Genomic DNA, 72089 nt, shown 5'->3' with positions numbered 1-72089 from the left:
AATTAATATACAGAAATTGGTTGCTTTCCTATACACTAACGATGAACTAGCAGAAAGAGAAATCAGGAAAACAATTCATTCAAAAATGCATCAAAAATAATAAAATACCTAGGAATAAACCTAACAAAGGAAGTGAAAGAACTATACCCTGAAAACTACAAGACACTCTTAAGAGAAATTAAAGAGGACACTACTAAATGGAAACTCATCCCATGCTCTTGGCTAGGAAGAATTAATATTGTCAAAATGGCCATCCTGCCTAAAGCAATCTACAGATTCAATGCCATCCCTATCAAAATACCAACAGCATTCTTCAGTGAACTGAAACAAAGAGTTCTAAAATTCATATGGACCAACAAAAGACCCCGAATAGTCACAGCAATCTTGAGAAGGAAGAATAAAGCAGGGGGGAATCTCGCTTACCAACTACAAGCACTACTACAAAGCCACAGTAATCAAGACAATTTGGTACTGACAAAAGAACAGACTCACAGACCAGTGGAACAAAATAGAGAGTCCAGATATTAACCCAAACATTATATGGTCAATTAATATATGATAAAGGAGCCATGGAGATACAATGGGGAAATGACAGCCTCTTCAACAGCTGGTGTTGGCAAAACTGGAGAGTTACATGTAAGAGAATGAAACTGGATCATTGTCTAACCCCATACAGAAAAGTAAATTCAAAATGGATCAAAGACCTGAATGTAAATTACAAAACCATAAAACTCTTAGAAAAAAACATAGGCAAAAATCACTTGGACATAAACATGAACAACTTCTTCATGAACATATCTCCCCGGTGAGGGAAACAAAGGCAAAAATAAACAGGTGGGACTATATCAAGCTGAAAAGCTTCTGTACAGCAAAGGACACCATCAATAGAACAAAAAGGCATCCTACAGTATGGGAGAATATATTCATAAATGACAGATCAGATAAGGGGTTGACATCCAAAATATATAAAGAGTTCATGCACCTCAACAAACAAAAACAAATAATCCAATTAAAAAATTGGTAGGGGATGTGAACAGACAGTTCTCCAAAGAAGAAATTCAGGTGGCCAACAGACACATGAAAAGATGCTCCACATTGCTCATCATCAGAGAAATGCAAATTAAGACCACAATGAGATATCACCTCACACCAGTAAGGATGGCCACCATCCAAAAGACAAACAACAACAAATGTTGGCAAGGTTGTGGAGAAAGGGGAACCCTCCTACACTGCTGGTGGGAATGTAAATTAGTTCAACCATTGTGGAAAGCTGTATGGAGGTTCCTCAAAAATCCCACAATAGAAATACCATTTGACCCAGGAATTCCACTCCTAGAAATTTACCCTAAGAATGCAGCAGCCCAGTTGGAAAAAGACATATGCACTCCTATGTTTATCACACCACTATTTACAAAAGCCAACCTAAGTGTCCATCAGTAGATAAAGAAGATGTGGTTCATATACACAATGGAATATTATTCAGCCATAAGAAGAAAACAAATCCTACCATTTGCAACAACATGCATGGAGCTAGAGGGTATTATGCTCAGTGAAATAAGCCAGGCGGAGAAAGACAGGTACGAAATGATTTCACTCACCTGTGGAGTATAAGAACAAAGAAAAAGGAAGGAACAAAACAGCAGCAGAATCACAGAACCCAAGAATGGACTAACAGTTACCAAAGGGAGGGGACTAGGAAGGATGGGTGGGAAGGGAAGGATAAGGGGAAAAAAGGGGGCATTACTATTAGCAGACATAATGTTGCGGGGGTGCACAGGGAAGGCTGTACAACACAGAGAAGACAAGTAGTGATTCTATAGCATCTTACTACACTGATGGAAGGTGACTGTAATGGGATATGTGGTGGGGGGACGTGATGATCGGGGGAGTCTAGTAACCATAATGTTGCTCATGTAATTGTAGATTAATGATACCAAAAAAAAGAAGCAGCTCTAAAGAAAAAAATAGGCTAGATTTTACACAAATGTCTAAGTCACTAGTAGATTAAGAAGGTATAGGTAAATGGGTACACTTTACTTGAACAAGTTGGGCTTATTAGAGTATAATATAAAGCAACTTTATTCTTTTCCCATAGTTCCTTCAAGCTCAAGCTCAATTAAGTTTTTCCACACTGTTGAGTGATATCTCAGGTGGGTCACTCAGCCACAAAGACAGTCACTGTTCCATAATTAAAATGCCCAGTCCAAGTCAATAACCAGAACTCCAAATTTTGTTTAAGGTAAAGCTTTCTCCCTTTCCCCAGAGAAGGCCTATGAGTTGTGGGCAGGGCAGGGAGGGGCTGTCCACCTCAACAGCCTCTCTGTTGGGTTCTCTTTGCATCTCCAGGCAGTTCTCTTGAGTGGGGGCCTTTTCAAACTTCCCAAGTATGCTCCCTCCCATGCAACTACTTGACTTTTGCCAGGCATGCTTGCCCTATTCCTTGAAGGTATAGCTTGTGCCCAGCGCTCTGATTTCCCTTTGCTAACAAAAGAAGACAACCTCAGCCATTAGAAATCTCAAAGGAAGCCTCAGGCTCCATTTTCTCCAAAGGATCTACAAAATAGCATCTTCTGATAATTCTTTCTGAGCCCTTCTTACCTGACTGAGATGATAGGAAAACCTTTCCTCACAGTTGTGGGGAGGGGAAGGGAGAACTGTTATGACACATAGAGATTTAACAATTTCTTCAACTACTTTATCCATCAAACTTGTGGTTATTTGTCTTGAGGTGAGGGTATACAAATGAAACTCTTTTTAAACTCTTCAGCACTTCATTCTTTAGTCACTGAAGGTGTATGATCACCAGTGAACCATTCTCCTTTTGAGGGGTCTGAAACTGATACAGCTTTGCATGGATATTAAGAAAAAAAATACAAAAGAACAAATGCAAAATTAGGAATGAATTCCACTATTTACTAAGAAGGTGAAAAGAAATCAGAACTAATTATAAATTTTAAAAAGCTTTCAAGCACCTTAAACTTCACAAAATTTTTAAAATAACATTTTTATTAATTACCTAACACACCTCTTTTCCCTAGGCTTTTTGGCTGCATATTCTTCCATCTCCTCTTCACATGCCAATGATTTAGAAAAGCCATTTGCAATAGATATATTGGGAAAGTATTTCAATTTTTACTCTGCAATAGTTAAAGTTTGTTTTTCATTATTAGTTTAGAAGTTCTTCCCACCTTCCTACCTCTTTATTGGAACTTCCAGGTATATTTTTAGATCTTACAAAATTTGGGAAAACCACTATTAGGTTTCTTTTATGTATTAGCTACAAGATTTCAGGGTGTTTCTATTTTTCTGGTGCAGTGATTAATACTAAATACCTTTTAAATGGGCATTATTCATTATCTGGGGAGGGGAAGGACCTGTGTAAGTGAGAGGGCCCTAAAGCTTAATCTTTGTTAATTTGCAGTAAAGCCATTGTGACATGCTAATATTGGAAGAACTGGTTTTATAATCTCTTAGCACATGTCATCTAGGTCATCCAGTCCCTTGACTGGAATGCAAGGACTCTCAGCACCTAATGTATTGTTGGCCTTTAGGACCTCAGTTGAAACAGAGATCTTAAGTGGTATTACATAATAATAATGGGATCTGAATAAGAGGGTTATGTTGGTTTAAAAGACTAAATCAAACTCTGCACCCTATAGACAGATAAATAATATCCCATCTTTCAAATCATAGAATTTATAAGGCATTGTAAGCATCATGATCTCTGACAGCAATGCTATAAACCAAGATATTCATTATATAGGGATATTAGAAAAGGTCAGTCACTCATACCCTGGAAAGTACTTTTCCCAATAACCATAGAGCCCTGAAGAAAATAAAAATTTACAATTACTCAGAAAATAGTATTAAATGAAATCACTACATATAAAGATCTACACGATGGTTTTAAGATGTAACTAAGGCAAATAAAAAATACCAAGTATTTCTATCATTAAACAAGAAGAATACAAATAAACTACATGTTAATTAATTAATCAGTAGTGACTACTTCTCAAAAGAATTTGCTTTGTTTTCTAAATATGCATAAACTTTGATATACAGGCACTTTAAGGAAGAACGTAATCAAGCATGCATTTATATGGTAATTCTGATTCACACAAGAAGACTGAACTGAAAGGAGAAACTTTAAGGGAAATGTTCGCATTTGGAACTTATTTTATTAGCTATTTCTATTCATAACTTGGTAAGTCTGGCACATACTTGTGTATCTATAGTTGGTACAGAGATTCATAACTTCATTTTGCTTGACTTACTTTCTACTTAAGTGTATATGAGATAGGGGAGTTTACAATTGGAGAGGAAAATGAGTGGGCCCTCAGAAATATGCCACTAAACTCATGAAAATGTTTGAAATACTTCTTGATAGAAACTTTAAGTAATATTGTTATAAAAATATCAACTGGTTTCTTGTGGCTATGATATCATTTTTTTCTGGATTTTTTATTTAAATGGATTGAAACAAGATAGAGATAGTATTGGCTAGCTCTTTGTTTTTCTATTTTTACTTCACATGTATTAATTTTTAATGCTTTCTTATTGTTTTATAATTTGCACAAAGGTCCTGGATTGGTTTGCTTCCTCAGAAAAATGTATGTCAAATGTATATCATCCATAGTATGATTCATTTTAATTCTGGAGACTTCATTAGCTCATCATAAAAATGTTTTCAATATTAATGACACCGTCTTTTAAATTAAGACACTTTGTGTAAACACTGAAATAATTGGGTTCTGAAAAAGTGTTATGCAAATATTAGACTATTTAACAATGCTCCCCTAACTTCAGCCAAACCAAATTTATGGATTTTAAAAAGTTCTCATATGTAGCTGGTCAAAGTGAAAATCAGTACAACCTTTGTGTAGTTGCCAGGATTTCCCCACCAAAATATAGAACACATTTGATAAATATCCTTTCACAAAAATGACTAAAAGCAATATACAATATATGACATGAGGAGCTTATTAACCTGATACCCAATATATCTTACATGTAACCTTAATAGTTCAGGGTTTTTTCAGTTATCTTTGCCACAGCCAAAGTTTTATATAAAAATGTATAAGTTCAAGGTTCTCTTCTTATTCTCTTAACATGTAATTGGTTTGCCCCCTCATCTACAGATAATCCATAAAATTACACATTTTGTTACTTCTTGAACCAGATTTTAATAAATTTAGTGCTTTTGTTTCTATTCAAATATTTATTTCCATTTATTTCAAAGTAGTAAACATCAGGCCCAAGATCTAGACTTTTGTACAAAGAGGATCTGGACCTTTTCTTAAACACATCTAAATTTGAAGTATTCCATTAAAATAAAAAGCAGGGTATGATGAATTTTTATCAGAAATCATTTTTTTCAGATAGTCAGGAAATCTTGTGTATACATTTGATATCACAGATAATTTATTGGTTATTTTAATGGGTTGATAGACTTTTGTTAATGCAAATATAACTAACATTAAGTAAGTTTAGCATCTATTTATAAATCCTTTAAATTTCGGTCCTATAAATTTAGCATCTTTTTTTTTATAGTAAATTTGGGGACATAATCCACTTTTTAAATTTATGACTATTTTTTTACAGACACTTCAAACTGAGAAAGATGAAAGCTAAACAAAGAACAATACTGTTATGAGTCATGTATTTATAAAAAAGAAACTAGAAAGCACTACCGCGCAGGCGCACACTGCCTACTGACTGAGGTTCTTTTGAGGCTGGGGTGGTGGATGTGCTGGCTCTGCTGTTCCCAGAGAGCCTCAGAGCACAGCCTTTCCTGTGACACAGCCTGGAGGGCGAGTGAGCAAGTCCCTTCCTGAAAGCCACCAGAGCGCAGTGGAAATGAAATTTCCTCCACTGGATGGCAGAGGGAGAGGTAGCTGAATCAAGTGGATTTTTATGGCCTCCCCTTCTCCCAACACTTAACTTAAATAAAAAAAGGAATTGAAATTCAGCAGCAGCTTAACAAAGGTACAGCTTCTCTCCATACCTTTGAAAAGTGGTAACCTGAGAGAGAGAAAGCTTCTCTCAAAATATCATATTGCTCCTGTGTGTGCAGCTTTCCAGTGGATTCCTATCTACCTCAAAGACCCAAGTTATAAAAATGTCTTCCTGGGTTCTCTAGTTCCCACCACCTTTTTGACTTATCTACCACCTGCAGTCACATTGTCCTCCTCACTCTGCCAACCACTTTCCCAGTGTGTGGCCTTTGCATTTGTATTTCCTCTGCTGGAGAGTTCCTCCCTTGGATAGCTGCATGGCCCACTCCACTTTCTTCAGGTCTGTGCTCAGATGTCACCTTACCAGAGGTCTTTTCAGACCACCCTATTCAAAAATAGCAAGCTCACTATTATGCCTACTCACTTCATTTTTCTTCATCATACTTAACACCATCTGACTTATGAATATTTTGTTATTCATTCATTGGAATCTCCTTCCCACCAGAAGGTAATCTTCATAGGACAAGTACTTTTTGTTTTGTTCACTGCTAAAAATTGAAAATGGTGCTTTGTTGACAGAATTGGCACAACAAATATATGTTGATTGTGAGTGAAGTCTGGTGTGGCACAGAGTTCCATCCCTGCTCCCATCCTGCAGAAGCAACACTCTGCTGATACCATGAATCCACAGTGTCTTCTCACCACCATCTTTCACAGTGAGAGAAGTGGACTGAGAAGGCATCCTTGGACAGTTAAGGGAAAACTACAGTAAATACTTTAGTGCAAAAGCTCTCACTGTCTAATCTCAGCAAAGGCAAGAAGGGCCCCAAGGCCTGCTCAGGTTCAGTGATTCATGCTAAGGTGGATGGAGCAGGGCAAGCTCGCAGGAGTGTATGCATCCCTGGCTGGATGCGGCAGGCTCTGCTACATACAGTATATTTAAAAGTATTTCAGAACATACAGTATATTTAAAAGTATTTCAGAAAGAAACCAAGTACAGGTTTTTATTTGAACACTCCCTTTCCTTTCCTACATAGCCTATGTATACAAGAAATAAGAAAAAGAGATTCCGATCTCAAAGTTAGACTCAAGGTGTAATACCAAGGGATTGATTGGGAAGGTGGCTATCTAATAGATTTTACCATACAATATCCTTGTCATGTTAAGAAGAAACAAGATGTAGAAATGTGATCCACCTATCAATAGTCACATAGATATATAGAGGGATGAGGAACTTGGCATACAAAAGACAAAATGATGAACTCAGTCTAGAGGAAAATGCCAAAGAATGGAATTGAGTGCCTTGAATTTATTTTTTTTAACTTGTAAAATCATTAATTCAAAAATAATTGTGAAATAAAACAATAGAATGACATCATAAGGGAGATTACTAAGCTAAGTAAGCAAATTGTTAACCAGAACACTAATGAGTATTTAAAAAAGGGGGAAATATATATATATATACAATTAGAAATCTAAATTCTGGGACAGTGGGAAAATTTTAGATAAACACAGTGCCCACAGGGATTAGAACAATTAGAGAAATGATGATAGATATAGAGGATGAACTAATAAAATTCAATTTAAGCTTTCTAGATGCCCCTAAGGTAGAAATGCCAACAAGAGGAAGAGAATGTTAGACACAAATACAGTAGAGGAAATTTCCTCTGAAATGAAGGAAGAATACAGTCTGTAGATCATATTGACATAGTAAAGAACAATCTGTACTTAGACATATATTATTGAAATGACTGAACTTCAAGAAAGAAGAAAATAACTCTTTTGACACCTGGAAAACAAAGTCACTGATGAGAACAGGAATTAAGACAGCTTCTCTCTTGTCTATAGAAGCATTCAACGCCAGGAGACAGAGGGATAATATCTGCAGAGTTCTGAGGTCAGAGATTTTAACCAGAAATATTATACCCTGCCAAAAAGATACTCATTTTTAAAAGACATGAGCAAATTTTCAACATGGGGAGATGCAGGGAATACAGAATCTATGAGTCCTTCTGGGAAAAATTTGATAGCAACTTTTTTTTCGGCTTTAATTCACAAATAAAATCATAAGATCCTAGAAGTATACATAGTGATGATTTGATATATGTATACATTGTGAAGGATTCCTCCTATCTAGTTAATTAACACATCCCACCACCTCACATATTTATCTTTTTTTTTCTTGGTGAGATTATTCATTTCTTCTCTCATCAATAACAACATTTAATGAAGATTAAAGTTATTCGAAACCATGTAATCTGTTTCTCAAAATGAAAGCCCACATAGAAACCTATTTCAAAACCAGATACTAGGCATCTGTAATTGTAGCATGAATGAAATTAGAATACCTGGTTTCTGTTCCTAGCTATTGAGTTGTGTTATCTAGGAAGGTCTTTCAGCTTTTATGCAACTAGATGAGTGGATTGAGTTAGTTGATTTCTACAGATGTGTTTAGGGTTAAATTTCTATGAAATGACTAAAAAGCTCATTGTTTTATACATTGCAACAATATATTTGCAAATGTAGTAGACTAAAAACTGGTCATATTAATTTTGAATGGTTTTAATATTATTTGTACAATCAAGTTTTGAAAAACTAGCCAGGTTCAAAGGAGGCAGATATTCACTACAATATCTTAATTTTCATTTGGACAACTCTTTCTAAATTTCTAAAGCACAAATTCTAAGGACACTAAAAACCAAAACAAACTAAAATAACAACTTGGAAAGTACAAAACAGTGATTTTGGGAAACTTGAATAAAATATCTCAGACAACTTTATCTGCACCTTTTCTTAAGTATTTGTGTAATTGCTTCCTTTTTTCCTTCACTTTTGTTCTCCTTTCTTATTCACCTTCCTCTAATATCACAACCTGGACTACTCTTATAAAAAAGAAAAGACACAGTTCATGTTTCCATACCATAAATAGACTCTTGATTTTATAGGTCTCAGCAGAGAGCAATGGATGAGGCCGAAGAGGCTGAGGAGGCGGGTTGGCTCCTTTGCTTGTCTTCAGGGCTCCCCCACCAGGCAGACCTGGGGCTCAGCCTTGTAGGTTTCATCACAGAGTCTCATAATAGAATATTAGGTGAGAGGATGTCTCACAGCTTATCTCATAAAAATCTGCACATTTTACAGATGAGAAAAATGAAGAACAGACATAAAAAATGACTTGCAGTAATTGCAAGCTAGAGCTCAGGATTCTGTTTTCCAAGTCTGTCAGCGTCCACCTTTCACCACCACATGCCATGCCAACTGCTGGCATTCTGTTTGTACACAGCCAAGTCTTCCATTTGCCCCTAGTATTCAAGGATTGTTGCTTCCTTCTTAAATTGGTTTCTTCATCTGCTAATTGCTTAGATGTGTAGTCCTCAGTCCTACCCACTGAGGAGCCAAGTACATTGAGTAAAAATATGACCATGAACTGATGGTCCAGACCTACTCTTAACTGGAGCTCCCAAGGTGAATGAATGTCCTGGTTGGGTTTTGCTTCTACTCTTTTCTAGGGAGTTCAACATTACCTATATTTCAAAGCAAATCTAATGTTCCAGTCCAGGGAATGACTGATTCTTCATATTGTTACTGATTCTTCAAGATATTGTTACGATGTATAATATGTTTATATGTGCAGTGTTTATTCTTTTCAACGACCTCTCATGAGTTTCTGGAATGTGGAGACTGCTTTCTTCTGAAGAAACCATGGTCTACATTGATTTATAAAAAATTGTTACAAGGGACACTGCTATAACAAGCAATATAAAATCTTGGGCTGTTTCCTAGTTAATCTTTCTGTGTGTTCTTTATCCATGTGCCTGGAAGAGAGGGATGCAATTTTGTGAGACAGCCAAGGCAATTCAACATATGAACAAATAAGAATATTGAGGGATAAATATTGAACTGTAAACCCAACACTTCCTTAATGGGCTCGTCTGTCATATGTACTAAACACTTGTACTTTTGCATTTCAAAAATCTTTGCCTTCTTTTAAGTCCAGGTCACTCCCATTTCTTTCTCTCATTTTCTTCTCTATCCCCACTGCCAAATTCATTCAAATAAAAGGCTAATTTTAATTTAAAAAAGCATACTGATGCTGGTTTGTTATCCATTAACATTCCAAAAGTAATATTAAGCTCTAAATTCTATTTTGACTTTTTGCTCAAATTTCCTCATGGTAGTATAAGACTTTTTGTGATATTAGCAATGAATATAGAAGAAGAGTATGTTTGTATGCATGTGAAAGAGACAGAAACAGACAGAAAGAACATAGGGAGATCACATGAATATTATTTTATATTAGTTGGCAACATTAAAAAAAAACTCAAGAACATTCGCAAGATCAAGGCTGTATAATACTTAAGTGGAGTTTGAAGAAAGTAGCATATGACTCCAGAAAACAATTTTTAAAATCATGTAATTATATAATAAGGGTTCTTTTGTTTGTACTACTCTTTCTAGTTACATTTTGATGTGAATGCTAAGTGATGATTTCCTTAAATTTACTCCCACCCTGTTCTGTTTCAGTTACATAAAATCTTGTTTCCTAAGCTGTTTTAGGGAGAGAAGTAAAAGAGTCAGGCCGGCCTCAAAGTGACACGTGACATGGCCACGCCTAATCCACGATTATAAGTGGCCAGCGAGCATCACCCTAACTGTGAGGGAGGCTGGGAGCTGGAGCACCAGCAGCCCTGGCCACACTTGAGGTAGCTGAAAATGCAGAGGTCTCGGAGTCCAGAAAATCTGTATTCCCATCTACTCAGACTCAGCAGAGACACAGCACTTTTCATTTTCATTCAAAAAGCATGCTCTGCTTCCCCAGTTTCCCAGTCACATTTACAATCTTGCTGGAACACCTGCTTTTTAAGTGGACACTTTTTTGCTGAAGAACATATAAGTCCTTGGTTTATTGCTTTCATTTGAGTTAGAGCAATGGTGCTCCAGTCCAGTAAATACCATTTCCTACAAAATTAGAAGAAACCATCAGAAAGAAAAGTAGGAGAGGCTTTTAATTTATAATTTACTCTGCTATGTTTAAGTTTGTTTGAAAAAAAAACATATAGAAAAGTGTACATATCATTTCTGTGTAGTTTCACAAACTGACCATACCTCCATAATAAGCCCTCAGATCAAGAAATAAAACATTATCAGCAATTCAGAACCCCCTTCTAGTCTATATTCTCCCTAGGGTCACCTTTATCCTGCCTTCCAACATTAGAAATGAATTGTACTTTATATAAATGGAATCATGTAATATACATTCTTTTGTACCATGCCCTTTTCACTCTGTGTTATGTTGTTACATCATGCTAGTGTATCCCACTGCCTTGCAAGCTGCTCCAGGACAGAGGCAGACAGGATACTGAGCACACCCACCGAGCCCCTCTTCACACACTTATCCTGGGGGCAGTGCATACGGGCTGCTGCTAGCATTCAGCTCATCCTCTGGTTGCAAAGTGGTTTCTTCTCACTAGGGTCAGTGACAATTTTTTGTGTGGGAAATTATCTTCTGTAAAAAATTATGTATAGTTTTGGTAGAAAAAATATAGGTTCATGGTGAACTGGTACAAGGAAAATGACCTATCAGAAAATATTTCCAACTTTTATTTTGATTTTCATTCAAGCATTCCTTGAACATAGTACAGATGACCCTGAAGTGGTAGTAGATCTGGTAGAAACCTCTGCCTTCTATATAAGAGTTTAGAATTATTCTAAATTCATGTGTTTGTCTGAGATTCATTCTTATTAACTCTCTGACACATTGCTTTTTGAGAGATAAGAAAAAATTTGAGGAATTTTCTGCAACTCACTTCAGGTCACAGTTTGCTCTTCAAAGTTCCTTTGCACCACCTTCTGTCTGCACCCCTATGTGCTTCTCCTTAAGTAATACTCCCCTTGCCTCTTCTAATAGCCTTTGTGCCAAATTCTCTGAACATTTCACTGGGAAAAGGATATTTTCCCAACATGGCCTATGGGTACAATTTAATGAAGAATTTAATAAACAAAATACAATAATAGACTGATAATTTAAAGTTAGTGTTTGGTTAGCTTTTGGAGTTCTTGAACTGCAGTGATAGGCTTATAGACTCCAGAGTTCTTAGAGCAGAGGGGTAAAGAGGGAAAGTGGGTTCCCTTTTTCTAGGCCAGGGCATGGTAAACAAATGCAGGCAGAACACAAGCAGGGGCCACACTCCCTTCCAGAAGCTTCCTGGGTTGATAATAGAAGAGACAGCAGCACAGAGGGCATCCATTTCTAGAACTGCTAATGTATGAATGGTGCTGGTGTAGTATTCATGTCCTAAGAAATACTATCTGAGTTGTAGTAGCTAAGAGGTACCAGGACTCACCCTTTGGATGTAAGTAAGCATCTTTGTAGCTTCTTGATGAAACTAGGAATGGACCCTGGAGGAAGCTGGAACCCCTATTCATCTACGCAGGTAGGATTCACTGTACTTTGGCTAACCGACAATACTGAGACCAACACTCTAAGTCTGTCACTGCTCCATTTTATAGATGGGAAAAGAAGGCACAAAAAGATTCCACACTATATCTAAGGTCACGGTTAATAAGAGGCAGTCAGAATCAAACCCAGGCAGCCAGACTGGATATTCTATTTGATATGATTTGATTTGCATTTAAAAGCAGAAAAGAGAGTTGGTGGATTACTTTGCTGTTATTCAAACAATTGCTCCATGCAAAGGAAAGAAATTGTGCACGAGGTATTTTACATATTAGTGTGTCACAGTATGATGGAAGGCTATCTCTGGCATTTTACAACAGAAAAGAGTCATGCAAGAGTATCTTGCATTCAATATTGGGAAAGTTGAAACTGCCTTATGTACACAAGATTGATATAATATTTATTTCAGCAAAATATTTTAGGGCTGTTCATTTTTTGCCCTGAGGTTTGGAAAACCTGACATTTTCTTAGCCTAGCTGGTTAATCTATTTTAACATAGTGTTCTCCATTTTCTAATGAAATTAGAGTTTTAGGTTAAAGGGAAGTCTTTATTAAAGCCAATGTTGTTTTCATTGGGATGTTTAATTTAACCAAACTGGTATCCAACTTGACCATGGAACATAAGCTCTGTAGATCATGAAGTTTAGGAAGGTTAAAACTTAGGACTGACTGGTATTCTTGAGGAATCTTAAAATCTTAACTAATATGATATTATTTTCCATCAATTTTAGAAAACATATACAAAATCCTCTTATTGCCATTAATGTCTAGGATCCAGATTGTGGCTATTTATTTCTAATTGCCATTGATAATCAGCTATTTAATATACATGAATTTTTCTTCTAAACTTAATTGTTAATAAGTCATTTATGTCAGTATCCTTTTGGGGAGAGTCTAGCTCATCAAAAAGGTGGTAAAATTTCATATATTATATTTAGAGATTAAAGATTAAGTCCAAGCTGTATAACAACAAAGCAAAACTGAAGGAATAAAACAGCAGCAGACTCACAGACTCCAAGAAGTGGTTAAGGGGTTGGGGAAGGTGGGTGGGGAGGGAGGGAGAAGGGGATTAAGGGGCATTATAATTATCACACACAATATAGGTATGTCATGAGGAAGGCAGTACAGCATGGAGAAGACAAGTAATGACTCCATAGCATCTTACTACACTGATGGACAGTGACTGCAATGGGGTGGTGGTGAGAACTTGATAATATGGGTGAATGTTAAAACCACAATGTTGTTCATGCAAAACCTTTGTAAGATTATATATCAATGATAGCTTAATTTAAAAAAATAAGATTAAGTCCAAGCTAAGGTTGTAAATTTGCTCTGGCTCAACTAAAGTTGTGTGAATGAAGAGAGAAGCTGTCATTTAGTTAAAAACATTAGCAGGTAGAGACTATCTCATGTAAAGATACCAAAATCTCAGACCCCAGGGTTTCCTCTTTCAGGCACATTTTATCAGGCATGTCATCCTGGATATGATACTGGCCTTTTAAAGAAACGTGCCTCAAACAAAACTTAGCATCTTCCTCTCTCAAGCCTGTTCCTTCCCAGCCTGTATGCTTGATCAATTACTGAAGCTAGAAACTGCAGAATCATCATGGATGTGTATTTTGCACCGACCTGTTGGCTTTGCAAGTGGAATTGCTGAGTCATTTTTTTTTTACTTTTTATTTTAAAATAATTTCAAACTTACAGAAAAAGTTGTAAAACAGCACTAAGAATTTCCATATGCCTTTTACCTAGATTGGTCACCGATTTTAAATTTTAACATTTTCTCATATTTGCTTTGTCACTCATTTTTTTTCTCTCTTTTCCTCTCTCCACATGTACATGCATACATACATTCATATAATTTTTTCTGTTCTGTTTGAGAGTATGTTCCTTTCTCCCTATTTCAGTGTTATTTTCTAAGAATAAGAATGTTCTCCTACATAATTACAGTAAGATTTTCAGAATAACAAAAATTAACATCGACACAATGCTATTACCTAATCCATAAGATCTGCTCAAATTATTCCAATTAATATCTTTTACAGCATATTTTTTCCTTGTCTAGGATAGAAATTAAGATTCACACTTGCACTTAGTTTTCATATGTCTTTAATCTCCCTTTATCTGGATGGTTCTTCAGCCTTTGTTTATTATGACATTGGCATTTTGGAAGAGTGTAGTCTGTTAATTTCATGTGTGTCAGTTTGGGTCTTTCCTGTGCTTTTTCAAGATTAGTTTCAGTTTATGCACTATTGTCAGAAATATAATGTAAGATGCTGTATCCTTCTTAGTACATCATGTCAGGCACATGGTGTCAGTCTCTCTCATTATTGATGATGTTACCTTTGAAAACTTGATTAAGTCATTATTCACTTTTTCCTTCTCATTCACTTCTTCACTCTTCAGGGCCAGCTAGCCCTTTGGTTCTGTCAATTCTGAAAATCACCCAAATTCAGACTTTGTCCTTCATTTCCCTGGCCTTGACTTAGATTGTTGCCTTAGCTTCTCAACTCATCTCCTACCTCTTTCTCTTCCAACCCTTCTTCCCTAATCTTGCCAAAGTTGCATGTCTGAAATATAAATTTGGCCATGAATCTCTGATCTTCAATAATTAAGACCTTCAGTTCCACTCAATCACTTATAGCATCATTTCCAAATTACCTTATGTGGAACACTTGTTCTTCGAAAGAATCCATTCAAAAAAAAGGTTGTTTGGTAAACAAGTGTGGGGGATTCTAAATTAATTACTATATCTTGTGTAGTCATATAGATGAGCATTTTGATGATTCTTGAGTAGTTCTGTAGAAAATAAATCCAGCATTTCTCAAACTTACTTGAACAAGAAATGTTGGGTTTTTGTTTTGTTTTTTTGGTCATAGTTCACTCTAAAAAACCCAAGAAACAAGTGGTCCATGGAGTTAATATTTTTAAATCACCTTTGAGAAAATACTGCCGTATAGTCCATACTCTTGAGCAAACCTCACAGTGTAACTCATCTTGCCTCTCTTCTTTTCCAGCCCAAAGTCCATCACTCTCCCCACCAATATTCCCTCTCTTTCATCAGTCAAAACCACTACTAACTACTGCTTCACTACACCCCATACCCACATACATTGTTACTGCACAAACAATGCCTTCTGTCTAGAATGACCTTTACTTCTCCTTCTCTCTTATGGAAAAACACACACTGTCCTGTGTGTCTCTTTTACTACTCAGAGAGAACATTTCTGTGAACAGATATGTACTTCCTTACTGTCACAGTGTATTACTTCACTCTGGCATTTCTGATCACCAGATGTGTGGTGGTTTTTCTACATCACACAATTTTGTGACACCAGCTGGGTGTCCTACAATCTAACTCAATTCTGACACTATGTACCCAAAGATAGCATCAGAACCCACAGGTTAAGGGCTCCATCTCGCAAGACTGCCTCCCCTCCACTTCAGATGCCAATCATAAGTCCAGGTAGTTAACTGTGCTTCTGTCAGCCTAGCTATAAATTGGAGGTGCCCTAGACTTCCTCCTCGGGTTTAGTTAATTTGTTGGAGCAGCTCATGGAACTCAGGAAAACAGTTTATTTAGTAGATTACTGTTTTTTTATGAAAGGCTAAAACTCAGGAACATCTAGATGGAAGAGATGCAGAGGGCAAGGTCTGGGGAAGGAGTGAGGAACTTGCGTGCCCTGTCCAAGACCTCCATTCTCCCACCATCTCCATGTGTTCACCAACCAGAAAACTCCCTCAGTTCCATCTCCCTGGGTTTTTATGGAGGCTTCATTACCTAGGTGAGATTGATTAAATCATTGACCATTCATGACTGATCTCAACCTCCTGCCCCTGTCCCTTCCCCAGAGATCAGTGAGTGGGGCTGGAAGTTCCACCCATCTAATCACGTGGTCGGTTCCTCTGGCAAACTCAGATGGGGTTGAAAGGGGATTGTTACAAATAACTAAATCCCCCTTATTTCTCTCATCACTTAAGAAATTCCAAGAGTTTTAGGAGCTGTGTGCCATGAACTGGATGAAAACCAAATACATACTTCTTATTATAAATAACAATACCACAACCTCTACCCCTCTCCTCCTAATCACTTACACTCCTGTGAATGACCCAGTTCAAATGCCTTCCTCTCTGCAGTCCGCTCTGCTCTGCCCTGCTTCCTCTGTGCACCCCTCTACTGAGGGCTTCACGTGCTGTGTGATAAGCACTTGTTTGCACGTCTGCTTCTCTCCCCACATGGTGAGCTTCTGAAGCTCCTGGGCTCCTTGTATACCTTGTAAACACCGCACTATTTTGTAAACTCGGAGTGACTGATTATTGAATAAATGAGTGAAAAACAGGCTTGATGTTTTCTACATGCTGATGAAATCGTTATCTGGTGAATTTACTGACATCAGCTGTACCTGGTTGTCATATCAGATTGACACTCAAAGGACTTTTGCATCAAGCCAAAAGTATAAGTACCCAAAACAGGTCATTTATTATTTGTTCCCCTTTTCCATACCACTCACCTTTATTTGGAAATACATGTTACAAGATATATGAGCAAAATAACTTGACTAGTTACTTTGAATATTAATCAAAATCAGCAGGTGTGAGACTAATTCCCACTTATTTAATTCATTAATCGAGAATATATCATTTTATTGCCTTTTAACCAGAGAAAACTTCTTGGTATATGTGCATTGTACATTTCTGAAACATAATTTTATTCTCTGTAGTTTGGGAGAATATGTAAATTTGATAAATTTAGCTCTAAGCTTATAGCCACACATTTTCCAGTTTTTCAGTTCATTCAGAATATCTTCCCCTGGATTTTCTAAATTTAAAATATTTAAGTACTTCATGTGATTTAAGAAGAAGCAAAGATTTGGTTAGTATAGCATATCTAGTTTCTTTGAAATGAAATTTAGAACTTGATAGCTAGTCTTAATTCATTTTGCCAGATGAGTGCATATTTGTGATGATAAAAGCCATTTTCTTCAACTTAACTGTAAACAAGTGAAAAAACATGGTAGAAAACTGTTTGCATATCTATTCTGACTTTTACACACCTTTCTCATAATATTCTTTAGACTTTTTTCTTGCAGTTGAAATGTGAGCTATCAGACTTTACTTTTGTTCAGTAGAATTGAAGAAAACTTGTCTATGGCAACCATGTATTCTCAACCACACATCTTTCCACTTCAACTCACCCAGGAACTGACTGATCACCTGAATAGGAAAGCTGGTTCATCTGAAAGGGTCAAGAAATCAGAGATGTGTGCGATGTGGTTCCTATCCCTTTGGAGTCAATCATATGGAAGTAAACTTTTCCATAGTAAGAGAAACACTGCGATTTTTTTCCATATTGCACTCCAGATTTTTTGAGAATTTGTTGAGCTCAAATGTTGAACTAAACTCTGGATTTCTGTCTTTCATTTCGAATACATTCCATACAGATTATGGCACAAGTGTAGGGTATACCACTCAGCCTTCCCACGCACTATGATTCATAAGGAAACCCCTTTTACTGGCTGCCAACAAATCAAGAGCTTGGGAGAGCAGAGTCGGAGAGCACAGATTTAGAGTGAGCTTGGGCTGGGCAGGAACACAGTGTGCATTCCAGGTTGGCAAAAGTATACATTTTAAAATTGCAGGGCAAGGTGGAGCTATTGGTGCTGAAGAACAATCGTGAAGGCTAATAAATACTTAGTAAATGAAGCCAAAAAGTGCACAGTTCTTCCCCTTTTTCTCATTTCTCTAATGTGTTTTCAAAGTTGAGACACTAATTGTAAATTTTCCAAAATCCCTTGTTCATTGTTAATGTGCAATGTGTTATAATTAGCAGTTTCTGCAGCTACACTCTGATCCATTCCTAAAGTCACAGCTAATCTTGCCGTGCTGAAGTATGTGGTGCTTTGAATCAGCATCACCATACAAGGCAGCTTTGAATTCCTCATGGTAACCTTTTATTACTCTTTTTAAGTTTCCCAAGCACTGCCAAACATCTTGAACTTTGTGGAATGATTATAAGCCTTATAAACATAAACTTTTGATTCCACTAGGAAATCTATTAAAGAATGTCAAAATTATATTAACAATGCACATTTCAAAATCAAAAACCTAGAATACCATTTTTATTGCTTCAATCCTAGAACACATTTGTTGGTATCATTGAGCAACTGATAAACGATCATTGCAACAGCTGTGCTGGTTTCCAGGAAGATTATACAACCCAGAAACAATGCTTGGGCTGCAAAGCTGGCGGGAGAGTCTGGGTTGTCTGCAAATGCCTCAGATACTTAGAAAGCTGCCCCTTTAAAATCTCAATAACATTTGTGAGAAACACTTCACAATGTGAATATGTTTCCCTTGGCACCTCAGCAGAGGATTGCTTGATTTCAGTTCAAAATATGAGGGATTTGGTTGAGAAACAGAAAGGATTTTGTCTTTTAACAGGATGACACGGGGCTACTACTGGCTGCATGGCCCAGAATCAGTGAGATGTGGAGCAATTCCTTAATAAGAAAACTTTCTCTAAAAGATGGGCTAAAGCTTTTGGAAGATGCAAAGGTGCATGGAAGAAATCTCTGTGGAAAGGCAAACAAGCAAAAGAAAACTATGTGGTCCCGACATAGTTTATATGACAGGGAAGAGACATGTACTCAGTATGGCAATATGGTGAGGTAAATAAGGATTCAGACTTTGGAGCTGGATTATCAGAATCTGAATTCCAGTTCTCCCACTTCCTTGTTTGGTAACTTTGGCCAAATTACATAATCTCACTGCCCTCAATTTCCTTATCTGTAGAATAATATAATAAAAGTACCTACCTCAAAGGGTTAGGGAGGATTAAATGAGTGTATATGTAGAAAGCATTTAGAATAGTAACCAGCTCTATTGTTCAAAAGAATGTTAAGGAATTTTTAAAGGGAGAGTGTGACTCAGAATGAAGCTTGTTTAAAAAAGAAAAAGTTTCAGCCAAAATTTGCTCTCATGTGATAACCCTTGCCCCAACACACACACACATATATAAGAAAGGTCATTCTAAAACTATTAACTCTTCCTTTGGTAAAATCCATATTAAGTACTCTGAAAAAGGCTCTGTGATTGTCCCTCAATGACCTTTTGTTTGGAGACAAGTAATGGAAATCCCAATCTTCATTTTATAAGTAAAGAAACAAGAATCTCAGCCTCCAGTGGTTATACTGAGCCCTCCCTGTGGGATGCAGCCCTTTATGTCAGGGGGTTGGCCTGCACTACTTGCTCTGTTTTATGCTGCCATAAGAGTGGGCAGAGGGATATCCTTAATAAATATTTAATAGTGGGGATGATTTCACAATAGTGCCTTGTATTTACCTCATAGAATTTGCAAAACTTCACAGAGTATTTCCTGATGTTGGAAAATACTGGGTGCAACATCATTCGGTGGAAAATAAGAATGGGGTATGGAAAATCAATTCAGAATGAAAATACTGTGTGTCACTAAGGTACTACGCTGTCCTCCAGCTTCTCCTCCCTGCTCCCCCAATCCCTATTTCAAGCCCATTAGCAGAACTTCATTTGGAAGAAGGAAATAGAACAAAATATATGTGAGAAACAATAGTGTCCTGTATGCCTTTGTCAAGCAGGACTGTCAAAACTCTCACATACTCCTTAAGATTCATTCTTACATACATTAAATGCTTTGAAGGCATGATCCCTGGATTATATAAATTGCAATCTGAAGGAAGTATTTTTAAGTTTGAGAAAAAATTGTAAGAAATTGGGTAAATGACTGATCATGAATAACATCACATGCCATTATTCTTTGTTAAACTGTAAGTATGAACCAACTTTTGGGGTAACCTCTGGATTTTATCTCTACTATTCTGTTTACCACAGTGCATGATATCATGGTGCATGGTGCTAGTTTGTTTAAATACCTGTCATTTTTATGGGATATGAGATTGTGAGCTTCTTGAGGACAAGGCCTATATTGTACACAGTTTTTTACCTGCCATCCTTGGGAGCTTGTGGATGATTAATAAATCCCTTCTCATTGTCTTTAAGTAAATGACTTTTTTTCATAGAATTTGGAGATTAAATATGGCCCTGTATTCTGAATTCTTTCCTACTGAATCTTCAGCAGCACTAAAGATTTTCTCACCTTAGCAGCTGGAGTGCTGAGGATTCCCTTTGTCCCACTGCGGTGAGGCATTTTAGACATTGTTTTTGCAATGTTTCCATTTATTAATCCATTCACCTTACAGGGTGAAATAACCTATTATTAGAGAAGACATTTCAATATCACAGTCACATTAGGATCATTTCCATTATCTCCTTTCAGGGACACGTCTTCACTACTTCAGTATTCTGTTACCTGTCTGTCTCCTCTATGAGAAGATGAAGAATTGAGAGAAGTCTTACCCTATTTACCTACAGTTTCCCAGCATCCCAGTATAACACATGACTTTATCAAGGGGTGTTTGTTGAAAGAATAAATGGTCTGCTTTATTTATTCCCTGTGCTAGTTAGGAAAGGCTAACTCCCATGACAAACAACCCTAATTTCAGTGGCTTAAAACAATAAATTCTTACTTCTTCCTCATAGTATGTTCCATTGTGCAACAGCATGGAAAGGAGGACCTTCTTCGTCTCTTAGCTTCACTATCTTTTAGGAATCTTAAGTTTTGATGGCCAAGCCAAGAGGGGGGCCATATTACTTTGGTCTATGTCCTTCTGGACAAAAATCCAGTCACAAAGCTCCAGCCACAAGTGCAATGGATGATGGGAAATAGTGTTCCACTGGAAATAGTTTTGTGATCATCTACACAATTTGTTCTACTATCCTTCTATCTGCTTATTTACAATTATAGTAATCATCTTGTAGATGACCCACTAAACTACCCTTTTACTGCCATTTTGTTTCCCTCTCAGTTTCCATTTTGTTTCCTCAGATTTTATTTGGGGAAATTTTTAACTGCTTTGCTTACTTTGCATGACTCTGCCCCTTGGGCATAAACTGATTTGTCCAGTGTGAAACCACTGTGGTCAATCAGATTTTCCTTTTGAGGAATTTGGAATCAGAACCTAGAGGCAGCCCATCAGTCTCTTAGTGTGACTGGATTTGTAACATGTAAACCCAGAAATGGTTGGGTTTCCATCTTTCACTGACAAGTGGACTTTGGACCAGAGAGAATGTGTTCACACAAGTTCACACACACAAAAAAAGAAAAATGGAGCACATAGGTAGGGAGAAACTTGGATGAGCACAAGATGGGAAAGAGATCTGATGGTTGCCAGACCAGTTTCTGTTTTTTCTTTAGGCTGACAAGTTCCTGCCTATGCTCTTATAATGAATGACCCTTTTGGTTATTTGGAAAAGGCAAAATAGAATGTTAACCAAAAAGATACCCTATCTAATTCCACAAAGAATTTGGAGCTGATCAAAAGAACTCAGACAATAACACTGTCTGGAAAAATAACAGAGATGTGGCAGTGGAGGGTCAGTCAGATTTTGCTCAAAACTTCCTGAAAGTCAAAATAAAAAAGAAATAGTTATTAATGTCAGAAATGAGGCAATGCACACCTTCCTTTGGAAAGTGAAGCTCTCGGAGCACTGTTGGGGAGGAAAAACTTTTCCTCTATCCTTCTAGGTTCTTGGCTGGTAAATATAAGACAGATTAACAGGGGACAAACAAATTTAATTATGTATGGGAGCCCCATAAGAATATGAAACCCACGTAAGCAGTTGAGGCTTATATGCCAAGCAGAGCTAAGGAGAAGCGGGTAGGAGTCTGAGACTTCAATAGGTGGTGTGGGGAAAGACAGTTCACAAGAAGATGGGAAGAGCAAATATTTGATAAACAGATATTTGCCATGCCATACAGAGACAGTAGGACACACAGAGGAATCTGATCTCTAGGCCCTGCTGAGCTTCCCTGCAGCTTGCCGCACCTATCCCATATTCTTTGTAGCTATCTCTGGTTACAGCTCTCCTCCTGGACAATGCCCTCTATCTACATTCTTTTAGGTAGTTATGGGGAGGTAAATGCTCTTCCAGAGTCTTTTGGACCTTGGTTGACTTTAGCTCAAGGTAATCCACATGCCAAAGTGGCACGTTTTCATGAGGTTTGTTCTGAATCTCTTTACCACTAGGTCTAATTGTAATTTCTTAAGACAGTGGGGTATAAATTATTATTGTAAGAAAGTTCATAGTTTTCCCTCAATCCACTCAGATGGTCAATGAGGATCCCAATTCTCACATGTAAAAATAAAGGGCAATGCTTGGAATCTTTGAACCATTTGAGCTTCATTATACCTACTTAATATTTAATGTTTTTTAATGGCTTTAACCTCTTCTTGTTGTTTATGTATTCTCTTGACTCTTCATTTCATCTTAATGTGTTACAATTCTTTACTTCAATTCTGTCTAGAACATAAAGCACCATGAGACAGTAATTTTATATGTCTTTGCTCACTACTTTGTACTCAGTGCCTGCAAACATTCCAGGCATATAGCAGATGCTCAATAAATATTTGATTGAGTAAGTGAATGAATGAATGAATGAATGAATGAAGCAAGCAGTGGAGAGAGGTGGAGATGGCAGAGTGCAAGAGAAGTTAAGTCGGGCAGGACTGAGGTTTGTGGGATTTATGAGAGAAAGAGCAGCTAGAGGTATGAGGAAAATAGGAGAAGAGAGAATTCTAATATGTATTTCTGAAGGCAATGTACTTTGATCTTTGAATTGGCATTTTTAAAACTTCAGGTGAACTTTTTTTTTTTTTAACTTACAGCTACTGAACTATGTTTCTTCTACTGGTCCATTGTTTAGACATTTGACCAGATGAATTCCATCTTGACTAGTAAAACTCTTACTGGTTTTTATGGCTTATTCAGATGTCACTCAATTCACTTTGTTACTCACCATTTTGGAGGCACAAATCATGTGTTAAGTGCTGTATTGGGTTTCAGGGAAATAAACACGAATACAAGTATATTCCTCAAGTAGGGCAATGATATAATTCAGCTCATAGTATAGTCCAAGACCTTTGTGATTGCAGAAGATGGTTACAAACTCAGTGGGTTGCAAGAGTGTCATAATCAGCTTTTAGAGGTAGAGGTACCTTTGCAAAGTCATGGAGACATGAAAGAAGCTCCTCATTCCCATCAGCTGCAAGCATTTGGGCATGGCTAGATAACAATGTGTGTGTATGGAGGGTTGGGAAAAAAGGCTGGATCATTCTCAGATTTTTAAGTAGGTTATTAATTTAGATTTTTAAGTGCAGTTTTTGAATTGTACTCTGGCAGAATAGAGAATGGATCCAAACAATGTTTCTCAAAGTGTGGACCCAAGACCTCAGCATCACGTGACCCTGGGAACTTGTCAGGAAAGCAAATACTCAGGCTCCACTCAAGACAGATTCAAATAAGTGTTTCAAATGGCCAGAGAAATCAGCATGGTAGGGGCACCAAGAGATAAATTACAGGTTCTGAGAGGGAGAAAGAGAAAGAGCAACAGAGAGAGAGAGAAGGAGAGCTTGAGAGAAGAAATAACAATGACCTGTGATTTGGAAATGGGTCAGATAGATAAGATGAGACGGTGGGGGGGAGCAAGCCAGCAAAATCCAGTAACCAGTCACCCCAAGCACTTCATAGCGTCTCTTGTTTTGACTCGACATCATTTCTGGCCATGTAAATGGCATCCTGCCTAAGAAAGATGTTCCCAAATAGTGACCCTATCTCATTTCACAAGCCAACAGAAACCCCAAGCGTCAGAACTACACAGCTGCTCAGCTTTTCCATACCTTCCAGCTAAGTCTCTGAAACAGTTCACATGGTGGTTCCTGTTGTTTATCAACTCAATAGTCATTTCCCCTCTTCCTACACCAAAAAATTGATTTTGTGTAGGGTGGCCTGTGCCCAGCCTTAAGGGTATGAATTATGATTGGATAAGTCAACCATAGCTATATTTTCCTTTTCCTGTAAATATGCGACATGCTTCTAGCTGATGAAATGGAAGGTAGGTAAGTCTGCTTGGGGCTCCTAGGAAATATTTTTCTCCTTGTTAGGAGAGTAAAATACCCTCTTGCCCCTTCTCTGCTTTATACTTCAGGTGCTGTTACATGAGGGAGAGGTATTTGAATGAAAAGACAACCTGATAATGGAAGGTAACACATACAGGATGGCAGAGCAGAGATTAAAAAGAGCTTGTTCTAAGCTAAATTTGGGCTAGGCTATGTCTTGTCTTTAAGCCACTTTTAGCTATCTATGTTTTTAGTTACTTATAGCCCAAAGCATTCCTAATCAAGTACTAATCTTTCTCTAGCAAACTTTCAGGACTAATCTTGGTATGCTTCAGTCATTTATTCCAGACATCTAGATTTTTTGGCCACATATGGAAACTTGATGTCCATTCAGCTTTGTAAATCTCCTATTCTGGCCCTATCCCTGCCTACATTCCCTTACTTTACCTCTGTGCCCTCTGAAATCCAGCTTCTGTGATCTGCAGACTCCCCTATACTCTCAACCACTTCATCTCCTTGCACAAATGGTACCCAGTTATCCCTCAAGCTGTTTCTTTCACAGAGTTCTCCAGTAGAGGCCAGTTATTTTTTCTCTCCTATGGACATTCCAAAGTGTCCTGTGGGGCAGGTGTCTTCCTCATCCTCCACTGTTATTTCCATTAATTCCTTCTTGTTTCCTAAAACTCACAGCTCTTCAAAGTGTATATAGTACATGGCCTCAGGCTTTACCCATTGCTACCCTTACTTGCTATCTTCTATCAAATTCCAGGACACTCTTTCATGTCTTTTGATAACTAGCCTCTGGCTTACTCTTCTCTCCACCACTTTCCCTGTTGTTATTCTTGGTGACTTCAACATATTCATATGTCCGTTCCAAGCTTGGGCCTGTAATTTCTTGGACTCCTCAAATTCAACCATTCTGTCCTCTGACCTATTCAGTTGTACCTGTAAGGAAGGAGAATCAATGGGCTTTGACCAGAAGGTCTCTAGACTCCTAAACCCAGCCCTCCTTTGAACTATATCATGATGCTTTCAGTCAGTCAGTATTTATGGGGGCATCAACTCCAATGTCTCTGCATTCAGTAATGGCTACTCTAGTAAAGAAAACTGTGCAAGTCATTTTTGTTATTTCTGAAGGTCAAGTTACCCTGAGGAAAAGTATCATTGAAGAAAAATCAATAGCAGCTTTCATAAATGTCAGAATAAAATGCCACTCAAAACCAGTATGAAAGGTTAATGATATCTTGTTTTGAGTGTTTCAAAATACATTATCAGATTAAATAGAAGCTACGACATGTTATTCCCCATGTAGAGACACTGTAATTAGCCAAAGCTACTTAAACAGCTAGTAAATATATATAAAAAGATTCTATTATGCAAGAATGTATTTAAGGTTGTGGCTCAAAGCACACCCATGTGCCCCAGGACAGTGAGTCATTTTCATATATATATTTAGTGCAATCAACAAAGTTGTCATGGAGCATTTAAATCAGGAGAGATCAGGAAGGGGCACCATGTATCCAGTAAGAATTTGTGGTCTAGTGCTGTTTTATGGAGATATTGATGGAGTCATAAATTCTCCAAGGAATTTAGTCAATACCTAGAAGACAAGTTTAGATATGCCAGGGCATCTTGAGACAAAGGCTTAACACTGACCTTGGGTTATAGTGCCTCTTTGGTAACCATGGTGAAGTTGGATGAGCTTAAACATTGCGTGTTGGAAATTCTTTAAGAATGAGTCAATAATGAATCTCTTGCCTTTAGTGAAATTGGGCTGTTAATGCTTCAAAGTCAGATTTGGAAATCTATGCTTGAAGACTTCAGAGTCACAGAAGTTTCAGTTAGTTGATTAAAGAAGAAACAACTCTCAGCTCCTCATTTCCAAAATAAATAAAAAGATAACCTAAAGCAAACATGAAGGTTAGTCAGTCTCATGAGCAACTTGTAATTCCTAGTGGGATTGGATAACTCAAATCCACCAATTTCTTAAAATTGTAACTGTATCCAAGGTTAGTGAGCAAAATTTCCTGCTGAGAGATGAATAGGATATGAGCAGATTCTGTGAATGAGTTCATGATTAGTCATTCTAATGTAAGTCTGATTCTCCCAGTAAGGTTAATAAATGTTATTGCCTAAATATATGTTGAAAACTGAAAATGTGTCAAAATCTTTTGAATTTCTTGGGTCGCAGGAAAGAAATCTCTTCCTTCTCATTCCTCATCCAACCCCTCCTTTCTCAGGTACCCACTGCTGAATAGGGGATGAGAGATTCAGAAGTCCTCATTAAACTTTTTAGTATCTGAAATAGTGGCTTCTGCAGAAGATTAGCCATGTTAGTATGCAGGGAATTGTTTTAATATTCCTGTGTGGCCATGTCTGGGAAAGTGAAATTGTTCTACTTTTTGGAAAAAATGCTGTGGAAAATACCTTTTCTCACTTGAGATAAAAGTAAAAAGAGCAAATATAAAGTGGTATTTATAAACAGATGGATATTTGCAATGTTCTTACACTCTGTGATGCCTTTACCCATGGTTGATGTTCTGGTATATTCTCCCTGTCTAGTCTCTTCCAGGTAAGGGTCTCCCTACTGCCAACTGCACCGATGTGGTTGTTAGATGCTTACTATACTGAGTACAAAAGGATAAGCTACATCTCTGAAAAATAGAACTTAAATGAGTTTGGTTGATAGAAATTTCCATCTGTTGACCCATAGGAATTAAGTAGAACAAAGGTTATTCTTCATTATTTAATTTTCAAAAAAAACACAAAAACAAATGCATGAATCCAGAAAATAACATTTATCACCTTCTTTTCTTTTTCTCCATTGCAAGAAAAGGATTTAACTTTAGCCCCTGAACCAAGTAAACCATTATTTAAAATAGAATCGAAGACAATGCAGGATATGACAGTGGAGAGCGATGGGGTGAGCATATCCTAAATGCTAGAGGAACAATATTATGTCTTACACAATCTGGTAAACTCTCTTGTTAAGTATTTACAGGAAGACGTATTTGAAAGCCCTTTTTTTCTTACCCGATTAACAATTTAAAATGGCACTCACTCTCTTCTATTACAAGGTCAAACTAAAAATACTTCAGGGTAGAGTCAAACCTAATGATTGTGTGTTTCCCAAAGTAGTTTCTTTTAGGAAATGCCTGATATACACACAATAAGTACCTTGGGTAGTGAATGATGGATTTGGTCAACTTTCTTAGGCCTTCATATTCCCAAAATAACCCGATTCTACCTTAGCCCAGAAGAGTAGAGGCTACGTACACAGACATGTGAAGAGTAGCCATGTTAGTATGCAGGGAATTGTTTTAATATTCCTGTGTGGCCATGTCTGGGAAAGTGAAATTGTTCTACTTTTTGGAAAAAATGCTGTGGAAAATACCTTTTCTCACTTGAGATAAAAGTAAAAAGAGCAAATATAAAGTGGTATTTATAAACAGATGGATATTTGCAATGTTAGCATTTAAAATTGTATGCAGAATAAGATTACTTCTTTAGATAAAATGACATGTATTCAAGTCCCAAAAGATACTTTTTTATGGCTGGGGAAAGCATAGTACAGAGGGAAAAATGTGTTATCTGAATGTGTATGGGGGGTGGGGCTTATGGAATTTTGAAGAAGTACTACCAGCCAAACATAAGCTTAAACAAAAAAATTAAAACCAAATTATTCTGAGTATGTATCAGAGAAAACTGCTACTCCCACTGTGACAAATACTTGACTGAGAAAAAAAATCTTACGACCTGCTAATATTAAGAATGAATCTATTGCTATTCCACATTTGCTTCCTTTTTCACAATAGGCTACCATGAAAACATTCTTAGAAAACCGAAGAGTTACTATTGAGTGTAAGAGCAATACTTGTTAGATTCACCTCAAGAGAATATAGCTTTCCCAAACTTTAATTAAAATGACCTTTCATTTTTCTGAAAGAAAAAACTCCTGCATGACTTTAAAACCAACTATTTAAATGGCTTCACTTATTTTAAAATTTCACAAAACGCATTCTTTCACCATAACAAAAAATCTAGTTTCTATCCTGTCTTGTAAGAAGCAGCTCTTCTTATCCTTGGAGACAATGCCCCCTGCTGTAACAAATGCCTAACTGCAGAAGGATTTTATTGCTCTCAAAAAGGATATGATGAAGTTACAATTATTGAAGTGAAAGAAACTTTATTTTGAATAATAATGCACATATCATTCATTCCATTTAATTTTCATAGTGCATAGCTATGTATGGAAGTATACAGGGAAAAAAATTAGAAATGTGTTTAGATTTATAATTAGAAATCCTAAGGATGGAAGTATACAAGTATACAGGCAAAGACGACATTAGATACATGCCCACGAAAAGGTTTAAAAGCATCATAGAACAATATCCATTAGAAAATAATAAAAACCATGCAAAAAAATCATTCAAACCATGACAGGCAAGTGCAACCAGTACAAGTTATGGTTTCTTGGGTACAAAAAGCATACATATTCTTTGGATTGAAAACATAAATGAATGGCTTGGCTTTTACTTCTAAGCTGAAAATCATCTATAGAAGTAGAAAGTGTGGATGCCACAAGTGCAACAAAATATTCAAGGCCACCAGCTTACAAAGAGAATACTGAGAGGTAGGGCAAATAAAAAAGAGAAATGCAATAAAGCCAACTCTGCCTAAATTAGGAAATAACAAATACAAAGGCATTAAAATGATAACAGCTCTCTATAATATGCTGCATTTCTATTTTCTCTGTCAAAAGAATTCACTGTTGCTACAAAGTTCAGTGAATAAGATGAAGCAATAAATGTAGAGCCTTAGCATTAGGGCAAGTTTAATTTCCTCTGCATTGTACACAATAGAGGAAGAAGAATATAGCACTAGAAATGCTCATTCTTTCATTCAGCACATTAACTTTTAAAGTGTTTCATATATACTGTGTTTGGCACAAGGGGAAAGGGATATGATAATTCATTAAACCCAAGCTTCCAACTCAAAGATTTTACATCTGGAAAGCTGTAAATTCATTACCATTTTTAAAATCAAATGCTTAAAGCAGGTTTTATAAGTTGAGATGAAAAATATTGACAAGGAAAAACAGCAAAGAAAGATACTGAACAAATTCTCCTGGTTTCCTTTATCATTTCCTTTTTTCCATTTATTTTTCCCGATTACATTTTACAGTAGAAATGCAGACCACTTTGGATAGCTATGGCTCAATATTTCTTAGTGCTTTCCTCTTAAGACATCATCTTCTTACATTCCACGGAACAGAAAACCATCCCTTCTACTGGCATGAACTTCTGTCCAATGAGACACTTGCTGCAGCAGGAGCACAGAAAGCACTCCGGAGAGGCATGCCAGCTGAAACTGTTATAGGTCACCCGCTGCACTTCAGGATCGATGGCGTTGTGGCACCCTTGACACACCTATTAAGTTAATTACACAAATAAGAGAATGAGAGATCAAACTGATGGTGCCACTTTCATGTTAGAGCAAACTCAACACATTCCTCTATGTGGTCAATTAAACTGAGAATGACAATCTCAAAAATACACAACTGAGAGTCACCTTCTAGTTAACCTTTTTAGCTAACAACTGTTAATGAGAAATAGCAGGTGATCTGATGCTTTTAAGGTGTCTCCATGTTGTTTAAGACAAAGTCTTGATGGTGAGTTCCAAAGCAGTATTCCAGCGTATTCTATTAGACTGCACATTTAGTAATTATACAACCTTTTATGATTTTTCTTTCAACACCAAATGTTGCTGAGGATGTAGAACAAGAGGAGCTCCCAATCACTGCTAGTGGGAATGCAAAATGGTACATTAGTGGTGTCTAATACAACTAAACATACTTTTATCATATAATCCAACAACTGTGCTCCTTGGTGTTTACCTAAAAAAGCTGAAAACTTGTGTTCACACAAAAACCTGTACATGGATGCTTACAGAAGCTTTATTCATAACTGCCAAAATTTGGGGGCAGCCAAGATGTCCATGAGTAGGCAAACAGACAAATAAGCATGGTACATTTGGACAATGGAGTGGTATTCAGCTCTAAAAAGGAAGGAGTTATCAAGCCATGAAAAAACATGGAGAACTAAAATGCATATTATTAAATGAAAGAAGCCAATTGGAAAAACCTACCTACTGTATAACCAACTACATGACATTCTAGAAAGGTAAAACTATATAGAGAAAAAGATCAATGGCTGCCAGGGATGAGAGGGGGAGATGGGAGAGATGAACAGGCAGAGCAAAGAACTTTTAGGGCAGTGAAAATATTCTGTTACATTATAATGATAGGTCCATGTCATTTGTCCATTCTATACATTTATCTAAACCCAAAGAATGCACAACATGAAGAGTGAACCTTAAGATCAACTATGGACATTGGTGATTAATATGTCAATGTAGATTCATCCTTGTTAAAGAAAAAAATGTATCATTCTGGTAAGTGAAGTTAATAATCGGGGAGGCTATGCATGTGTGGAGGTAAGAGTATGTGGGAATGTTCTGTATCTTCTCAATTTCGTTGTACACCTAAAAAGCATTTTTTTTAATTGCTCTACAAAATTAGACTTAAAAGAGATTTTCCTCATTTATTATAAAGCTTTTGAGTGGCAATTTTACCAGTCTTTTACCTATGACACATGAGATTATTATTGCCACTAATTTCTAGACAGCAGTAAATGAAAATCATGTTCAGAGTAATTAAGGATTCAATTATAAATACTGACAGTGAGAATAATTAATTTGTAGTTAATGGCTTCTGTTCTGTCACAAGTCATAATTTTCATATAATCTAATATTGTACATTATTAATACTTACATTCTCTATACCATTCAGTATATACATATGTTCTGTACAAATAAATATATAGCATCCACACCCATACACATAATTTCTTCTTTACCTGAACACATATATCAGGAAAATGAGCAACTCTCAGTTTTATAGCAGAAAACAAAACTACCCAGTTTAGACCTTCAAAACATAGATAGTCTACATGCCTTCTTGTTCATAACATGTTCTGAATGAATGTGCCTATCTGATGTTTTAAATATTTTATAAGTGAAGACACCAACAAGATTGTCCAGCATTACATGAAAGTGACTGATCTTCAGCACCCTTGGCCTCCCAGTGGGAGTGTCAGGAATTACTGGGAAATGAGGGTTGGGAAGGATCATTTAGCCTGAGCGTCCTTACTTGAAAAGACCTCAAAATGTGGCTGCTACTCAGTGGGGAAATTGGCTTAGGGTATGAAGCGAGGCCTTATTACACACATCCACTTCAGACTGCAAAATACTTTCCATAGTTTTTTAGAGCTGCACGGCTCTAATTACAGAGGTTGTAACTGCTTAATTCACATGTTATATCTACCCAGTCTTCCCTGAGAATCAAGTGAGATCTGTGCCTGATCAATACACTATTCCTGAATACCACAAAAATGAGTGTTTTCATTACATATACACTTAAAACACATAGCTCTCCATGCAAGCAATTGCTTTCATAAATACTCATGTTTATAGCTTTGTAACTAATTTAGAATGTTATCCTTTGTACTTTTCTATAAATTAACTTCTCAATAAATTTTTCAATATTAATGTAGAAACATTTCATACTTAATTTTTATTCCCTTGCTTTTAGACCATGATCTGCCTTATCTCAGCCCTCTGATATTTGTGGGTCTTTTTACAATCTCTTAAAGCTCACATTTTCATTTGCGATTTAAAAAAGAAATAACTACTGTTAAATTATTGTAAAATTGTTTAGGTACAAAAGTAACTAATGAACACACTGAATTGTGTAGAAATTTAGGGTTTGTGGTCTTATACAACTGAGCTTTATTAAAATTTGATTGCCATTCATCCAAAAGCCTGACATATAATCCCAGGTAAAATCTATTGATCCCTACTTTTTCATAAATCTGAAAGCTTCCCAGGCCTCGCCAACACTCTGGAGATTAGAGAACCCATCAGGGAGGTGATGCATTTCACCACTTCCTGCCAGGCACTTGATTTTCTTATATTCTCAAACCTCCAATATTTCAATGAGTTCTTATTTCCTTCAATCCCTCCTACTTCTTTTATTTGTATTCACAATATCAAAGGGCTAATGGCCACTTGTTGCCATGAGCTCTCTAGTAGGAGGGTCCTGTGAAATCTGGAGATAAGAATTCTGGGGGTGCCCATTTGAGAACAGAATTCCAGAAACCATGCATAGACAAACTAAGTATATTTCCCATTATCCTCCTTCCAGGTTAATTTTTTTCCTCAGAAATGCCCTGTTGTGAATTGAGTTCTTGGCTTCAGGAACTAAAGATAATTTGTATTCTCCTTTTTTTTTCTTGAAAATAAAAAAAATCTAAATAGCCAAATGCCCTAAACTAGATAATCTTCAAAACTGTGTATCATTTAGCACATTCCATGAGGAGCTCTCTTTGCCACCGAGTAAACTTCCTCAGGCAATGGATAGATATGTTCATTTAATAGGAGGCAAAGGGCAATAATGTATCTTGTGAGAAAGTAAAACCTACCTACAAGAAATCGTGCCATGTTATAAAGCTAAGTAATTTAAAGACTCTCTTTTTAAAATCACATCTGTGGTTATTTCTCTCCATTGATTAATTACAATGTAATGGAGAGAATCTTTTAACAGCTAAATAAAACATCTTCATCTTTCTTAAAGCTTTATTTGGTAAATATTTATTGAGTGTGTACTGTGTTGCTCTAGTGTTGGAAATAAAACAGAAAACAAAGCAGACAAAAAAATGCCTGCTCTCATGCAGTTTACATGTTAGTCCTTGAGACTAAGGTCATATACCCTACAATAAAAGATACATGATAATAATCCTCCTCTGTTAAGAAACTGTTGTAACAATATTCGGAAAAATGGCTTTTAGTATTTTTTTATAATTATGTATCAAGCCACATGGTGATTCTCTGCTCCATCTTTTCCCCAAGTATAAGGAAGGTACATGTTGACCCCAAAGCAAATGAGAAATATTAGAACACAAGTCTGTCACTCACACGTTTCCTAAGGGCAGACATTGAGGTACACAAAATAAAAAGGCAACCTCTGTCCTCCAACCTAGCTGCTTACAGCCCCATGGAGGAGACAGATGAGTGCCAGCAGGTGCACACACAGGTAAGCCCATGGGAACACAAAAAGCCACTCAGCGTGGCCAGAGAGAAAGGGGTGGAGCTTAGGGTAGGGAATCAGGAAAGGTGCTCTTAGCAAGTTCAGCTGTGGTCTGGAGGATAAGCCTGAGTCTGCAGGAATGCGCAAGCACAGTTACGGAAAACAGGGACTAGGAGGGTATAGCCCACAAAGGAATCAGTGTGAGCAGAAGACAAAGTGTATAAGCTAGAAAATACAGGTAACTTATGGAAATGCACAATTTGGGTTGGATAACTAGTAGAAGCAGCTGTACAGGACAAAAAGGCTTAGTGATCAGATTTGCATCGTAGAAAGACTACCTTCCATCATCATGGAAGGTGGCTTTGAACAAGATGAAGAATGGAAGTAGGGAGACCAAGTTTGAAGTCACTACAATAATCCAAATGACAAAAATTAAGGTCTGGAGTAGTTATTACTGTGAGGATCTGATATATATTTATGAAGCAGAGTTGATAGGAAATTATTACATCTGGGGGCAATAATAAGGATTGCAAATTGGCACTGATATCAAAACTTGTTACCTTATTTCTATGATATTACACTCCTAAAACCATATAAATATGTCATTTTATTTCTTAGTTAGCTGTCTCCTTTACCTGACAGCTCAGGGGGATCTTTAGTATGTGTTTTTCTACATATAAAGAAATAAATATATATCTTTTTAATACCCCCTAAATTATAAGCTTTAGTATATATGGTCAACTTTATGCTTTATCTAAATTATTTATCTCTTGGCCATCATGCAAAAGCAACTCTGTGTAAGCAGGGTAATCTAAGAAAAACAATATACTCTCATATTAAATGCTTGAATGTATGGCTCATGCAAATAAATCTAAATATGCAGGTCAAATTTTGTGATACAAATTAATTCAAAGAGGGTTTAAGAAATAGGCACTGTACAATCTTCAGGTAACAAAAACAGCCCCAGTGGGTGGTCCATGAACAGAACAGTAATCATAAACATGAACAGAAACCATAAACAGTCCAACAGAGCTAAAGAATATGAACAGCCCCTGAAGACCTTAATTTAAATGGAATCTGATCTGTATGATGAGAATCAGTCAGTATCATTACAATTAAGGAACTTTGTTTTTAGTGGAGATTTGATCACCGAGTAGCACTTATGATCTACAGTGTAAAGCGCACAAAAAGAAACTCGAGGAGGCTCATAATCAGTGCGTGTATTGTTTTCTAATTATAGATTTTAACACCCTATGGTAGGAAATCATGTATTTTCTGCTTCTCATCTGTTAAGAGGCTTAAATAAAGGCATAAAGCCAAGTCCCAAGGCAGGCTGAGGCTGAGGCAGCCGCCCTGCGGAGTGCTCCTTACCACAGCGTGGTTCTTCACATAGCAGGGCCGGCACACGGGCTTGTCACTGACCATCACATATATTTCCCCAGCGAGGATGCTGTCACAGTCAAAGCAGCAGAAGTGTTTCAGATGCCAATTCTGGTTTTCTGCCTGTGTATACTCATTGCTAAATATCAGCTGGGAAGAGGATAAAAATAAGATAAATCATGTATTTTCTTTTTTGCTACAAATAGCAAAGCTGAAATCTTTAGAACTTAGTCCATAAATAATATCAACCTACTTTCTTGGGTTTCAGGTCTGAAAATAACCTGAAACTTGAACTTAGGTAATTATTTAATGTAGTCCACATCAATTTTTCATGTTTCTGGACAGTTTTTCATTAGTCAATGCAATTAACATAGATATTCAGAATGGCTGATATTAAAAGTTTTTTTCATTCAACCTCTTTGGAAGTAAATAAAGCAACTGATGCTTGGTTAACTCATGTTGCCCCTTGCCAAGGGTGGCCAGGTTAGGTCGGTACAGGAACCATCCTGGAGTACGCTTGCAGGCGGCCCCGGACAACATACCTCGTCACAGCCAGCACACCGGGGTTTCTCACTGTCACAGTAATGTCTGCCACAGTACAGCTTCCCATTCTTCCAGAAATAAATCATGTCGACCAGGAGTTCATGGCAGGTACTGCAGACAAAACACGCGGGGTGCCACAGTTTACTGTAGCCGGCCCTTTCGGCGTAGATGGCTGGGTCACCTTCCTTCATGCTCAGTTTGCAGCAATAGCAGGACTGAAAGGGCAACCACCCAAAATACTCTAGTCACCATAAGACCAGCATTTCTCATCAGTTTTACCAAGAATTCAGAGAAACAGCTTTCAAGAGAAATAATTTCTATTGAAATTAGTAATTTGTCCATGTAGACCATAGTGTACTTTTGTGAAATGGGATCGCCTGGCTTTCTCCAGGCTCTTCAAACCTAATTCTTGAACCTATGTGTGAAAGAGCATTGTTGCCTGAATTAAAGTCACAGATGGAAAATGGCTAATAGGAATGTTCACCTCAATTTTAAGTGATTCCTCAAAAATGATTGCCTTAGAGCTTATTAGTACTTTTTTCTTTTTTTTAAACAGGACTAAGCCTTATCGGTTGACGTGCTAACTGGACCTGTGAGAAATGCACCACACTAAGTTTAATTCTTTTTGTTTGTTCATCTATGTCACAATTTCCTTCTACTTTCAAGGCATAAAAAAAGACTTAAATTTCCCTCTCTAGGAGAGATTTTTAGAAATACAATTGACCATATATATCCACATAAACTTAAGTTTGAATTTTAGGCATGTTCTTACAAGCAGAACTGAATTAGCCTAAGCATATATAATTCTAATAAATGGGAAGAGATAAACAATTAACACCAAAATTATGTTTGGAAATAGATTCTAGATTAGTATGTTGTATCCCAACATGGCACCCACGCTAATTACTATATATACATAAAACCCACAATTATCCTTGGCAACAGATAATTAGAAAACTTGGCTTTAGACAGAGGTTTCAAACTAGATGATTCTCTGAAATAGGCCTGAAGTGAATTTTAATTCAACTTACTTCCCTTATCCATACTCTTCTGGAAACAGGATGGCTCTGAAAAAGGTTCAAAGAAAGGGCAAGAATCTGTACAATATACCAAATGGGCCAGCAGTGCGACCACTCTACTTACATACTGAGGCCTTTTGTTCTCAGTGGCTTTCTCCTCGATGGCCCCCTCAGCTGCCGTGGTACTTCTGTCCCCGCTAGGCATGTACACTCTATTGGGATCGTGGGCATCCACCTCATGGGGAAGTTTGACATCTCCAACTCCCAGAGCCTCACTCTTATATTTCTTCACAAACTGCTCCATCTCCTTCACCTCTTTGGGAGATAATTCATGGCACTTTGCAGGATCCTGGTCATGTGCAGGGAGCTGCTTTGCCAGCTGCTTCTTCCGGTACTGAGCCCCCTCCGAGCCTGCTACGGGTTGCTTCTCCTTGGGCAGCATCTGCATGTATTGCCTGGCCTGAGCCGTAAGGACACAGACCAGTGTTAACGGAGAGATGCCTTGACCATCAGACAGGCAGTATTTTTAACACACATCAGAAGCAAGTTATGTAAGAAAGAAGTCGGTTTTATCCATTAGTAACAATCTTCATTATAGTAATACCTTGAGATGTTAACACATTAAAAAAAAAGTGGACTACACAGTTCTACTTCAGTAAAAATGAACACATTTTTCTCCATGAAATTAAAACTTCTTTTTCCAGTTTGTTAAAAGATTTGGGCTGCTAATGTTTACTTTTGCTAAATATACAAAATATGATTGCAAAAGAATGCAGATTTTTTAGGAAGCATATTTAGATGTTTAGAAGGGCCTGTAGATCAGCAACACTTTCATCATATAAAGAATGGTATCATCATACGATTCATTTAAATGACTTAACTAACCTCCTTAAGAGACTTCTAAATGTCTCATCTAGTTGTAATAATAGGGGAAGGAGATTGACACAAAATTGCATTTTTTTCTGCTTTACATAGTAAAGGAAATAGTGTTGAACGTTTTTTGAGTTCTAAAAAATGAAAGTCTATTCTTCACACATTATCATCTTAAGAGAAATCTTCTCAAAAGTTATGTTACTAGATTTATATGAAAAGTCTTTCATCTAATTACTAAAATGTCAGACCATTCCCTCAAAAAGCTTAACATTTCTAGTAGTAACACAGAAAAATTCTATGAGGTATCTAATCTTACTTTTTCAAAAGACTAATAAGAGTTGAAGTCAAAGTCATGGGAATCCCAGAAAAATAACAGACTTCATGCTGACTAGGTCACTGAATGAACTCTCCTAAATATGGAGTTCAGGAACTTTAATAAAGGGACAGCCCTTCCCCTTATTATTTACCAAGGCCTGATTCTGGACAGGAGGAGCCCATTCATAGGTAACTGTATTGATGGAGATATTCTTCTTGGCTGCAACTGGGTTGGTCAGTATCATAACATTGCGTTTATACATGGGAATTCCATCTGATTTTAGCTTTGCAATCAGGGTGGTATACTTGGTGTCTTCAAAAAGTTTCCCCACTTTTCGATCCTCTTCATTGCTCAAGAGGACATCATGTTCTTCTTGGCCACACTTGCAGTTACGACATATTTTTCTATAATTTTAGAGATGAGTAGGCAATGATTAATTATATCTAATAATTATGCTCATACATTTATAGTTCATAAAATACTTTTACACATATTCTACATAATGATATGCAAAGTCAAGGCTTTTGGGAGGGGAAGGATTCCAAGTAGCTATCAATAAGCTTAAGCAAGAAAACATAAAAAAGTACATTTGCTTTCTAAGACTCTGAAAGTTAGGTTTTGATTAAAAAGTGAAGCTGAAAGGGGCATGTCTGAGAATAACCCCATTTGGTATTCCTCATTCTCTCAGATAAAAGCAATATCACTAAAAACTATCATAGCAAGAGATTTCATATTCTATAACATGATAACATTTCATTACTCGAGGTTTCTTTTAAAAGTAAGAGAGAGGGAGGTTGATATAACTTTTCTGATCAAGGACTATAATCCTAGATTTAGGTTTAGCTTTCCCCATTTCTTTTCCTTTCCCTTTTCCAATTTTTCCTTTCTCTCCCTTCCCTCCCCCTTCTATTTCTCCAAATATTTAGTGACTTACCATGTGTTCCCTTATGTATAAAGATGGACAAATGAAAGTCTCAGCTCTTCTTACAGTTGAAGGACCCCACCCCCATTTCCCAATATGAGTGCCTATGTGCCAAGCAATGTACTTGATACTAAGACATAAGGGTGAAAAAACCAGGCCCAATCTGACATTCTAGAATTTACCATCTGGTGGGCAAACATTAAACACACACAAATACACATACATAACTGCATTTGTAATAGTAGAACAAGTAGAAGGTACTTTGAGAGGATATAATTTTGACTTGGAACTGGTGAAGAGAGGACTCCATTAAGAACATTATTCCATAAGAAAGTGACATTTCGGTTAAGATGCATAAAACAGGTGTGAATTGTCTGCGTTGTGAGTGTGTGTGTGGTATGTGTGTATTTGAAAACAGATAAAGAAAGGCAAAGAAAAGCTTCCATATATTGTGGGCAGAAAGAGGATTTGTGGTGATCCTGAATGAGGAAAGAGATTGTGCCCTCAGGTCGCATGATCAGAGAAAGCAGGTATGACCAGTGAGGTCAATAAAAGGACAGTTGACCAAGTTGGAGAGGTCGACAGGTATGAGATCATGTAGGGAACTTGTAGGACATATTAGGAACTTGGCTTTCATTATAAGAGCAATCAGGAGGCACTAAAGGCTTTTAAGTAATGAAATAATATGATTGTATGTATCACTGTCAAAAATTGTAATGCCTGTCATGTAGAGAATGGACTGGGGTAGAAAGCTCCCTGTTTTCAATGGCATATGGCTCTGAGTAATGGGTTCTATTGCCACGTCATGGGTGAAATATACACCTTGGATGGTGGTTGTTGTGGTCCAGGTGAGACGTGTTACAGCTTGGACTGGAGCATTTGACAGTAGAGATAAAAAAGAAGGGAACAGATTTAAGATCTCCTTGAATGTAAAACTCATGAAACTTCATGGTTTATCTGGATGTAGTGATGATGGTGAGGGGAAGGCCCAGTTTGTAAAAAATGAACTCAGGTTTCTGGGGTGAGTTGGTAGAAGGAATGTAATTTACTGAGATAGTAAATGCAAAAGTACAACAGATCTGAGGAATGGGGCGGGGGTTGATGACAGGTCTCCAAAACTAAGCTATTAAGTTTAAAATGCCTGGGAGACAGGGTAAGGACATCAAGTACACTGTAGGAGATACACAGATCTAGTGTTAGAAACTGTAGCCTGGAAGAAAATACAAATTTGGGAGTCAGGGAATGACACATATGCGTTTGAACAGATCACTTTCACCTCCTGGGGCCAGAGAAGAGGGAAAAGGAGTCTGGCAGACTGAGCAAAAGAGAAAAGGTAACAAAGGAAAACAGAGAAGTAGAGAGACTTTGTGGTGTTAAAAACATAAGGTAGAACTAAAATTCAGGGCAACAATAGCATATATATCAGAGAACAATCTGAGAGTTCAAAAAAAAACTTTAATTGCTTTCCACTGTTCAAGAAGATACAGATTAACATTAGATGTTGTTAAGTATGCATGTTAAAATATCTAGATAGCTAAAGAAAAACATGGCATATGATTTCTAAACTAATAGAAAATGGAATAAAAACATAAAAGTGCAATTAGTTAAACAGCAGATAATAAGAAAGGAGAAAAAAGAAACTTAGGAAATTAGGACATGTAAAAAAACACAAAGTAAGATGGTTGGTATAATCCAAATAATAGTCACAATAGAGACTAGATTCTCTAGTTAAAAGACAAAGGCTTTCTGACTCAATAATTCAACAAAATCAAACTGTATGATATTTTTAAGGGACACTTAAAATTTAAGACACAGAAAGGATGAAAGTATAAGAATACAAAAAGATAAACCAGGCAAATACCAGAAAAAAATAAGTTAGATCCCTAAATTAAGATCATATTATTTGGATTTCAATGCTCTTTCCTTTAATCAGTATTAATGAGTCAGTCACTACACAGTGACAAAAGTTTAAAAACACCTCTATGACATAACAATTATAAACAATACAGCCTACTAACTTCAAATTATATAAGCAAAAGTAACAGAACCATGAGAAATAAATGGGCAAACCCATCATTATAGTGACACTAAAAAATTAGATATGAAGACTTGAATAACACAGCAAGCTTGCTCTAACAGATACATAAAAAATATCATATCCAGTGACTGGAGAACACACATTCTTTTTATGAGCTCTTGAAACATTTTGAAAAACTGAACACATAACCATGCCACAGAGCCCGTCTCAAGAAATGCCCAAGGACCAACCATCAACCACATTATCAGAAGAATACAATTATGTTAGAAATCAACAGAAAAAAGGTAACTAGAAAGTACTTTTTTAAAACAGACTGCTAAACAATTCAATGCTGAAAGAAACAATCAAAGTAAAATTTAAAACAAAAACATCTTAGGGAAAAAAGAAAACAAAACCATTACTTCTCAAAACTTGTAGAACACAACTAAAGGGATACTTAGGAGGAAATTTATAGCTTAAGTGCTCAAATTTGAAGAAAAATTAATAAGCTAAGTGTTAACTCAGGAAATTAGGAAAAATGCAGAATAAGCCTACTAAAGTACAAGGAAGGAAAACAAAGAAAATAACAGAAACTAATAAAGTGAATGTTTGCTTCTTGTTAGATGCAGAAAAAAGCATTCAATACATTTTAACATCTCTTCTGATTACATTTTCTTTAATAATTTTAGCTATAGAAGGGAACTAGACAAGATTTTAGATAGGGTTTTTTGGAATAAACCCACAAACACTCAGCATACATCACACCCAGTGCATTCATTTTAGGATCTGAAGCCAGGAAGCAAATTTGCCATCAGAAATATAACTTCTTTAATATTGTACTGTGTGCATACTAATCAGAGCTATAGGAAAAAATCAAAGAAGTAGACATTATAATGTTTGATCAGAAAGGAAGAAACTAAACTGTTGTTAATCATAGATGTTATGATTAATCATATAAAAATATATTAGCAACATAAATTTAATAAGTTTTCTGGATTAAAAATTAATATAAATAAGCTAAATATATTTTCTGGATTTAAAATAATATAAATTATTGGATTTCTTTATATCAGAAAATTAGGGGAAAAAAACAGCTAAAAACTCTTAAATGAATCTCTTTGCCAAATAACAATAATTAAATAACTATAGATTTTTGTGTTCTGTTTTCTTAAGGCCAGATATGCAAGCTGAAAATATTAGATCCGACATACAGTCTCACGATGGGATTGAGCGAGACAGAGAGTCAGAGATACCACGGGTGGGGGAGGCAGGCAACTTTCCTTGTGCACACACTGGGCAGGAATCTTTATTTGGTAAGAATTTGCTTACAAGTTTGCATATTCCAGTTCAGCTATAAAGGACTCTTACATCTGGTTATCTTGTACTCCCATCTAGTGGGAAAGAGCATATTATTCTACTACAGTATGTTCTTCACTCTTGTTCTTTAGTTAACAAAAACAATATAATTATTCATAAAACTATCACACTGCTTTGGGATCAAGTTTAAAATCATACCTTCCTAAGGGGAAAGAGGTGGGGGTGGGAATTTAGTCCTTAATATATGATGAATAGACCCTATGTGGCTGTGAACTATGGCATGCGTCCTAATAATTAGCAAAGTGACTGACTAAAGAAGGCAGTAATAATGTTATGAGGATATATGATAAAATACTGAGTTTCCTTTGGAAATGTTATTATCCAGCTCTATAGCAGTACTACATGTACACCACAAAACATGAGTTAGATTTTAGAATTTGAAAGACAAATAGTAAAAGGGTAATAAATGGAATCTGATGGTTTCTAAAGCATGAACTATGACAAGCTATAGCATGGTTAAATAAATTGTATTTACTAGGAAAGTATTATATATAAAAAGGTATATTAGTCAATGATATAAAAACTATCTCTATATTTTTTATTATTTATCTTGACTACTCTTAGAAGATTGACTTTCTGAGAAAATTTATTTTCTCTATCCACCCCTTCACCCGCCCAACAAACCTTTACTAAGCAAGTAAAATCTGGCTAAAAAATACACTAACACCAGCAGTGATGAGGCAAAAAGCAGCTAAAGAAGTCAGACTATACCGATTATTCATTTTCTAAGTTGGGAAAACCTATGATTGATTTAGGATTGTTTTAAAAATCACAAATACAAGCCTCATTTGCATCCTCACTCCAATGGGGTGACCTGCAGTTAACAGAGGATTTGGCAGAAATGTGAATCACAGAGGGTGCGATGGGTTGGTTCTTTTAGTTAGAGTTGTCTTTGCTGAAGCAGCCGGAATGACCACATCCCTTCCCAGTCCCTTACACTAGATAGAGCTCCATTTCTACAATAAGAAGGGACAGCTTCAAACCCGTAAAATGTGGGTGAGGTGCCAAGAGCTATCCATTGTGGAAATCTGCTATTTACCACTTCTCTAGTTTTTAAAAATTGTTTTAAATCTTTTTCTTGGGGTTTCAATCTACAGTGTTTTATATTTGAATCTCCCATATTTGAAATGGGAATTTTTTTTTTTAGAAATATCTTCTAAGAGCTTTAAAAGTCATTTAGGAGATATCCAATAAATTTATTAAGAGAAAAATTCTGTTAAGCAATTGGGGAGGAAAAGAATACTATCTTGTTATCCAAGACAAGGCATTAGAATGAGTAGGACATTTAGCATGTATTTAATTTCAGCCTAAAATAACTCAGATTCCATTCTTAAGAAGAACTTTTAAAAATTGGCTTCATGCTAACTAAAATACAACAAAAATGGTATTGGGTGAGCACAGTATCCATGTACTAGGGGCTATGACTATAAGGTTTGTATAGTATATTTTCTCAGATGATTCACAAATTGATGATATATATATACAGACTTAAAGAGTTTGTGTTTCCTTGATTTATTTGAGCTAGCCAGTTTGAGAGCAGTTTGTCTGGTCTATATAATTCAGTTCCCATACTTAGCACAACTGCCAAATCTCTAAATCTTCTAAACTGTCCTAGAAAGCAATTCTCCCCAAACTCCCCATAGGATGTTAATAAAAGCTATGTGAGGTTGGAGGGGGGTCGGGATCGAGGAGGAGATTCAGAATTAAGTTAGTTTAAAACAGTCTTTTTTATGACCCTTTAAAAAAGATGCGAAGGTAGACTGGGAAGCTCCAAGGTGTTGGGGGAAAAGGGGAATGTTTGTACTAAAAAGTTATTTGTACAAAGAAGTTTACCACTGGTAACACATACACATGCCAGATTAGTATCTATGATAAATCAGAACTGTGTATTAAAACTTTACAACTTCAGAGTTCTTGTGTTAAACCCAAAAGAGAGAATACGAAAATTTACCAAAGGCTTAGCCTCAGAAAAATACATAGATTTATAGCTTTAACCCAAAAGTAATCAACTAACTATCTCTCATCCCCACAAAAGAGAAATTATTTTAATATCCCTATTTGTAAAAATTACTATTTTTCCAAGACAAGTAGTAGCAACTGGAGTGCTTTGTCATGCTGCCAGCATTCATGGTGATTTAAAGGTGTGGTCATGACACTGCTACAAACCATATTTTAAAAGAGTTGGAAGCTGCCCTTTTATAACAGAGATATACATATATGGACTTAAGTGTGGGCCTCTGTTATAGAATTCAACACAACTATTAATCCATTTATGGTGGGGAATTTTTAGTTTTCGGCCGGCTCTTCACCAACCAGGAACTCTCTGAGTAGATATATGTTGTATTCACATTATACTTTTCTTGAAAAATGCAACTGTTTTATTGGAAGAATTTATCAAAAGTAAGACAAAGAATATTACTTGTATGAGAAATGACCTATAGTTCCAATGATATTACTATGTTTTCAATATGAAATAATTGGCTATGAACTCCTTGAAATGTTGGGTTTGTGTCTTACATTTCATATTCGTTCTCTCTAAATATTACTTGAAAGTGTGCCCAGAAGACAGTAGTTCTTATTTGGTAAGTATCAGGAATCCTCAAGCTTTTCCTCCAGTCTTGTAATTATTATTACCTTGGAGAAAGAGAGAGCTCAGGGCTGTGCCACTGTCTACAAAGACATCAGTGCCACAGAAGCCCCCCACTGTAGGGAAGAAGCCTGGTACAGCCCTACGTTCACTGGTCTTTAAAGTGTGGACATGGGTTCCATGTCCTGCCATGTAGAAAAGGTGGTGATAAGGAAGGTTTTGACAAGCTTTGGGCCCAAATTCCAGCTCTGCTGTCTATAAGCCATGCCTTTAGTAAGCTGTTCAACTTTCCTAAGTTTTTGACTTCTCATATGTAAAATGGGAATACTACCACTTATCTCAAAGGGTATTACAAGGATTAGGTACAGTTAGATACATAAAGTGCTGGGATAAGCAGGATTTTAAGGTGGTCCCTATTACCTGTGCCCCCTGGTGTTACTCCCAGGATTATGTTACTTTATATGGCAAAAGGGAGGTTACCCCAGTGGGCCTAATCTAAGCACATGAGCCCTGATGGCAGTGACCTTTCTCTGGCTTGGAGCAAAAGAAGTTGGAGACATCTGAGGTGCAGAAAGGATTCTAAGAACTGTTGTTGGTTTTAAAGATAGAAGTGGCCATGTGCTAAGGAATATGAGTGGCTTCTAGAAACTGAAAGCAGCCCCTGACTGACAGCCGGCAAGGAAAAAGGGACCTAAGGCCTACAACCGCAAGGAAATGAATCCGACCAGCGTCAGGAATGAACCTGGAAAGCAGATTCTCTTCCCAGAGTTTCCAGATTAGAGCCCAACTTGGCCAACCCCTGATTTTAGCCTTTTGAGACCTTAAGCAGAGAATCCAGCTAAGCCAGCCCAGACTTCTGACCTAAAGCATAAATGGATGTTGAGTTACTAAATAGGTATTGTTTCAACCTAAATCTGTAGTAATTTTTATGCAGCAATAGAAAATCATTACAAGTGCTTACTGGTATGCAATGCACAGGAAACGTTCATAAATTATATTTCTTATTAACTAATAGGCTCAGACAAGTGAACTGAACTCCCTTGGGTTTTAGTTCTTTCATCTGTAAAATGAGGTTTGGCTGGCTGAGTTATGATTTTCACTCTAAATTTCCCTAAGTCTAAGAATTCATTTGTAGCCTTTGACTACTGTTGCGACACACCTTGAACAGGTAAGTCATGCCTGTTGGGTCTCTTTCCACTCATTTTCCCAACCCATTCTGCACCCTCCTGCGCAGAGCCCTGTGCTGACCCGGAGGCTGGCCCCTAAGGATGGCAGCAGTGGGCTACTTGTCCCCAGCAACTGAAGGCACCACAGGAGAGCTGAGTGATCACTAGTGATGTCTGAGTATTTCCTGGCTTCCTGCAAATGTACTAAGTACTAAGGGGGAGAATGATTCCTTAGTTGGGAGAGTGTGGAAGCAGGTGAAAAGGGTGCTATGGACTGAATCATGCCCCCAACTTCATATGCTGAAGCCCCAATCCCTAGTGTGACTCTCTTTGGAGAAAGAGCTCTTAGGAGGTAAAGTTAAATGAGGTCACAAAGGTGGAGACCTACTCTGATAGGATTTGTGGGTGGCTTTATAAGATGAGGAAGAGAGAGGGCCCTTTCTCCATGTGCACACACAGAAAGAGGACATGTGAGGACACAGGGAGAAGGTGGCTGTCTGCCAGCCAGGAGGAGGTTCCTCACCAGAACCAACCATGCTGGTACCCTGATTGTGGACTTTTTGGGCTTCCAGATTTCAGAACTGTAACACAATACATTTCCATTGTTTAGGCTACTCAGTCTATGGTATTTTGCTATGGAAGCCTGCGCAGATTAATACAGGGAGCAAGGGAGACTTCTCAGAGGTTAGTACTTGAACTTCAAACTGAAGAATAGGAAGGACTTTTTGTTTCCTGGTGGTGAGATGTCCTTCCAGGCAAAGGAAAACATGCAACAAGACACAGCACGTATCCAAGCAGTTTCAGTAAAGGGTGCTTGGAGGGGAAATGGGAGAGGAGGCTGGAAAAGCAAGCAGAGCCAGATGTGGGGATTTAACGTCAAAGGCCAAAGACTTGCCTAAAGGATCAAGTCCTGTAGGAAATCACTGAAGGTTCTTAAGCTACTGGGAAGTACTTAACAATGGTCTTTTAAAAGACCATTGTTGTGGCTGCATGGAAGGGCCACACTGGTAAGATGTGGAGAATAATTTAGCTCTGATTTCCACAAAGTGCCCCACGATGCCCTGAGGGTTCTAGAAGTCAAGGGTCACCATGGAGGCTCCTTAACAGTCACTTAGGAGGAGGCCAAGTGGGCTGGCTCCTGAGACCTCAGGTCCACTTCAATCCCACAGCAGTCCTGTGGCCCTAGGCCAGACCTAGAATCTTTGTTATACTCAAGACAGACTGCCTAGGATATTTAACTTCAAAGACTATACTGAAAGTGGCTTATCAGGAGGTTCAAGGCATCTGCCCTCAAACTTTCTAGTGTGGTGAAGAAGTCAGGGAATAATCAATAATGCTGAGAGAGAAATGTATCTGAAATGTATCTGGACTCACGCCCAGAAGACAGAACTACTAAGTAATACCATCTGGATGGGCTGTATAAACCCAAATTAGATTGGAGGCAGTGGCAAAGCCCTAGTGTTCTGTGGCTCTTAGAAGATTCTCAGACTATACCCGGGTAGGTAAATGACTCTGTGTGGATAAAATAAAAAAGTGGTTTTCATGCCACAGAGATCTGCTATTGTCTGACATTTTTATCTGAAAATATCAGATTATAGTGATCTGCAACAGAAAAATAATAAAGGGCAAACAAGAATTACTATAACCTGCTTAGTTGAGAAGATGCTATCACTTAGGAATGAGCTTCCAAAAATCTCATTAGCGGTTTTTGGCAACTGAATAGTCAAACTAAGAGAATACTATCTTAAGATTGTAAAGATTGCCCAGCAGAGGGCAGTGTAGCTCCCTACAAAGCCCACTGTGAGCACAGACAAAATGGATACCCATTAGGACCTGAAACACTGTCATCTATGAAAACTTCTGTGTCTAGTGACTTTACCTTTCTAAAACATGACAGATACACTGCTTGACTGCTATGTCCCTTGGAAAGGTAGTACAAGGAAGAGATATTAAAGTCTTGTAATTTAAAACCTCCCTGGAAAATTTTGACTCCTTCCAAAGAAAGAAGTGCATCATCACTTCCCATAGGACTGAGGCTTCTGTTGCCTTCACTATTTAAAATAACTGTGTTTGTTTCCTAAAACTTACTAAATAAACTAGCTTTCAAAAGAGTCTAATATCCCAAATACTGTCTACATTCTCTTTTAACATTGTACACAGTGCCTACAGCCCATGAAATGTTTTATTCTAGAGTTTCCTATGGAAATACACCGTATGGAAGTGGCTCTCAGTGAGACTCACTCTTACAAGGCAGCTGCCATTCTAATAACTATAGTTGATCACTTCAGTTTTTCTCTTTTAACAATAACATGCTGATTCAAACTTTGAGCAGACTTATAAACTACTGTTAGGGTCTTGACAGCCGCTGATGAACGACATTCATGTTCCTCATCAGAATAGGTTTAAAATACTGATTTTAGATTTATATGGCATACAATTACTACTTTTAAAAAAACATGTAAATGAGATCTATACAAAATTCACATTTTTGATCCACTAACATTTGGCTTCCACATGTAGTTCCTTGATTCAAACCAAGACAATGGCAATGCATTATTTTTTTTTAACTGAAATATTTCCAAGTTTTTCAGCAGTAAATTACTAAATTAGCTGAAAATTTTGAAGAGACTTAGATTCAGATCCATTTGATGATAACTAGCACATGAATGCTCATTTCATGATATTTACTGTTTATCCCAAATATATAAATGACACATGCAAACTTACCAATTTTTAAGAAAAGAATAGTAAGTTAATACACAGTCCTGGAAGATTATCACAGACTTATTTCCCATTCAGAAAAGAGACTCAGAAAAGAGACATATTCAGTACTCTAGACTCAGAGGAAATCTGAAGGATAGCAAATAAATCAAATAATTCTAAATATACTTACTATGGTCCAATTAGCTCAAACTTAATGATAGGAAGACAGAATAGATTTTGTATTTATTTCTTACAAAAGAATATAATAGATCTACAACTTGGCAACCATGCTGGAGAACTTTGGATTTCCATGTCTGAGGAAGTGGGGCCAAAGAGAAAAAATTACTAATGTGGTTGTAGTTTTAAAACCATTACCTCCAGAAGTGTAGTTCAAACCCTTCACATTTTTCTTTGCATTTTAAACATGGGGCTCCAAATCCTTGCTCATGACCTAAGCCCATCTGTTGAAGAAAAAATAACATGAATCTATTATTACATCTTTTAAAAATCTAAATATGTCAGTAAATTGCACTTTTAATTCCACTTAGCATTCCTTTTTATATAACTTTCAAATCTTTTATGTGTATCACATTGTTTAGTCAATGATTGCACCCAGTTATGTATAAACCAACCCCAAGTACATATACAACATACTTTGTATTCTTATTGCTTTTTTTTATGAAAAGAAAAGCACTAGAACACTACATAGAAGACTACAAATAGTGCAAGTCACAAGAAGTCATGAATTTATCTCTTTGGCCACTGCAGGCCTTGTATACAATAGGTACAGGGAGCAGTCAAAGAGCCATAGCTTGAAAACCAAGCTGGGCTTCAAATCACGTATTTTACAGTAAACAAGGAATATATGAAGGATTTTAGTAATTATGATTAAAATAATATTAATTTTTTGATAAATATAATAGCAGCAAAGATATATTAAATACCAGAAATAGAGGTAAGTCCTTATCTCACCAAAATCTTACAGAATCTTATAAAATGCTTATAAAGTAGGCAATATTCTTTTCCATTTTAGAGATGACAACAAAAATTCAGAGAGGTTACAGAACTTAAGATCAAAGTGTTAATAAACAGTAGAGAAGAGGTTGAGTCCTGGTCTGTCTGACTCCGAGGCCTGTGTCTTAATGCTGTGGTGGGGACAAAGAGGAAGGACTATAGCCCTTATTACAGCAAAGCATTTTTTTCTTTATCATATTAAACAGTAATGCTTGGGAACTTACTGAGATACAATAAGCAGTTGAGGGAAGGTCACAAGAAAGCATTGTAAGCTCTTTCATTCAACTATTGATATTGGAGTAAAAAAAGATCAACCGGCTTTTTATCAGTTTATCAGCAAATCACCAGTGACCAGATTATTCTGTACTTAAACATCACATCAGTGACTGCTGACAAATTCATTACTGCCCAGTGCCTGGAGTAAGAGTTCAAGCCAGACAAGTAATAGTTTTTCTTCACTGGCACCTTTTGTAACTTTACCAAGTTGTGTTTGTCACTATGCAATCAAAACCACACTGCAACCTGTTCCTTGAAAGATCAGCCTGACCATGTCCTGAAGTTAAATGAAGCCCTTCCTTGTTTTCTGAAGAAAATTACCATATCCTCTTACCGTAACTAAGGCCATATTCAAAACCCTCTGGTCTACCAGACTGCTTAGGATAATTCACATTATTACTAAATCATACCAACCCAAGTACACTGTCAAGGCAATAAAAAAAATCTGCCCAGCATTAACTGAAGTTGCATCACCTTTGTTGTGTCTCCATTACAAATTTTCAAAAGAATTAGAATTCCCTGAATTGCATACTTTAACACTAGATGACACTTGTTTTAAAGGAATCAAACTGTTCTCTTGTCACTGATGATCACAGTTCACAGTATGGAAATAAAATGGGTTAAACAAAAGATAGAAAGGGACTGTTTATTTGAGTTTTCTGGTCTTTTGTAAGGAGTGTAATTAAAGAGTTTTCTCCATTACGATATCCAGAGTGAAATGAACAGGGAATCTAAAAAGGTGTATCCTTTTTCAAGCCATTTCTAGATTTCCATTACAGGAGAATTAACAATCCTGAATCCGCCTGGTATACAGATTTGCTTCATACTGTGTTCCATGCATCTCTTGCTAAACTCTGATCTCAAATGAAAATTAAGATTACATTTTTAAGATGTAATCATATAGCTTAGCTTAAATCAAATGCTTCTAAACTCTCTTGTATACAATTCACAGTAAGAAAATATTTTATCTCATGACAGAGAACAGGCACACACACATACAAATTTACGTGTGTATTAAGTGCACGTAAAACCCTGAAACAAAGATTTACTGGCTTAGATAATATCTGCAACTAAGAATGCATCCGCCTCTAAATTAATGGCCACTAAACAAATTCTTACCTGCCTTCTAATTTGAATCTCCTGGTCTGAGCAACACTGGCCCTAATAAAACACTGCAAACATATTGGAACAATACTATCTCATTCTCTTATTTCTGAGTGAAATTCGGAAACTCAGCTTGTATAGCTAGAGCGTCAATGCATCGGCAGAGATTTTATCTGAAGGCCGCAGCGTAGCTCACTGCTGATTCACAGTGTCAGCCTCGGGAAGCGACGAGTTGTTTACTTCTCACCTGCTATTTACCTTCTTAAAACGGTTAAGTTTATTTACTATAACTATTAGAACTGGTGGTGTTCCAGAACATCTACTCTTGTAAAGTGCACCACAAGTCTTCATACTAGGCAGGCCTGGCGTAAGGGATCAGGAACTAAGGTCCAGAGGAGAGATGATCTGCTCTGGTCACCCAGCTGGCCAGCAGCAAGCTAAGCTAGAACCAGGTACCTGGCTCAGCTCCACGGTGCTGCTGGGGCAGACCTCCTCTGCAAAGTGTCCGACGGGAGCCCTTTGTCTCCCAGGCATTATCTGGCTCATTTATGCTTCAAAAAAAGGACTAAGTCCCAAAGCCTCCTGCAGCACCCCTAAACGTAGATGACTTCTACAGTTTACAAAGAGAAAATCCGAACCTGTCAGGAAGGGTGGGTAAGCACTTCTGACAGAGTGATGGGTGACTAGAGCTGAGAGGAGGGGCAGCATCTCACTCAGCACAGTGGAGAAGGAAGTACATTCACAGCAGGGGCACCATATGCGTGGGCCTGTGGTGGAAGGGGGACGGGTAGAGCTGAGGACATCCTAGAGCATTTGAAAGGCCAGAGCGCCAGCGTTGTGGCAGGCCCAGTGGGTTTTCCCCTTTTCTTTTCCTATCCCCACGGAAGAAACAAGTGTTTGGCACGACGTCTTAGGCCACCAGGCGTAACAGAGGGAAAGGCATTCCCAGACAGAGGGTGACACTGCTGAGGAGAAGTGCTAGAGAAAAGCCAGGGAGGCAATGGGGGGGAAGGGATGTGGGAGCAAGACCCCCTCTCAGGCTCTGCGAGCCAAACTCCAGAGGGGTCCTCAGGGAGACCAGGAGACCCAACTCCCAGAAAGCAGTCATTCGAGAAAATGCCTGCAGCCTGCCCTGGAAAGCTCAGAAAGCTTTGCTCCAGTGCTCTCCACCCCCACTGGCCAGCCTTAGAAGACCAGCTTACTCTCCGTGCAGGCTCCTTGCTGCATGGAGTGTGACCACTGAAGAAAATGTCCCTCCCCACCCTTCCAAACACACACACTCTCATCTTCTCAAATGCTCAGACATAAAGAGTGAGGGGACTCTGAGAATATCACAGTGAGAGAACAAGGAAATGAAAGGGAGTAGAATGAGGTCAGGGCAATATGATACACTCTCTCCTGCTATAACCCACCAAAAGCTGCTCTAATTAAAAATAAACATACAAATGAACAAACTAACAAAAACCCAGAAACAGACTCATAAATAAAGGGAACAATCTGTAAGTTGCCAGAAGGGCTGGGGGTGGAGGGAGAGGTGAAATAAATGAAGGGGATCAAGAGATACAAACTCCCAGTTACAAAATAAATAAGTCATAGGCATACAGCATGGGGAATATAATCAGTAATATTGTAGTAACTTGGTATGGTGGTAGAGGGTAATCACACTTATCATGGTGAGCATTTTGTAATGTATATGAATGTCGAATCACTATGTTGTACACCTGAAAATATTGTTATGTCAACTATACCTCAATATAGATAGATATGCAAATGAGACACCTAGTTTTCAAAACCATTGTTAGCAGCTAAAACTAATTAGAGAGCATGGTTGACTGGCAATGAACTTATTTTCCTAGGGGAATTTCATTAAGAGTAATTATTTTTTATAGCTATAAGGGTGTACCTATAAAACTTAAACTTCCTTGGCAGCCAAGCATTGATGATCTCTAACTTATGCCACTTACTGGGTGGGAACTTCTTCCATATTTTTACCCTTTTATCAAGTTCTGTTAGGATAAAAAAGCACAATGCCACTCAAACTACTAAGAGATGTGGTTGACACACTAGTGTTTTCCCTAGTTTCAGACTGAATCACAATCTAAGAGTAATGTGTTCTCTAATCCTGTTAAATGCAGTTAATATGATAAAATTGCACAGGAGTAGACAAAGCTCTGTTGGTACAAAGCAAATCTCTTCTGCTTCTGCTCGCACCCAATTCAGGCACCTTGGTATCCACTGTCCTTCCCTCCACAAGTCAAATGTATTATATGAAGGAAAACAAACTAATTCTATTCTGTAGTAAAATGAGTTTCAGAGTCAGAGCTGCCCGAGGCAGTCTCTCAAAGGCTATTCCCAGACTTTGGGGGGCAGAGGTCACAGGAGCTGGGATTCTCAACTCTTCCTAGTCTCAGTTCAAGGGTCTGGAGCCCCATCTGCCCCAAAGGCTCAGCCAGTCTCTCCCCCTCCGCCACTTTGTGTCCAGGATTCCCCGAAGTCCAGGACTCAGAACTCCTCTCACTCTATCACCTTCCCTTTCTTTACCCTCAGCACACACGGCACCATCTGGTTAGGATCCTGCTTCCCTCAAGAGCCATGGTGTTGCTCTTAGACACACAGATTTTATGGGTTAGTCTCTGCCCAGGTGTCTGGATTCAAGAATTCTTGGCAAAGGGTAAGAACAGAGAAGGTGTTATTTATTTACTTAAGGATACCCAGGGTGTGTGCAGGGCTATGTGGGAGGGTATGGGGAGGGGAAAGGGAGTCACAAAAGTGTTAGCTAGCTCCTCAGCGAGGGCAGTCTAGCTGTTTAGAAAGTGAAGTAGATCCTTGAACTAATATCAACACCAAGATAAGTGTGCTCACATGTAATATATGTCATAAGAATTACCTATGCCAGGTATTAAGGAAATGATAGAGAATTACGTGACTAAACAGAGAACCATAAAAAATGTTGAAAGAGCACCGGAGGGGAGTCAGGAAAACTGGTCCCAAGTGTCACTGCCAAGTCCAATGATTCCAGAACTCATTTTTCTTCTCTGGGCCTCATCTAGATAATGAAGGAACTGAACTACATCAACTCTAAGATAACCTTCAGTTCTAAAATTTTGACTGCAAATTATGTTTCAGATTAACTTAAGTTTGTTATTTGGCATGGTCATCTGCTCAACATTTAAATACTAAATAGAAAATAATTATTTAGGAAAGCTAATATATAATTGGCTCTTAGATTTAGAATCATTTGGGGTCCAGTTTGCAAGAGCAATTTATACAGTATACATAAGAAACAAGTTTTCAGAGAGAGACACAGTTCTGCTTCATGTAATTACTTCAACAGCAACTGTGATACAGTATTCCCTACAGAGTCAAGCACTTGGTGCTGAAAAACACGTTTTTATAATAAGTGCACAGGTCCCAAAGCTGTCTACTTACTTCATGTAATTTTAGTAACACATTCTGGCCAGCGTCAATACAAGGATATGACAGATTAATTTCTCTTCTTCAGTGTCCAAGAAAGCAGATCCTTTGGATTGACTATATTTGGGAAACCTAGAGTCAGGCTTTAGGAAATCCTATCAAGGCCCTTTGAAAAAAAATAGAAATAACTCTATAATATTTATTCTGATTTCACTAGTCATAGACAAATAAGACTTTTTAAATATCCTTAACTGTAGGTTAAGTTCCAGATATTGAACTTATAGTCCTATGATCTGTGCCTCCAAACACTGCTCATCCCCTGCTTATTTTAGAGTAAGAAATGGGAATGGGATCAATTTCTCCATATTCATAATTTCAGGCAACCAGATAGGTTGGCAACATTTCAGGTGACCCTTGTGCCCCAGAGAAGGGTATTGAATGTCAGATACTTTAAAGAAAAAGGAAAGAAGGGTAGGAAACATCTGGTATTTCAAACATGGTCTGAGTTGATTTGGAGATAATTTGGATCTGGAAGATATTATGTAGTATTCAGGGTGAGATCATCTGATTCATGCTGTTTTCATAACCAAATTCCCCTCTGGAGTAAAGACTCATATGTGGTTACTAAACAAGCAAGTGTTACTAAGAATTCTTTAATCATCTTGGAATGAAGCTGACCAAGGTGGATTACATGAAATATATATTCTTTCTCTCTGTAGATGTCTGGTTACTACCTATTTTTATACTCTGTCTCTCTCTATATATACACACATACACACACTATGTTCATATTATACTCTTTAAGAAGCATTTTAGATCTCGGTCACATAAATGAATGTTCTGGACAAAGTAACTACATTTCTAAATACATGACTCTTCTCAACACATGGCTCTTTTAGAAACCTGGTATAATATGTGAAGTCCCTCTCACCTGAGTCAATATATTTTGATTAATCTGTGACATAAGATTTTAAATTGTTTTAAATTTTCAGTTCATTTCCTATTTCCCAGTCTCTACTAAGATTTGCAATACCCACCTGCCTCCCCCATGAAAAAAAGGTTAGGTTGCATAGGAAACCAGAATTAAATATAAACACAGAGGTATCCATCCACTTTTATATAGTTTGCCAAGTTTCTTAGGTGAGAATACAAAGAAATAATTTATTGTGATTAAGAGCTATTAATCATTCCTAACATAATTGCTGTATCTTTTTCTTTCCTCATAAGAAAAAAATTCCCATCTCTCACATATTTATATTTGAAATACATGAGGAAGAGTGAAGAAAAAACCATCATCACCCATCTGGTCACCCAAACTGGGGCCCAGAGGCCTCCTTATCCTTGTCTAGCCATGCTTACTATGCTCCAACTAGAGCTGATCTCTTTAAAAACTAATTTGTTCCCTCATCTCCACTCCATTGTTTGTGTTCAAATTTCTATCATGTCAACCTCGGACCACTCTCCAGACAGCTCCCTTTGTATGACGTCATATTGCTGCTTCCAAAATTATTTTAATAAAACATAAAAATGATTATAACATTCTCCTTGTTAGATGCTTTTAATGGGTTCAATGTATTTATTTCACATGTCTTCTTCGCATAGTAGAGAAGGCCCTTTTCAACCTGACAGGGCCTTGGCTCCTGCCCCTCCCTCCCTCACACACCTCTCTTCCCCTCCAGCCACACTGCTTTCCAGGTGAGCTTTTCCCTTTGCTGGATGGCATTCCCATTCTCCACCATCTGGAGAAATCCTACTCTCTGTAGATCCAATTCAGGGATACTATAATACCTTTTTTGAAGTATTCTCTGCAAAGTTCTTCTGAATTCCCATCAGCCTTGGTTCAGACTCTATTATTTAGTCCTTTTTTTTTACTATACTTTGACCATTAATACATCAGTTTTCCCCATTAGACTATGAGTCCATATTTGAATTTCCGATGCCTGCCACAAAGACTGATATTTATAGAAATGCCAAAAAGTTTTATTTGTTTAATACTTGTTTCAATTATCTAATGATATTTAACATAAAACCTTCCCCTCAAGGAACCACCATTGCTCTTCTCACACTCACACACACACACACACACACACACACACACACACAGCTCTGGCAAGGGTGGTGGTGATAATAATATGAGTAGCAAATATTTACTGACCACTTATTTTGCTGGGCACAGTTCTAAGATTTTTACATAGATTCTGTTAGTATTTACATGGATAGTACCAGGAAGAAATTATAGCAAAGAATTTTAAATTTGTCCAAGGCCAGTTGAATTTCAGAATGTGCATTCCTAACCACTAGTGCCTAAACAAAGTCATGAACACAGAAGACACTGGGTTAGAAAATATTTAGTAACCACTAGTGCCTAAACAAAGTCAGGAACACAGAAGACACTGGGTTAGAAAATATTTAGTAAGTTACTCTTTAAAAAACAAAGAAATAGAACTTTTAACTTGAAACTGCAGGAATATAGCTTGAGAATAGAATAATCAATTAAGGGTCTGAAGTTATCAATACCCTTCTCATCTAGAAACACATGAGAATGAAACCCTTCATTGCAGACTCTAGGATTCATTTTCACATCCCTTCAGCTTTTCAGTGCATGAGGTACAAAGCCAGAGGCTTACATGACTCCCTACCGTAAAATCCACTGGGAGCCAAGTGGACTGCCACCATATTGTTCACACATAGTAGTGAGTTACCATATAGATGACTGTGTTAGGAAAGAAAATGAAATATGTGGTCTTTCAGCCTAAGTAGTTTATAATAAATTCTATTCTGGAGGTACTGGGTCAATCTTCCTGGAATATTAGTGAATTAAATAGGTAACTCTCACCCAGTTAGCCCCTGCGTTTCTTACGGCAGTACCAGTATTAGGTAAATACAGGGACTGTCACCAAGGCAATTTATCTACTTTGGTCTGAGATGTAATCAGGTTGCAGCAGATTACCTAAGACTTCTATAACCTCAATAAACATGGTAATTAATATTTTTGACAAAGATCAGAAGTAGATCCTGCTGCTTTTTTCTAGAAATAATGAATTTTAGTTTTGGTAGGAATCTTGAAGAATTTCTAAATTATACTTTTTCTTAATGAGCACTGGTGGTTGTGAGGTGGAGGTAGTTGTAAAAATACTCCAACCACCATTTAAAAGAAGTTACTACCTGCCAAGCACAATAAATACATCATCTCTTTTAATTCTCAAGACAATGTATCAGAAAATGTTATCATCCCTATGTTATAAAGTGACTTAGATGAAATAAATTGCCAACTAAGACTGCCTAGCTAGCAAGTGGTAGTGCTGATATTTGAATCTTGGCATTTCTAACTCCAAATCGTGAGCTCTTAACTACAGAGTCACCATCTTTTTTCTCCAAAATGAGACTCTGAAGATGAGTAATGATTTAAATGAGTAATATTCCTCATTTGTAACTTCTCCAGAACAATAGATTTTGATCTGACAGACTGCCTACTCATCTCTGGCCAGAAGCTCCTCCTTCCTAGACGAAGCTGAGAGTGATTATAAGGAACCTGAATGTCTGTACACCAGCTGCATTAACATTGAAGACCCTGAGGTGCTTATTTACACACAGAAAAGGGCCCTCAAGAACAGGGTGTGAGTCAAAGAAAATCTCTAGGGTTCTGAGGCAAAACAGGTCTCTTCCAATGTTAGAGCAAGAGAAAAAATGTTTTAAAAGAAACAATGAAATACGAATGAACAAATTAAATCTAAAGGTTGAAAGATCTTTATTCAAATCATGAAGACTTATCACTAGTACTGAAAATTATTATATAGAATATTCCATACAATTATGTGGTAGCAGGGGTAATATGAGGCAAAAAGTGAAATAATTCTTTTCACTTTCCAAATCATTACATTTCTAGATTTATAATGGAAAATGTCTGTATTAGTAAAAAATTATCCCCAAAAAACTGAGGGGCAGAAAAGAACAGACATTTATCTCCTCACAGTTTCTGTGGGTCAGGCGGGCTAGGAGTGACTTAACTAGGTAGGCTGGTTCGAGGGCCTCTTCCAGGGCTATAGAGGTGGGCTAGGGCTGCCGTTATCTCAAGGCTTGAGTGGGGGGAGACCTACTTTAAAGCTCTCTCATATGGGTGCCTCAGGACACGGCAGCTGGCTGCCCCTAGAGCAGGTGATCCTAGGAAGAGTGAGAGCACCCAAGATGTCAGTTGTGATCTTTACTCTTGGAAGGGACAGATGATCACTTTCGCCATGTTGTGTTCTTTGGCAGCAATGGACCAGGTCCAGCCTGCACTCAAGGGGGTCATGGGGTATACACAAGGGTATGGCTTCTAGGAGTCAGGAATCAATGGAGGCCATATTAGAGGCTGCCTGCTACAACCTCTTTCCTGCTCTGATTTCAAATCCAAAGATTAAGTGATCTGTGACAAGACAGACATATTACAAAGGGAGGGGAAATAGGGTAAGCTTATCTACCACCCTTGCCTTTATATTTTTCCATTTCAAATATTTAATTTATAATAATAATTTAATTATGCCCCAAATGGGCATGATAAAACATAACTGTGCTCCTTCTTAATAAACACTCATATTCCCCTCAGTTTGTTAGCTGTTCACTCAGGCACAAACAGGAAACAATTCTCTAGAAGACAGGGTAGAATATTATTTTTTAGTCTCTAAGTCTTATTTTCTATCCATCTCATCATACATACACACTTGTGGACCAGAACACAAAATATCAGGAATAGCAAGAAATGTTAAGAACTATATTTAAGAGAAACTTTTCAAAATTTGTATGTTATAGTCCTCCTTACTGAAATAGATTAAAAATGAAAAAAGAAAGAAATATACTTCTTTCTGATATCAGAATGCAAATAAACTTGATTCAAATTAGGTAGTATTATAGTCAGAAGTTCCTAACTATTTTTCCAGTACTTACTACCTATCCAAAACCTAATGTATTTTCACAGTATTATAAGAGCCAAAAGAATTGAGATATTTTTTAAAAAGAAAAAAATATGCACTATTTTATGTAAGCAAATGATATGAAGAAACGTGTTCCTATTCAGCTTAGGCTGGTTCCTTCTAACCATTTTTCAAACTGACTACTATAAAAATTTGTATACCATTGTGTAAAGGAATTTGAGATGTTCACCAATAAAATACCTCTTCTGTGGATTTTACTCAAAAAAGGTCTCTTCCTGAGCTTGTTACTCTGAGAAAGACAATACGTGCTATAAAAATGTCACAACTAGCAGGCTAGGATTGCTGCTGAAATGGCTTCTTAACTAGGTTTGGCTAAGCTCTGGCTCCGTGGAGAGACTTTGCAATGGCGTGTACTTTTTATACACAGCCCTCAAGGCCTCTCGACTACTAGCTATAAAAGGGATTTTCAAGACCTGATTCCAAAAGGCATCTGTAGGAGTTCCTTAAAAGAACTTAGATCATGACAAACGATGCTAATGTAAGCTGCTATTCGTGCCACCAACTCCTCAGCTAGGCTCTAGGGTGGAGACCACCTATAGCTGTATACTGAGAGGCCTTTATTAAGACTCTTTATATCCCCAAACTTAAAGACCACCATCATTTTTGCCAGGCCTAAGGGCTACAGTATTATTTCTTTGGGAGTAACCGATTATAACAGATGATGAGGGTGTGAGGAGGGTGACTGTACAACTAAGTGATTTATTGCCACTAATTCTTACGTAATCAGAGTACACGCAGGAAAGAGGACAATACAGGTGCATTTTCACAGAGTGGAGAATGAAGGGGAAGGCCTGTGGCTCTGGCTGAGATAACCATTGCAGCGGCTGCCCAGGGGAGTAGGAGAATCCAAGGGAATTTGGAGACTAAAGTCCAGGGCAGAGAAGGCACAGAAAGCAGGGGGAGGGGGAGGTACAAAAAAGACAATCTTCTCGCTTTCCACTTTTGCCCAGGATTGGCATTGAGGGACATTTAGAGCAAGAACAGTCTTACTTTAGGAATCTTGGAAACTAAGGAAGGGAGAGATACAGGGAACCCTACTGCCAGATACTTTATGCTTATTTACTTATTGCCTAGCCTTTTCACACCATCTCTTACTCTGGAAAAAATAAATGATGTTTACATGGTGTGCTATGTAAACATAAGAGACTTAACTAAGATTCCCATCTTCTGATTTTTGATCTATTACAGAGTGGTTTGTATTCATATGCTTTTTATTCTATATTTAAACTATAGCTCAAGGACTTCCCCACTACAAAAGGTACACACAGACATCATTTTAGATTTGCCTAGGGTCCCAGAGAAATAGACAACTTTCAAAATATGCCTCATAACCAGGATCAAATAGCAGTTGCAGATTAATTTTTCTTTATTTTGATGGAAAAACAAGCAGATATCAAAATTAGATTTGCCTAGATTACAAAGAGGGCCCATTCTTAAGCAACAAGTGGTGTCAGGAAAGCTACAGTGTTCTGGCTCTTTATTCTTAAATATGTACAGAGGGCTACAAAGGTAAGAAGAATGAGAAAAGCTTCTCTAAGACCCTCATAGCTTTCACTGTGGGAGGAGAGAAGGCTTATATCCTAGCAATAGAGGGGCTGTAAACTATCACTTGTTGCCTAACAAACCACCCTTAGGGCCACAGTGACTTAAAATAACACCACTTATTATGTAATTTCTGATCATGATATTCTGCTCACGCTTCCTCAGTTTACACCATGGACTGGGTTTAGCTGGATGGTTCCTTCGGTCAGAACTGGGCTCACTGTACCTTGCAGGCCAGCTAAGGACAGTTGGTCTAGGCAAGACCTCTGTTCCATAGGGTCTCTCATCCTCCAGTAGGCTGGGTGAGGCTAGTTCACACGGTAGCAGAGGGTTCTAAGAAAGCAGTTAGAAGCAAACAAGACCTCTTGAGGTTTGAGCATGGAGCATACAACATCACTTGCACCACAGCCTACTGGCAGTCCAGATTCAGAGGGTAGGAAAATAGATTCTGTTCCTTAATGGGAAGTGCTGCAAAGAATTGTGGTCCATTTTGCAATCTGCCACAAAAACTCAAGACATTCTATCCAAGAAAACATACCCATTCTCTATACTGGACCATTATACCCATTCCCTTACCCAGTAGGGTCTAACACATAACATCATTTAAATATTTGTGGAATCTATTTTCAATTTGTTACAGTATTTAAAAGGTTAGATTTTGTTAAGTCCTCTTAAAATCCTTTGGCAACTCGCCATATTCTGGAGAAATGAGTTCTACATAGCTTCATGTGGGGATCACATGACCTGGCTGGAATCAATTTGGAGAAATCCAAGTCTCAAAGCTAACTAAAGAGTGACTAGATTGAAAAAATGACCCTCTAACATAGGGGATACTACAAGGTTTATTTTCCTTTATAGTTTTTCAGAGGAACCAAACACTACCCTGCTTTGAAATATCAGCAATCATACTGTGCAGAGTGTCTTCTCAGAACACACACTTGATACATGAGAGGTATTCAAAAAGTATACTTAAACCCCCAAAATTCAACAATCCCACTATAGGACATGTGGTAGGCTGAAGTAATGATCCCAACTGTTCATTTCCAGGTAATAAGGAGTATTAAACATCCACACCCTGGTCATAGCCTCACAATCACAAATTTAGACTTCTCTCCTTGACCTTGAGCTTGGGCATGTGACTGCTGTGGCACAAACAGAGGATTAAAATGTGCTCCTGCAGTGAGGCATATCCTCCAGTACTCCAAACTTTTGCTTAAGGAATCTGATGATCTAAGGATGATGAAAGATATGTGTAGCTAATGCGGTCCCAACTCAACAGCTTGTAGCCAAGCCCAGCCTATATCAGCTAGACCCCAGTGTGAAATTTCCTTCTCTACCTCAAAAGATGACAGTGCATTCAATGAGAATCAAAATTAGGATAGAGATACGGATCCTCAGCAGTCAGCTAGGCTCCTGGACTAGCTCATTGACACACTTCCTCAATGCAAGCTGGTAACCTAGAAAAATTACACATCTCTCCAGATCGTGTCATGCATCTTGGCTTCATTTTAGAAGATCAAACTGGAAATGCTAACGGTGTGAATACCAAGGCTTTACTGATTTTTCACAGCCATATTCCTTTGGTTCATGCTATTTACTCTTCCTGGAATGCCTTTTTTCCTTAACGAGACCTTACTTATCCTGTAGGGGTTAGTTTGAATGTTGTTTCCCCCATAAAATATTCCCAATCTACCCAATCAAAATTACTCCTGCTTCTGAGACTTCATAACAGTTGTTTGTGTTCCTACTTCACCACTCAAAGTGTGACAGTCTGTGAACTGTTGCGTACTAGTCTGTGATGAGATATATAAAGAAACTGAGAGTAAGCAATGAGGAAATATTAAGCAATTTGACAGTAATTTATGTCTGATATACTTAATGATTTTTAAACTGGCATGTATTCATTTTTTCTTTTAGTAATTCATTTTTATTATGTTTTTAAAAATAATCAGCCCATAACAGATTCAGAGTTTGTAAAAACTTGTTCCTTACCACAGGTATTTTGAACATTGTCTTATAGCACTTATTTCATTCTACCCAGCATTATAGTTAACTTAAATATCTGTCTTTCCCACTAGCTAGCTTGCCTGCCTGCCAGCCTTCCCTCTTTTATCTACCAAAGTTGACATCTCAGTTGCTTGGGGGAATACAAGCTCAACAGGTGATATTGATAGAAATGGAGTTTAGATTCTGGACTCTTAGATTTAAACTGCCCTTTTAATAATCTCTATGAAAGACCAAGAGTAACTTTGTTTTATTTAACCCCAAATTATTTTTATCATAGACTAGTACCCAATAAAGGAAAGGATGGATCCTTTACTTTGTGACTCAATCTGTCAAGACTTTCATGACCTTCACTCACAGAAACAAAAACACCTGCATGATCACTTCTGCAATGAAGCATGGTATCACTTTATCTTCAAACAAAGCAAGGACAAGTTCACTGTAGCTACAGACTTACTAACGGCATCCATGCCAAGGCATTTGTACTAGGCTTTAAGTCTCTTTCTTGCTAGGCTCACTGTTTAGATAAGAAGCTATACAACAGACACCCTGCAACTTCTCTTTGTATGGTTTTCAGAAAGTTACTACAATAAACACAGGCTGAATCATGTGTGACTTGAGGATGACCCAACCTTGCAGAGATCAAATATATTTATGTAGTATTAGCCTTGCTATCATTTGGCAGCTGAGATTCTCGGCAGTCCTCACAGCCTGGCTTCTCAAACTCTAACCCAACCAGTCCCACGTTCTTAGCAGACTACCTAAGGATCACAGTTATTGGTGACCTTAAACGGGGGTCTTCTCCTTATTTAAACATGACCAAAATAAAAACTGCAATACCTGGAATCAACTAATTTTTACAGCCATGTACTCAGTGTGACAGAAACATGAAATAATTCCACAGCACTGTTCCCAAATTATACCTACTGAGTTTCTTGTGGTTCTTTCTTCTGTCACCTTCTGTTCATATTTTTGTCACAACCAATGCATTGAGATTATAATGGTTTGTTGAAAAGGAAGGAAGGAAAAAGCAATTAAGTCATTTTTGGGTCAGGGCATGAACATGCATTAGAAAATTATCGTTATGCATACTCTTATCTAATTCCTCATTATTTAAAAAGAAATTAGGTAGATTGTATACTTAGGGGAAAAAAAGGTGAAACTACTCTAAATATGACTGGAGCTTTTTACAGGAAAGTCAAAACTTGGAGAGCTCAAAAGCATAACCTCTAAATGTGATCTTGTAATAACAGTACTTAAGGCAAATTTTAATACATGGGTATTTACTTAGAGAGCAGGGATGAACTTAACAAGTACCAGATTATTTTTCAAATTTTAAAAATTAGGTTTTGAAACCTGTTCCCAATTTGGTTAGTTTTTTTCTCCATTTTCCTCTCCTCCAAAAAGTTGATTTCATAATTCACTATTTATATAAGGTTCCCTGAACATCACCACCTTGTAAAAAGCAATTTCCTGTAAGTACTGCATATATATTAATGATCTAATAAAAATTTTTTAAAAATCAGCTTCGTGACGGTAGTTGCCAAACAAAAATTAGTAATGACTGCAAACAGGAACACAACCCAGGAATGACTCTTGTAGGCCATTTGTAATCAGAAAGAAGATTAGTTTGTGTACTTTAAGGTGTAAGATTGTAACTATTATAGTCTTATCAGCTTATGAGCTTTTTCACATTCTAATACATAAAATCTGCTTTCTCATTTCTTTTCCACTTGCCATTACTTAATATAATGAAGTAAGAATCCCTAATTATAAAGTTTGCAAAACCAGAAACCAATGGTAGGAATCACGATGAAAACTGCCCATTCTGTTAGAAATCTAGTGCACTGAAGACCTGTATAGAGTTCACTGATGGGTATAATCCCAGTTGTGCTTACTTTTGATCATCTGTCACTTACTTTCATTTACTTTTTTTGCTCTATCATTCCTCTCAATAGTGTAAGTTCAGTGACACAAGGTGCCTTGTCTTTTCTGTTCATACTATACCCACAGTCTAGAACAGTGCTTGGCACATAAAGTACTCACATAGTTTTTAAATGAATCAACTTATTTTGAGAGAGATAACTTTTAGACAATAAAGGCTCCATTATTTTTCATTTTCCTGTAATTACATACCAAGGGAAGTGATACATCATGACTAGGCTTATTTGACCCATGCTAATAGAGCAGTTTATAATGCCTTTGAAGCTTCATACTACAGATTTAAATTAATTAAACTTAATGTATTCAAATATCCCACAAATATAAAAAATGTGAACTAATTAAGTAAAAACAAGTTGAAAAATAGCTAAGATTTATGAAAAAAATTGTTTATAGGCTTCTTCATGGAATTCACAGAAGTATATAACATATACTATGCCATTTCATTAAAATCATACAGATCTATATATTCTTGGCTTGTGTGATTTTTAAGCACTGTGGAACATTATTGTATTTGGTAGACTATTGATAATATTTTCCAAAGTCCAAAAGAGTCATAGGGTTTGAAGAAATCACTTGGTTTCCCTATTGATTTTTCTATATATGGAAACTGAGATCCATAGGGCCCAACATCACAAAATTAAGTGGACCCAGATCTACTGACTCAGGCCAGAGTGACTGTACCACCATGCTGATAAACAGAAGTGAGAAAGCTGATAACACTACGGGAATCTTTCCACACACTACAGCTCATTATGTACACTGGGCACTTACTGACCTTTTCTAATTTGTGGACACACTGTGGTGATTTGGTTTGTAAATAGCTTGTATTCAAATTGACATGGGGCCAAACTGTATTGCTACTTACAGCTATTAGAAAAAGAACATAGGAAATAGTCCTCTTTTACCAATTTATCATTCTCTTTGTACTAAGTAGCCCCCTCAGAGTAACCCTTGCTCTCTGATGGTCCGTGATGTTAATTTCATGCTCACAATGCTGGTATCACTCTGGAGCTCAGTGAGAGCCTCACAAAATAGTTGATGATTTTGGTGTTCCCCATAGCTTCTCAATAAATCTTCTTGTATGCAGAATGGGAAATTTAAAAGGCCAACAACAAAGACAGTTCTACCAGCATTGAATTAAAAAAAAATTGTTAACTGCTCTATTAGCTATTCTGTCTGTCATTCCAGTGGCACTTTGAGCACTTTGCTGCTAGGGGAAAGAAAGAGTTAGCCTACCATGCTATGTTTAAGTCTATCTATCAGCAGGTAGAACAGACTCTTGTACAGCCCAGCCAACAGGGCCTCTATACAGTTCTAGATGTCACTGGTTGAAATCCCAAAGCAGAGAGCCAAATGCAGGGTCACTATAGCTCAGGACTACACTACGTAGTTAGAAGGCAGCATTATCATTGTTCCAAACAAAAACTGGGAAGTTGAAGTAGTCCTAGAAGATATGGTCCAGAATATTACTGGAGCTAATGGAATTTCTTTGCTTTTAAAAGTCTCTCAGAAGTTCCTTTTCACATTACTTTTACTTTGTTTAGAATTTCTCTCTGTCCAAAAGAGACCAATGGCAACTTATATTAAAGGGCAAACATACAGCATGGATGAAGTATAAATAAAATATAGAAAGCCGGTAAGGTGGTAATTTTATTGGAAAGGAAATTATATTTCTCCAATATAATTTCTTCAAACAAATAAAAACATTGAAATGTACTTCAGGTTATTTCTCTTTTTACATTTGGGTAATTCACCCAGCATATATTTAGTGAGCAAGGCAAGGATGTAAAAGGACCCTGAGGCTAAGTGGCATGATGCAAGAATATGGATTCTGAAGACTATGGTTCAAGATCATAGCTAGGCTCTGCCAGTTTCAGATTAACCTGTCTAAGCCTCAGGTTCTTTATCCTTAAAATGAGCCTAAATTCTACTTCATAAACTGGCTATGAACAGCAAATAAAATGGCTTTGCAAGTATAAATAGGATATGAATACACTGATCAAGAAACTTGCAATCTAGGTAAGAAGAAATTTATAATCTAGAGTGAGAACGTGATATGTGTACTGAGATTACAGATTACACATTTTGGGAATTGAGAAGAAAGGAATTTTGCATCTAACTAGGAACAAGAAATCTTTTCTGGAGAATGGTGCATGGTGAGTGTCTTGAAGGATGAGTAATTAGTACTGTAGAAGAACAATTGAATTCAAGGGGTGAGGCAATGGTACACAGCTAATAGCCCACTGAGATATAAATTGCCAATTCTATTTCATAGGAGAGCATAAGGAACAAAATCAATAGAAACCCTACTACAGTTCTATTCAAACCAATATTCAGGGCAAGTTAGAGAAAGTGACTTTTCATATCCAATTAATTTAATGAATCACACCATGGATTAGATGAGATAAAAGCCCAGCTGAGGACCACTTTACTTTCTTCTGTACTTGTTCTGAGAGACAAAGTAACTAACTGCCTCTAAGGCAAAGCCCTGGAACTACCTTGTCCTCCCATTACCCCCAGCCTTGCCAATGATTCTCGCAGCAAGAATGGCTTCAAGCAGAGAATCCAACTGTAGATTTGACCATCCAGGTCGCCATTTACTTGCTGTCTCCACTTCAATCAGGGGCCACCTAAGATAAAAGGCTCATTCCAATTTCTAACAGAAATCTTTGTGGTTCAGTACTCTTTCCAACTGCAATTACTTGTTTTCAGTCTATTTTTTTGCCTAATGACAGAAACTTTTAAAACAAATCTGTATGCTGAGAAAGGGGATGTTCAGTGCTATGTTATCTTTAAAGTGCATCTCATCTTTTCAAAATAAAATTAAAGAAACAAAGAGTCCTAAGGAAAACATGCACAGCATTAGGAAGGATCAAAAGACAGAGGTTAGAAAGGGGACAAAAAAATGAATAAGGTGTAAAATTAAAAGCCCTGCAGCAATTCCAAGCAGCATAAAGGAAATTACTGGAGTTCTCTTTCTCTCTGGTATGTTTTTAAAGGGGAAAAAAAAGTGATTCTCATGGGAGAGTAACACAGAAAGGAAAGAGGAAAACAGCTGGCTGGGGGCCATGATTTACCATTCACCACAAAATGAGACTCTGTTTCTGCTTCTCAAAGGCCATTGTTTTTTTCCAAGCAGACATGAGCTTTACTTACACAAAGTCACTTATAATGAAGAGCCCTACGACATAAGGAAGAGATCTAGATGAATAGCTGAGAAGACAGGGCAAAGACAAAGAAGTCAAATTCTACTCTAAAGTATTATTAAAACAAAAACTCTGTATAACCAAACTAGCTCTCACATCCTAGCAACAGTTTGCTTACTTCAAACAAAACAAAATGTGGCCAAGCCAAGTCTAATTATAAAAATCCCTTGTCTTTGTAATGATGGGTTTTAACTGGTAATTAATCCAAATCTGTGCAAATGATGTGGACACCAAGTTACTTTATAAACCAACAATCCTATACCAGTATCGTCCCCCTAGGTTGTTGAGGAATGAAAACAACCCTCTTTAATTCTTATTTCATGGACCGCTAATGGAAAAAAAAAGTAACATTTTTCATGTGCCTGAGTAAAATTCCTTATGAAGTCAAGAGAGAAGGAAAAATGCCACCTATCTTAAAACAGCAGTCAAATATAGTTTTATTTAAATGGTTGTGTCGCTGTTCCAACTTCCAACCTGGCTTTTTTAAAGGTACTTTCAAACTACTACTGTTCCTGTACATCCAAGTCAACAAAAAGGGAAACCTGAAAACAATCATGCTAGCAAAATACGATGCGAAAGCTCTGCTAGTAGCTCAGAGATAATATTGGAATGCTTCCTTCTGGTGTGTTAGAAAACAATTTCTAAAGCGAATGAAGTTTCTTTTTTAAATTATGGCTCAGACTATGAAATGTATTCCTGGGACCTCCAAACTTTTTATACCGGGAAACTTTCTGTCGAATCCACAGAACATCAAGTCCGTCAAGGGTCCTACACAGAGAGGGTATGGTTTATGGGTGGCAATCCAATTGGACATCTTTGGGGTCTTTTAGTAGTTTCCAATTTACCGGTTGAAGACTCTGTCCTGAGAATCACTAGCGATGACAAGGTAGTGAAAAGTGTTTCTTACTGTCATGGGAGTGTCTATAAAAGTTTTAAATTTATGTCATGCTTTTACTTCAGGGTGGGGGGAGGAAAAGGGTAAGGTTGTTGGTTGAAAAGATAACTTTTTAAAGTAAAGGAGAAATGAAGGAGAAAACTTAAACCATTTATCAGGGGCATTATTTATCATAATCCACATTTTGTAACTAAGGGAGTTGTTCATAAATAACGTCTGGATTTTTCCCTTGCAAGCACATTTAATTCTCAACTTTGGACTTTCTCCCTCAGAATTACTAATCTCAAGTAATGTGAAAACCACTTTTGGATACTGACTTTTTTTTTTTCCTTCTAAGTATGCTTTATTTTTCAGAGCGTTTTCAGATTCACAGCAAAATTGAGCAGAAAGTACAGAGTTCCCATATCACCATACCCACCAAAGCCTCCGCCAGTATCAATATCCTACATTGTTACACCTGATGAACCTACACTGACACATCGGTATCCGCCATAGTCCATAGTTTGTATTGCGGTTCACTGTTGGTGTTGCTCATTTTATGGGTTTTGATATATATTTAATGACATGTATCTACTATTAGGGTAGCATACAATAATAATTTCACTGCCCTAAAAAATCCTCTGTGCTTCGCCTATTCATCCCTCCCATCTCCCAAAGGATACTGAATCAATATTTATAAGGATGGTCAAGACCCCCAAAATTTTAGGTAAGTACTAAATGAAGTAGCTCTTAGCCACTTGAAAAACAAAATAATCAGAGTTCATGAACAAAAAGCTAACTAAGCAGCAAACAAAATGCTTCCCTACTGGCAAGCAAGATTAACAAAAAAATATTAGTGTCATTTAAAAGCAGAGAAAAGAATAAGAAGCCAAACAGGAAGAGAATATAATAATGCAATCATACTACTCTTAGAATTTATATTTCTCTGTTCTTGGATTCCCTTTTGAGGGCCGGTTCTAGTCAAAGGGACTAAGTGCTTTCCCCATTGCAAGGTTTTCTTTTTCAAAAGCTTCCTAAACCAGTAATCTGCATTTGCACACATTTTCAAAAATCCAATTCTGGGCATGAAACAGAATTAATGCTCAAGTCAGGAACTCTGACTTTGGAAGATGAAATAATAGCAATACTGGCAATGGGCAAGAGAAGAAAATTTGGTTCTCTCTACTATTTTCCCTTTTCTCTGCAAAACTTCCTTCCCTATTTGATAAGGGAGAGCTAGCTTAAATTTACTGCAAAGTGAATATACCCAATCTCTGGAATGAGGCCTTTCATACAGAAAGTTACACTGGATTATGACATCAGCATTCCCTCTGAGTCACAGTTTGGTCCCCACCTCTTTCATCCAGGCGATGTGAGGCTCCCACAACCTGGATGTCGCTCAGAAGTCCTGAGTCCTGACGCCCAGGGGGCAGCCAGGCGGGGAAAACCTCCTAGCGCTAAAATACTGGTGGCTTTCGCCCTTTGGGACTGGCTGCCTAAGAGAAAGAACGTTTTCTTTGGGAGATAACTCTCTAAGAGGAGACAGTGCTTTGAAGTCAAGTAATGAATGACAAAAAACAAAAATCAACACATTTCACGTTATCACCAGCCGCGGGTGCAAAGGAAGTGCATTAAATCAGCACTCACTTTAGAGAGCCTCGAGCAGCCAAGCTGGTGAGGGAGGAGGTCTGAGCTGTCAAAGTCACATCAGTGCCCCTAAACCACAAAAGCTTAATAAAGTTGAACTTCCTGAGATAGAAAGAAGTGTCACAGTCTAGCCCGAACTCGCCCTGCCTTCATCCGTTTCTTTTAGGGAGGCACAGGCGCAGCGGAAACACCCTAAGGAAAGTTCCAAACACCTCCAACCGCGGGACGCGGTCAGACGGGGAGACCTGTCCTGCGCCGCACTCGCTCGCGAGCCAGCCTCTCCGTCGCTCCCGAGTTTCAGGAGTTAGCGGGGCGGCCCGGCACCGGTCTGCGGAGGGGCGCGCACCCGGGCTCGGGGATGGAGCCCCGGAGTTTCACCGCCGCGGGCCGCCGGGGGGCGGCGCCCCGCGCAGGTGAAGCGGCTGCTGCCCGCCGCCCACGCCCCTTACCTTCTTCACTTTGGCCTCCAGATCCATGTTTGTGCGTGAGAGGGGACCCTCCTCGCGTCCTGGATCCCACGCCTGCCCTCCGGCTTCGCTGCGGGTACCGGGGGGATCTGCCGGGACTCGGGCGCCGCCGTCCCGGCCACTCAACCCTGCGCAGTTAAACTTCCGCCACCCAGTCAGCCGCAGCCTCCCTGCGGCGGGGCCTGGGAACAAAGAGGCCCAGGCAGCCAATGGCAGCCGGGCAGCGCCGGCAGCCGCCAATCACCGAGCGCCGCACGCACCTTCGGGGCTTAAGCGGGGCTCGGGCAAGGTGAGGGGCGGGGCCGCGTCCGGGGCGGGGCCCTCAAGAGCGCGCTCCGGTAACCGGCCTGTGTTCTGCGGACGCCCCGGGCGTCCCCCTCGGGAAAACCTGGGGCCAGGACTGCCTCCAGCTGAAGACGAGCAAGAGCTCTTTGCATTCCAGCAGTGTGTACCTGTGTTTGCCCGGACCTTCGATATGTGTCCCCGGGAGTATTTATCCCACTCCCAGTTTCGTGGTTAATTTCAAGGCAAAGAGAAAGGAGATTGTGGAGGTCGTTAGGGATCCCTATGATGAGCTTTGCACCCTGACTTCATTAATGAGTTGTGGAGACGGCCTTTTTTCAAATGTTTTTCTCTCTAGCCCCAAGCACTGGAAAGGAACCTCTCCTCACAGCCCAAACGTCAATGAAGATGGTTATATATAGATTTCCTGAGCATTCCATTAAACAGGGATGATGTGAGTCACTTAAGAGACAAGCTGTGTCATTCCTTTGGAGGTATTTACCCTTTGTACCTGCTTAATGAAACGGTCTGAGGCTGCTCACGTGTCTCATGCTTGCATGAAGCAGTTTCATCGATATAACAAGCAGCACCGTAGCACCAGAGCTGGATCCATTTCACCACCTCGTGCAGGAGCCATTGCAGTGAATGCCGTCAGATTGGTGCATCTGGAAGGGATCCTAGGGATTTATTGAGTCTTGCTGCCTCATTTTTTCAGGGACCTGAGGACCCTAGCAGTGCAGAGACCTGCCCAATATCTTAGTCTATTGGGAGCAGAACTTGTGCTTAACGAGTCTTTAAGCAAATCTCCAGCACATCTGGGACTGTAAACACAGCATTTTGACTAAGTAAAAGAAAAGAATGCATTTCTTTTTCAGTTTGTGGTAATGATAAAAAATTAT

At 37.8% G+C, this 72089-nt stretch overlaps 1 protein-coding gene across 1 annotated transcript; it reads right to left on the bottom strand.

Moving 5' to 3' along the window:
• Positions 1-28564: 28564 nt before the first annotated feature.
• On the bottom strand, positions 28565-71069 carry TES (testin LIM domain protein). Its single transcript, XM_036931543.2, has 7 exons — positions 70891-71069; positions 48822-48907; positions 37826-38078; positions 36610-36945; positions 35466-35681; positions 34915-35073; positions 28565-29827 (listed from the first exon to the last, which is right to left on the bottom strand). The coding sequence occupies exons 1-7, from the start codon at positions 70915-70917 to the stop codon at positions 29639-29641; spliced, it is 1266 nt and encodes a 421-aa protein (XP_036787438.1). The 5' UTR covers positions 70918-71069; the 3' UTR covers positions 28565-29638.
• Positions 71070-72089: the final 1020 nt, after the last annotated feature.

Source organism: Manis pentadactyla, chromosome 7 (assembly GCF_030020395.1).
Source record: "Manis pentadactyla isolate mManPen7 chromosome 7, mManPen7.hap1, whole genome shotgun sequence".
Taxonomy (NCBI): Eukaryota; Metazoa; Chordata; class Mammalia; order Pholidota; family Manidae; genus Manis; species Manis pentadactyla.
Note: the sequence above shows the minus strand (reverse complement) of the source record. Positions and strands in the feature narration are given on the sequence as shown.

Coding starts and splice junctions, on each gene's coding strand:
- TES (XM_036931543.2), bottom strand. CDS start 70,917: ATGGATCTGGAGGCCAAAGTGAAGAAG. Junction 35,074..35,465: donor GGTGTGCTGGCTGTGACGAG/GTATGTTGTCCG, acceptor TCCTCTTCCCAG/CTGATATTTAGCAATGAGTA. Junction 29,828..34,914: donor ATGTGAAGAACCACGCTGTG/GTAAGGAGCACT, acceptor TTAACTTAATAG/GTGTGTCAAGGGTGCCACAA.